At 32.8% G+C, this 71,434-nt stretch overlaps 6 protein-coding genes across 10 annotated transcripts; 5 read left to right on the top strand and 1 right to left on the bottom strand.

The window, feature by feature from the left end:
• Positions 1–18,492: 18,492 nt before the first annotated feature.
• Positions 18,493–24,193, bottom strand: LOC114394825 (putative BPI/LBP family protein At1g04970). Its single transcript, XM_028356501.1, has 6 exons — positions 23,473–24,193; positions 22,365–22,504; positions 20,818–21,172; positions 20,027–20,275; positions 19,597–19,722; positions 18,493–18,895 (listed from the first exon to the last, which is right to left on the bottom strand). The coding sequence occupies exons 1-6, from the start codon at positions 23,878–23,880 to the stop codon at positions 18,692–18,694; spliced, it is 1,482 nt and encodes a 493-aa protein (XP_028212302.1). The 5' UTR covers positions 23,881–24,193; the 3' UTR covers positions 18,493–18,691.
• An 8,612-nt stretch (positions 24,194–32,805) lies between these two features.
• Positions 32,806–37,469, top strand: LOC114397534 (syntaxin-52-like). 2 transcript variants are annotated; one of them, XM_028359608.1, is made up of 7 exons: positions 32,806–33,053; positions 34,784–34,993; positions 35,447–35,659; positions 35,864–36,066; positions 36,159–36,259; positions 36,355–36,399; positions 37,050–37,469. In XM_028359608.1, exons 2-7 carry the CDS (start codon positions 34,932–34,934, stop codon positions 37,179–37,181), a joined length of 756 nt encoding a protein of 251 aa, XP_028215409.1. In that variant the 5' UTR covers positions 32,806–33,053; positions 34,784–34,931; the 3' UTR covers positions 37,182–37,469. The 2 variants fall into 2 exon arrangements, with proteins under 2 accessions (XP_028215409.1, XP_028215410.1); XM_028359609.1 differs by lacking the exon at positions 34,784–34,993 and having other exon boundaries at positions 32,807–33,053.
• A 5,797-nt stretch (positions 37,470–43,266) lies between these two features.
• LOC114394540 (transcription initiation factor TFIID subunit 6-like) lies at positions 43,267–49,441 on the top strand. Its single transcript, XM_028356152.1, has 12 exons — positions 43,267–43,656; positions 43,990–44,076; positions 44,520–44,621; positions 44,717–44,825; positions 45,109–45,203; positions 45,293–45,430; positions 45,536–45,631; positions 45,888–46,012; positions 46,725–46,857; positions 47,260–47,385; positions 47,659–47,770; positions 48,850–49,441. The coding sequence occupies exons 1-12, from the start codon at positions 43,531–43,533 to the stop codon at positions 49,212–49,214; spliced, it is 1,614 nt and encodes a 537-aa protein (XP_028211953.1). The 5' UTR covers positions 43,267–43,530; the 3' UTR covers positions 49,215–49,441.
• Positions 49,442–51,104: 1,663 nt separating this feature from the next.
• Positions 51,105–53,965, top strand: LOC114394570 (cell division protein FtsZ homolog 1, chloroplastic-like). The gene is made up of 6 exons (XM_028356185.1): positions 51,105–51,552; positions 51,958–52,057; positions 52,204–52,433; positions 52,700–52,867; positions 53,097–53,330; positions 53,438–53,965. The coding sequence occupies exons 1-6, from the start codon at positions 51,301–51,303 to the stop codon at positions 53,705–53,707; spliced, it is 1,254 nt and encodes a 417-aa protein (XP_028211986.1). The 5' UTR covers positions 51,105–51,300; the 3' UTR covers positions 53,708–53,965.
• Positions 53,966–55,049: 1,084 nt separating this feature from the next.
• On the top strand, positions 55,050–57,813 carry LOC114396757 (V-type proton ATPase subunit e1). 3 transcript variants are annotated; one of them, XM_028358901.1, is made up of 4 exons: positions 55,050–55,147; positions 55,293–55,435; positions 56,355–56,402; positions 57,357–57,813. In XM_028358901.1, the coding sequence occupies exons 2-4, from the start codon at positions 55,338–55,340 to the stop codon at positions 57,421–57,423; spliced, it is 213 nt and encodes a 70-aa protein (XP_028214702.1). In that variant the 5' UTR covers positions 55,050–55,147; positions 55,293–55,337; the 3' UTR covers positions 57,424–57,813. The 3 variants fall into 3 exon arrangements, with proteins under 3 accessions (XP_028214702.1, XP_028214703.1, XP_028214701.1); XM_028358902.1 differs by lacking the exon at positions 55,050–55,147 and having other exon boundaries at positions 55,157–55,435; positions 57,357–57,447; positions 57,531–57,813; XM_028358900.1 differs by lacking the exon at positions 55,050–55,147 and having other exon boundaries at positions 55,157–55,435.
• Positions 57,814–58,521: 708 nt separating this feature from the next.
• On the top strand, positions 58,522–63,776 carry LOC114396755 (mitochondrial import inner membrane translocase subunit TIM22-3-like). Of its 2 annotated transcripts, none has more exons than XM_028358898.1 (5): positions 58,522–58,929; positions 59,679–59,743; positions 62,548–62,620; positions 62,921–62,974; positions 63,423–63,776. In XM_028358898.1, exons 1-5 carry the CDS (start codon positions 58,764–58,766, stop codon positions 63,572–63,574), a joined length of 510 nt encoding a protein of 169 aa, XP_028214699.1. In that variant the 5' UTR covers positions 58,522–58,763; the 3' UTR covers positions 63,575–63,776. The 2 variants fall into 2 exon arrangements, with proteins under 2 accessions (XP_028214699.1, XP_028214700.1); XM_028358899.1 differs by lacking the exons at positions 62,548–62,620; positions 62,921–62,974; positions 63,423–63,776 and adding exons at positions 59,862–59,934; positions 60,234–60,287; positions 60,733–61,062.
• The last annotated feature ends 7,658 nt before the right edge of the window (positions 63,777–71,434 follow it).

Below are 71,434 nucleotides of genomic sequence, written 5' to 3'. Positions count from 1 at the left end.
CTTAAACTAATTTTTAGTATTAAATTATACATCAACTCAAATTCTAACCATCTAAGAGTGTACCCTTGATGTATCACGATTATGAATTTTGGTAATAATAGTATGCCTCGTAGAACTCTCTATCGTTCTTATCTTTAGGTCTTTTCCTCCATTCATGGGTTGACAAATTTTGTAGCCACAGCAAATGGATCAGCACATAATTCAAGCGCATATATTGCTTTAAATAATCAGGATCAATGTTGATTCACATTTTTTATATTGATTTTTTATTCAATTAGTCAAAATCAACTTTCTTTAGTTTTTACCAATAATTAGATTAATTTAATGAACTCGCACGATTTCTAATGAAAATTAACAATATTCAATTCACTAATGAGACGACATCTGTTCCTTGTTATATCAAACCGGATGTATGTATTTGGGTCAATAAGAATGTATTACATTATGTTGGTTTATTTATTGATTACTAATAAATAAGAGAAAGGATATCTGCTTACGATACTTTTTACTATAATTTATGGCTTTTTAATTGTAAAGGATGGCATTGGACTCCTTAAAACACGGGAGTACACTTTGGAAAATAAGGTAAAATTAATACGTCCGTAAAAAAAATAAAGATCTTAATAGAATTCCAACCATCGTCAAGTTTTCAATCTCACATTTTAGAGAAGTTAAATTTAGAAAGAATTTGTGGAATCCACCCTATATATTATAAATCATAGTTCTCACTGATCTTGAATCAAAATATTTTTAGAAATGATTGAGGATTCAGTTTTATTCTTTTATTTATTCTTTTATTTCTTTTAAATACTAGTATTATTTAAATTTGATTTATATTTTAAATCTTGATATATATATATATATATATATATATATATATATATATATCAAATTGAAGATATCTTTCATTTTAGTCAAACTTAGTTTCAAGTTTATTATAATTTTAATCAATCCTAATTTAAATTTAATTGTTAAATTTTGACACACTATATTAATAAATATTACATGTCTTGATTTAAATTCACTTATTCCAAATATGCTCCTTAATTTTTTTTTTAAAAAATCATCTCTTTAATTTATTCTTATTTAGTATAATAAAAATAACTTATTAATAATATAAATAAATAGTATTTTTTATACGATATAAATATATAGTATTCTCTTTAATTTATTTTTATTGATAAAATTAAATTTATTTAAATATAAAAATATTTTTTAGTGGAAAAAATATTTGTTTATTCATAGGAAATTTGGAAGTTATTTTAAAAATTAAAATTAAAAGATTGTGTAAAATCTGGTATGGAAGAGATCGATACACTAGAGTTTAACCAAAACGATCAAATTAAGATCAATCTTGGATAGCAATTAGAGATTATATCACTTGAGTTATGGCACATAGTCACATATAAGTTTAATTATAATCACAAGAAAAGTATTAGAAACACACGTATGTTATAAAAAATATATATTAATAGGTGTTGATGTTTTTATTAACACTGTAACGATGTTTATTCACTTCAATCTAGCTCATACACACGCCAAGACCTATGAAACAAAGGAGGGAACAATCATGCCAATGGATCAAATTAATACTTCAATACAAATAGGGATAGGTGACCTAGAGTGGAGTTTAAATATTCGACATCATTATTACACCTATGTTTGTAGACTTAAGTTCAATTAACAATTCAACTATTCTTTCGTTGCCTGATTTACTATTTTTTACGTTGAGTAGTCTCAGCGTATGTCACCATTAATTAGTAGATAATTCAACGCCTCCATTAGAGTAGTAATTGTTTACGAATGTTTTATAGAAAAGAGAAAAGCAACTTCAAAAAAAATATATAGCTATCTACACAGAGAAAAGAAAGTAATGCATGCATCACCTTTTTTTAATTTGTATTTGTACCTAAGTTGCCTAAGGATATGTCTTGGGAGTTGAGATTTAGTACGTCGTTGATTGTTTTGATAAAAATGGAGTTGATGGAATTGAAGCAGAAAGGAGGTAAGTATCAAATTTCCACTATTTGAGAGGAGAATTAAGGAGAAAAGTTATGTTTTATGGAATACATAAAAAAACATGGCATCAAATTGGAATGACATGGAAGAAAAATTATTCCTTTTTTCTTTCATATTTGTGGTTTAACTTTTTTTATTGCAATATAGAGTTGGAATGTACACTAACACAGGTTAGAGAGAGATTTCTAATTTCCAAGTGTCAATCATAGGGTGCTTCAATGAGACGCACCGATCCATCTCTAGTTGGAAAAATTGAAGAGTGTCCACTTCACAAATCTCACCAATCAATGAATATTTTTATTATATATATATATATATATATATAAAATATTTGTTAATATACAATTTTTTTTAGTATGTGTTGGCAACCTACATAATTTATATATTTTAAGACACTCATACTAAAAAATAAATGTATAAATAAAAAATTCTACCTGTATTTTTTAACGTATATATACTTGTTTTTTCAATATAAATGCGTTAGTTACACTTTATATTTTAAGGCAACCTTTAGTTAATACTTGCTAATGCATTTATATTAAAAAATAAATGCGTATACGTTAGTAAATTTCATATATATATATATATATATATATATATAGTACTAAAATTATCAAATATTAAAATTAAATTAAAGAATGGATGAGATTTCATGCATTTTTAAAAAAATGTAGACAATCTTCTTTTGTGTTTCAATAGAAGAGCTCCACGTAGGCGAGGATGCAATGAGGGGTTATTACTACTTATAAGCACTTTGACACTCAAGTACATGATTTTTAATGAAGAAGTATATAAGCTTGGAGAAGAAAACATGCTTGAAAGAGAAACCTTGTTGTTACATAGTGGTATGAGAGTAAAGTAGCTAGGTGATGTAAGGTTAGGTCATAGTTGATCACTCATCTATCAAGTCGTCCAAGTGTGAAGGGAGTGTAAATCCAAAATGATTTTTTATAAGTTGGGTTGAATGATTGTACCTTTTATTAGGCCTAATACTAGTCAAGAACATATCCCTAATTTTATATTTCTCTAAACATTATCCATTTAAATGGGATGTATTAGGCTACATTGTCACAATAAGAAACGACACAACATTCTTTTTTCAAACCCTAGCAAAAGTGAGAAAAAAGAAACGACTAACATCCTTTATGGGGCTTCTCTTCCTTCCATCGGAGGATTTCTACCTCCATGGGAGAACTTTTTCCCATTTAAGATTAGTTTTTTTTCTCTCTCTCTCTTGCTAGGGAGAATTTTCCCCTCTTTTCCATCTCCGTTTTTTCGCACCACCAACTCTCCTCACCTCTTCCTCCAATGATCTTTTACATCTCCTATTCCTCTCCTACAATCTAGTACTTTTATTTAAATTTGCATTTTTCGTCATTGTATCTATCTCTACTCCTTTAATCACATTTGTCCCTTCCAACGGAGCTAGTTGGAGTCCCTATTGCAACTGTGTCCTAACCAAACCGGTTTTAGGTCATCTTGATTTGAGTTGTTGTTGAGCACGTGCCAATCCAAAAGGAACAACAATGGAAGAAAAACAATGAAGATGGACCCATTGCGCTTTAATTTATCTGGATTTCTTTGTAATAGGAGAACATGATTTGTTTTTTTCTTTTCTTTTGTGTTTATAAGTTCACGATTGCTAACTTAAAATTTGTTTAGCAGCATTTATACTTCGTATAAGTGCTTTTGGGCATTTTCAATTAATAATTTGTTGATTTTTTTTTAAAAAAAAAGGATGAATCATAACAAGTTATTATATAATATGTATTAATTTTCATAAAATAACAAATTTTGTTGTAAGCATCTATACAAAAAGAAAAGTTCTTATAATCACGGCAAATTATTACATTTTCATATTAAAATTTCTCACGTACCTACATATGTTTAAGTGAAATAAAATGTTGGAAAAACATCAAGTTCCATTAAAATAACAAGGTAAAATTAATAACAAATTTCCAAATATGTTATATATATGCAATTAACTTTTATTTGTGCAACAACATATCTCTCTCCGTAATCATATTCTACGTTTTAGGTTGTGTGGATTACTGAGGCAGTAAAGGAAAAAGATTATTAAAAGGTCTAATTTATCTAAAGGTAATAATATGTAGGTCCAAAATAAATCATCTTGTTTTTATGAATATAATAAGTAGTGTGCTGGATCCAAATAGTCTAGATCAACACATTGAAGAATTTACTATCATCATTAAGAGTGAGTAACATTAATATTGGTCTGCTTTTCATCTCCATCAAAACTTAGATTCTTTGTTTTGAAGGAATAAAAAAAAGGTTTTTCAGAGTATGACACTATGACTAGCAAACTATACAGAAAAAATCATAACTACTCAAACTTCGTCATTTAATTTCCTCAATATAAGAGCTGGTTCGCAAATTCTTCTTTTATTAATAATGTATTCTAAACTCTCTTTTCAATTTAAAATATATATTAACATAAGGGATGTTTGTGAAGTTAAAGATTAAATTTTCGGAAATAGTTATTTTTAAATCTCTAAAAATGTTATTATTTTTTCATTAAAAGTAAACTAATCTGAAGTTACACTTGAATTGATATTGTATCATACTATCATATGATCAGCACATAAGCTAGATTAATTAGGAAGACATTCTCATGATTCAAAGTTCAAACATTTCGAAAAATTAGAAAATATATTTTGCCATGTAAAACTTCAGTTTTCTGTGTACCTAATCAATTCACTTGTTGGGGAAATACACCACAGCTTTTCAATAGCCAATATATATATGTAGTGTACTTTGTATTATATAGCATTGATTCCCATATAATACAATCTCACCATCTGATATTCATTATATAATCTGCAAAAACAAGTACAAATTCGTTGGTGTTATACATAGATTTTTATATTATACACTGAACACTACTATGTCATACACATAGGCTTTTCACCCAATATAAAAGAAACTTAGCTCAATGCATCATGATATAAGTATAATTAGTTAATGAGGCTACGATTAAATTAAAAATCTGATGGTAGAGAGATCTTTAGTTTAACGTAGTAGAAATTATTGAGTAATGACACATATAAAGGAAATCACTTAGTCTAATTCGCTCATTCTTTGTAAAGTAGCCTCTCTCTTGAGTAGGATTGGAGGTGGAAGATGTATGGTGTGAAAGAATCATTGAGAGTCAAAAGCAAGATAAGAGTTCTTTCAAGAAAGATTCATTGATGAAGGAACAATGGAGTGGAATTGGAGGGTGTAAGTCAAACACGCTCAACTATGAAATTTTTAAGATATGAACTATCGAAAAGTAAATGTATCTTGTCAAAGCTGTCTATAGATGTTGGTGGGAATTCAATGTACCAGGTCAATACTGAAAGATGTAACATCACATTTTTTCATAAATAAATTAAAAAGATTTTTTAATTTTAAAAAAAGAAATAGAGTTTTAGAAAATTATGAGATTTTTATAATTAAATAAATATTTGATTTATTCATTTGATAGGAAATAAAATAGTTTATTTTTATAAAATAATAAAAATAAATAAATAGAGTAAATAATAGGTTGTGAGTATCCTAACTATAAATAGAGACATGTTAGATCAGTTTTCAGACTGACGATGGACTCTACGCCTCCTTTTCCTCTCAATTTCGTTTTCTCTTTTCCTTTCTCAAAATCCTCTCTTTTTTCGCATACACTCAAACATGTCTTAGTAAAACGACGATCTCAAACTCGTTAACCGTTGGATTGTCGTAATAGTTCACCACTATGTTCGAGACTCATTTATAAGCATTCTCACCATTGGAAATTACAAAAAAAAAAAAGGTCAGAGATAAGAGAAATATCCTTCTCATCATAACGTTCTCTTTTCCTGAAAAGACTCAAAATCTGTCTAGTAAAACTATGATCCTGGATTCGTTAACCGTTGAATCATCGTGAAATTTAGATACCTATTTAGAAATTCAATTCTTCACAACTTCACTGTTGGAATTTGCGAAATAATATTCATAGAGAGAGAAAAGTCAATTTCACGAAGGCAGTACAAAATGAAGGCTTTAATCTATTTTCCTTCTCTCTAATGCTTGGAAACCCTATCAAAGCAAATCAGAGGAAAAACTCAAGGAATCTAAAGAAATTAATAGAGATGTCGTTATCGCTGTCAGAATACACACGTGAGCCTGCTTAGAGGTAAATGATGAGTTTATCGCAATTGAGATTAGAATGAACATGTGTAGGAATCCTTAGAAGATCAAATTAGGGTTTATTTTGGAATATTTATTGAATTATAATTTTTCTTTACAATTATAAATACGATAATGTGGTGTTGATGGACTAATTGATGTCCTAATGCGAATTGGTTGATAAACTTGAGTGCTCTTGGTGTTTTCATATTTTTTACCTATGATTTGATTCATTAATTTTAATATGACTATGTGAAATTGTTTAAAGGGTTTTACTCCTCATGTTGTAAGAAGCATTTTGTATAAACTGTTACATTGAGTTTATAAAATTGTGATTTAAATTGTGAGTAAGTGACAAATTGAACCTGTGACGAATGATGAAATACATGCGTATTGAGATCTGTGAATTGAGTTGTGAGTTATGAACTGTGCAATCACACAATTGTAAGACCCTTTAAGGGCGACGAGTTTTTGCGTGAGGAGTATTATGATGGAATTCACTGTGGGGACTCGACGAGTTTAATCACAAGTGCGACGAGATAAAATTATTTTGAGAAAAATTGAGGAGTCGTGTGTATTGCATAATTCATAGGTAAAGTGTATATGATTCATGAGGGGTGATAACATGTTTAATTGGGATTATACCATTGTGATTGAGACCGAGTGTATGTGATAAATTGAGTATGCATTGACTTATAATATATATGTGCATTGAGATGTTGTGTGCATTGAGTTGTGGGCTATGAATTGCAGTACAATCACACGACTATAAGACCTTTTAAGGGCGACGAGTATTGTGATGGGAACCATTGAGGGAACCCGACGAGTTTAATCATAAATGTGACGAGATAAAATTATTTTGAGAACAATTAAGGAGTCGTGTGTTTTTTACAATTCATAGATAAAGTCTACATGCTAAAATATTTTCTGGGTTGGACCTAAATCAGAAGGGAGAGACCCTGATAGACTCTTCGGAGTGTAGGCCTTGAGGGTAAATACACTCGGTTTGAGTGCTCCTTTAAGCTTATGCTGATCCCACATGGTTGGAGCATTCTCACAAAACAGCATAATCCCAACTAGTCTCCCTATGATTTTACCTAGTGAGAGTGACCTAACTTACTAGTACTGGTTTATCTTGTCATGTACTCCTAAGCGTCCAGCGAGATTTTTCACTGACATGATACCATATTGCATATAGGATTGAGTCTTAGTGTATATATTTCATAAAGCTTGTGTATTGATTGATGTTAATTGATTTAGTGATACTGTATTTTGATCCTTGAGTACATGAATGATGTGAAAATGAATGAGACGTGTTGTGTTGTGATGTGATGTTATGCGACAAAGTGATGGAATGACATGAGCTATGTTTAAGTAAGTTATATTTCATTTATATGATATGTATATCTACATGTTGTCTTGTTTCTCTCTATTAGCTAGGAATATGATAATTCACTCCTCGTGTGCTATTTGTGTTTGGATCTTGTGATGATCTCGAACCTTGTGTTCGTAAGAACAAATGGTTAGGTAGATGACTATGAAGAACATTATGCTAGAGGACACGAGAACACAATGCTCTGATAGGATGTTACATTAAGGTATATGTTTCTATATTAATTGCATGAAGTCTTGGATGACCTTGTTTTGAGCCGAGATGATTTATTATTTATTTGGATAAGTTTTATTATGATGTTAGAAAAGTGAATGTGAGCCTTTTAGCCTTTTTGAAAGGCTTTTATTTAAATATGTTTTAAAAACTTTTAGTTAATTCTGATTTCTTATTCCTTTTATTATTAGTACATATATATGAGGAGTAGAGGGCGTCACAAGGAACATTAGGAAGACACGACATAGGATCGCATCATCATTAGTATATAGATTCGCATGAGTCACAAAGGCGTCCAAATGCTCATCTTGATCTGTGGTTCTATCATACCGCTTCAGGTTAAGTGGTTTCCACCCCAAGGGTATGTCTGCTTCCATAATATGGTCGATGAAGGGATGCCAACGAGTAGTCTGTCCTGTTGGAGAGACTTAAGTCATCTAGAGTGTTGATTATGCATTGGGGGTGTCATTCCCCTTGTGAGCAGAGAGCTCGTCGTCCTAGGGACGTTTGACACGAGCCTCCAACTAATCATGGTCAACCTTTAGCTTTCTCAACTCCTCTTCATGGTGTCGTTCCATCTCCGCACTATATTTTAGAGTTATTGAAGAGTGTCTGCATCTGTCATAATTGTTGGTGGAGGGTTGGAGCCTTCAAAAGGGGTCTCATGTCTAAGGTCAGACCAAGTGCTAATCATAGATGAACAAGAGAGAGATGATGAGAGATCGTGGGTATGTTTTACCACGGCCCCACGGTGGGCGCCAAATGTACTTACCAAAATTCAGAACTAGCACACGTCAGGGTAGACGTAGCAAAAGTAGGCTTTTGGACTTCGCACGTTGACTTTGAGAGTGACCTTTGTTAAGAGGACAAGAGGAAGACATACAAAACAAAGACCTCCGACACTCAAGTAAGTATATGATTTAGGAGAATAAGAGAGAGAAAATATGAGAGCATATACTTACTTGAGTGTCGGAGTTCGATGGAACCTAGTATTTATAGGAAAGGAGTGGAGTTGCGAGTTCTTGTTTGTAAGGACTGTTATAACCTTTGCAGATAATTCTCGACTTATGGATAAGAGCCGATAGCTTATAGATAATGTTAGAGATAATACATAGCTTAAAGATAAAAGGTAGTAGATAATTGTACCTTATAGATAAAATATATAATTTTTAGATAATTGAATACCTATCAAGAGATAAAGAGATTCAAATATATTCAAATAATAAGAGGTTATAGATAATTTGTGAGTTAAGGAACCCGACTACTAAGGGCCAAATGTTTGTGTTCCTGTTCTAGGGTTGAAGTGAAAGATTAACACGTGTTCGGAGTGTCATGTAAGATGTCACATGTATTTTGTGGAGTCTGAATAGTACACAAGACAATAATAAAGTTAATCACATGTGACATGATTTTAAGTATGATAGCCAGCATTTCATTTGTTGATTGTATGTATGAAAAATGAAAAGATTTTGCTAAGAAAAGTAAAATTCCACCTCAATATTTCTTAGTTCAAAAAAATTAATTAACTACCGACTAACTGCCGCTAAGAAATACTTTGCTAAATATTAAAAAAAAATGCATAGTCATCAATATTCTATAAATGAATAATTTTTTTTTTATAAATTATGAATTAATTTTGAATGAAAGTTATATCTATTTTTAATATATTTATTGTTTCTGAATGAAAATGTAAATATGATTAGACTTTTGGTTGAATGAATTTTAGCTTAAATAATAATAATGAACCGACTGACTGGTGTACGTAAAACATAACACAACAATTATGGATCCAAAGTCTATGCTACTTTATAAGGGAGGAAAGGAAAATACTTATTCATTAGACATGACTCTCTCAAGTCTCATCTCACTTTCACAATCAAGAAGAAATACATAAATTTTTTTAAAAAAGAAATAGGAGTAGATTAAAGAAAATGATCAAGGGAGTATAAATTAAATGTGAAAAAGTTATAGGGATAAGAATAAATTAAGTGGTCGATCAAGTATTTATATATAACTTGGCCCTGCAATAAAGATAGTTAGAATAAACATGTTTATTTATTAATTAATCTATGTTAAGATTTTATTAAAACTTTTTAATTATAAAGATTAAATTTCAAGAATTGATTTATTTGAAAAATATTTCCTGTTTTTATTTTTATTTAAAAAACAATTACAAAAATATTATCTAGGTTTCACTTTATTTTCTGTTTCAAAAATTGTATAAGAATGGTAAAAATAAATGAAAAAAAATGTTCACTACTTTTAATGTAAATATTTGAAAACTGAAAACAAAGTAAAAACAAAATGAAGGTTTTAACTCATAAATTCATTTATTAGCCTATTTACAAGGTTTTATTTGGTGTATAATGGTAACAACGAATTTTAATATAAATATATTCCTGCCTAAACTTTCTACTACCAAACTGACCCTGGCAAATTAACTTATTTACCATGTTTGTTGCAAAAGGAAATTCTTAATTCTTTAAGATAATTAAAAGCCTGATTTTTAATTAAAAAACTAGTCTATTCCTTAAAAAATTATTTAATATTATATAAATAATTTAAATTTAAGTCTTAAGTTTAAAACATAGATCGATCAAACCTTTTCAACCTAGGTAAAACTTTGTCTTATCTAAATCATCAGACACGAATTAAAACCTTTATATATATATATATATATATATATATATATATATATATATATATATATATATAATTTTTAAGGAAAAGAAGTGTTAACTTCTATAGAGGGACACGGGCTAAAACCAAAAGGTTCTTATAGATATAAACCCACCAATAGATATTATTTACAGAACATTAAATGCATTTTATTACTCATTTTTAATATATTGAAATCAACATATTAAATATATAATTTATATATTTTTATATAATCAATATCTTTTTTTGTCACTCCTTTCATTCTAAAATTTAATTGTTTTAACTTTTATTTTTTTATTTAAAAACCTGCTTTGACTGTTATAGAAACTGAAGATAAAATTAAGCATTTTTTAAGATATACCCTTAAATATAAATTAATTATATTTAATTTCTCTAGGTAGCTACTAATGGAGTCTTTATTCTTAATAGTATATTTGCATTGTAAATAAATACCACCTTTATTAAAGGAATACCTACACTGATGAATTATGCTGGTCCCAAATATATACCGCTAGCCCATCAAAGAGTGTGCTTATGCTGCAAAATGTCGATTCTCATTTGACTTTAAAGCTAGAATTGAGTTTAAAACATCAGTAATAAAGAAAAAAATAATTAAGAGTGTTTTAGTCTACATTTTTTTTATGCGTAGAGTGTTTTAGTCTAAATTTATCTTAGTTTATAATTTCTTATGAGCCAAAAGCCCAAAACCTTAAACAATCAAAGTTTTTAGAATATCAGAGGGAGTAATTATAGATCTAAAAATAAGAGGGAGTAATTAGTAACCTAGTATTAAGCGTTTATTATAAAACTAAACACGTACATGTTGTAAGCCGAGTAAAGAAATTAATGAGAGTATCACTTATTTATTAGCATTGTTTTTTTCCTTTTTTAAAATATTATAAGACTAATTAATGAGGATATGTACTAGTATTTGTTCTAGACTTGACTAGTCTAGTCTAGCTTGTCTTAATAGATCACCAAATCGTCAGAGGCCACTAACATATGGGAATTAATAGCTCAAAACCTCTCCCAATCCTTTCCCTTAATAAGGATACTTCCTTTAATAGCAGATAGCCAGATAATAAATAGATAATCATCTTATATCTTATTAACATAAGTAGAAAAGGTTCATAAAAAGGACCTAACAATACATGTATGATGATGAATGTTAGGTTCGACTTCAATCTTAGTCACCTCATAACTCTTACTCTCACTAACATGAATGTAAGAATTGCAAGTAATTAACCCTCTGCTGTCACATACAATTTGAAGACTTGCCAGGAGAACATTAAGTCTCTGTAATCCAACCTGCAGGTTCATGAGAACTGAGAAGCGTGTGATTCTTAATTAATCTTAGGCTGAAAAAGAATAATATTCGAAGTGCCATTTTCTTTTGTATGTGATTTGAAAGTATCATGCTTTTGTTTTTCCCTAAAGTTGGCCAAATACATTTCAACTTAATCAGCTACTTTTACAATTTTTCTCCATAAAAAAAGTTACATTTGTTTATTTATTTTCTAGGGGGTGGATTTATTATATTTGTCGGCCTTGTAATATATTCTATAAAACAATATATATGACAGTCAAAGTGATTCGTTTAAAGGCCAAAATGATGATTAAAATGAGCTAGGTTACACCAAAATTAAATGATTGATATGTCTATATTTAGTGTTTGACGACCATGTCTCAAATATAATTATTTTTGGAAAAATATACTGGGAAATAAAAAAAAACTTACACAATTTTTGGACAGCAAACCAACTATTTGCATTATATTCAGTCATATTTCTTTAAAAATGTTTTTTGTTTATCATACAGAATAAAGGTTTTACTAATGGTTTAATTTAGCAAATAAACTATTATTAATTATTATTAACAAAACTTAAATATAATTTTTTAGATGTTTTAGTGTTATTTATACTGTATAAATCATGTCACATACCAATATAAAATTTGTCTATTTTTAACCTAAATACTAATTATTTATTGAATAATTATCTTTCAATTAATTCAAATTTTAACAATTTATAAATGTCATTTCTATAATAAATAATATTTTGACTTAAATCAATTTAAATTTTAATTAAAATAAGTATACACAAAATATATACCATAATTGAACTATAAAATTTATTAAAACAAATTTAATAAGTTAGGAAAAATAGAAACCCTATTTTTAGAACCAAGCCTTTACTTTAAAATCTAATCATTAGAAGATATATCATGACTTCTTTTTTCTATCACCATAATAATTATTATCATTATTATTGTTGTTACATGTATCACTACCATTAGTGTGGTTAGTATCTTTGTCTCTATCATAATTAACATTATTATAATTACTCTTATCATTAATTACTGTTATCATCATCTCTATCATTGTTGTTGTTGTCATATTACCAATGTTATTATGACTACAACTACTTTCACTCCAATCATTCTCAACTACTACCAACTACTATCATTAATTACTATTTGTTGCTACTCCTATAGAGAATAATATTGATGTCAACAAAAATGATAAGTCACACATGACACAAAATATATCTTATTATTCACCGTTAAATTTAAAAAAAAAGGATTTAGAGTAATTCTTAAGTCTTAAAGTAAATAAGTGAATCTCTTTCTATATATATATATATATATATATATATATATATATTCAAGTGGAATATTTTTCTTTTGGGAACTACTAATATATAAATAGGTCGGATCATAAGAATGAATGCAAACCAAATTTAGACGAGAAATCTTTTATTGTAATGTCTAGTGATTTTGTTCAGCCGTGAATGTAAGATCAAACTTGTTAACCTATTGTGTATGTGTCTATACATTATGCATTGGTGGATCCAAGATCTTAAATTAATGAGTATAAATTATAAAAAAAAATTAACGAATTCAATTATATAAATATAAATAAAATAAAATATAAAAATATAAGATTTTATTTATAAATTTAATAAATTTTAAAAAATAAAGAAATACAAATGTACACCCTCGTACCAATGTAGATCGGCCACCGGCACTATGTACTATGGTTGCCTAGGCCTGTACGTTGATCGTTAGCAAAACAATTGTGAATTCTGTACGGATTCATTAACGTAGAAGTTGGACCGGAAGAGAGACACAGACAAATGAAATTGAAGGAGCATTAATGGTAGAGATAAAGCGTACAACTGTTCGATATATACTCCTAGCTATTCATGCATTTCTTTATTTTTACTCCTTAAAGCGTGTTTTCTTCTTCTTGGTTAAGAATCTTTATTAGCAGAAAAGTTCACCCTCTAAATTTCATGCGCATCTCCTCTTCCCAATATCATTGAATTTAAGACACACCGTGCTAGCCTATCATGTGCATCATATTTAACTCATTGTTCCTATGTGAATTAACAATTTTATCTTGTACAACTAACCATGTGGATGCTTAGCTAAAATTATGACCAGCTCTTATTCTTTAGATTCAATTGCTCTGAAAATCCGGGAAGTGGGACTTGGAGATTATTATATATAATTTTTATGTTAGCAAATCAGCATGGCAAAAAGTCTTGATTGCCACATAGAGAAATCAATGGCACAATTAAATCTATATTTGTAGATATAATAATAGGCAAAGGATATAACCTAATAAATGTCCTTTTGTGAAAATTATAAAAAACAAAACAAAACATATTTGACAGTTTTATTTGTCGTGACAAATACCCATCCTATAGTTTATTTTGCCTGGAAAGTTTGGAACCAATAAGTGCTATGCTTGAATTATTTTGGAAGCACTGTTCCTTTAAAGAGTTACATACCAATATATTTTAAATTAGTTGTTCCTTTAATATTTTGCATGAGCATATGGGGTTTGCTTAAATTTCAAGGGGTCATATAAAAAGATAATGCCTAGCTAGATAGAGAACAAGAAAAGCCACAGCCTACGACTATGGAAATCGCCTTATTACTACGTTTTGTTTCCCACTGTTTTATAATGTCTTAACTTTGCATCACTATAGCTGCCTAATTAGCCTATATATATGTCCCCAAAAGAAAAGGTAAAAGAGAGACAACAAAATCATAAAATCCTATTGTTACTAGTACAAATGATCGAGTAATGCAAGCATTGGAAGATGGCTTTTTAGCCTCTAAAGTTCCCTAGGTCTTCATTTCTGTGTAACATATGCTCTCTAATTTATCATTCATGGAAAAGCCACAAGATTAATTTTGTTCATAATTTGATATATACCAAAACTTAATATTTTATATATTGAATAAATGATTCATGCATTGATAGTATAAAATTTTTTTACACTACCATCTAATTACATCATCATTTAATGTAAGTTTCTTAATTTTTTTAATAACAAACTTATAAGTTGTATCAAAAATAATTTCTAATCGATTATTTGACATTGTAATTTTTTTTACATCAACAAACATGTCTATTAAACTCTCTTATATATAAACTGAACATATTTTGGTTTTAATAAACACGTAATTATCTGTCAAATAAGAAACAAAAAGAGAAGAAAGGAGAGTGTATCAAGCAGATATAATAATAAACTTTGAAGTTATTATAATTTCAATAGTTAATATATGTGTATTTTATATTCTAAAGTATAATTTTTCGATCACTTTAGAGGAAGCAAAAATTCGTTAATGAACAAAATTTCAAGATTATGATGACAAAAAAATATCTCACAATATTCCAATCCTAAATAATAGTACTTAAAATTACTTTTTTGGCTTGATTCACACATTAATACAAGTGAAGAAACATGTGGAATTTAATCCAGTACCATAGATCCTTCAATTTTACCACCTTCACCAATATGGGCAAACCTAAAGTTATTAACTTTCAGAACGGTTTGTACCTTGAACATAAAATAGGAACTAATTACATCAACGGAATTGTCCTCTATATAAAATTATACAAACATATAACCTGGGAAGTTGATAAGGGGGAAATATATATATCCATCCTAGTAATGAAGCACACCAGACATGAAGCCAACATAGCAAGCATTTCCATTACAAACTTTTGATCTAAGTTGTAAGGCCCCTCATCCCCGTGTCTCCAATAGCGCAAATCTGAACCAACTACTACCATTTATGAACCCTCTTTATAGCTAAAATTAAACTCATAAGTATCCCCTCTTTGGCAGGTTGCCCTTATATTTAGTAACTTACCTGTAGCACACACAAAGCACAATTATTCTAATTCCACCAAAGAATTAATATGAGTTGTGATGACCCACAAATCGAACGATTTAAAATGTCTATTCCAACATGGAAATCCACTCTACCATAATCCATATCATAACAAAATAAAGTTGATACCTATGAGGCAATTGCCTTAAAGTTTACATGGCTAGAAGAGGAAATATAGAATATTATAATGTAGTAGCTATAGATTAAAGGGAAAATTAATTATAAGGGTAGTTAGGTAGTTGCTTATAAAGATGAGAAAGGAGAAGAAGAAAATGGTCCGGCACAGATTCACGTGAGCCGCCGATTATCACGGTGGTTTGGACTTGAAAGGAGCTCAAAAGGTGGAGGGGGCCAATGGATAGACTTAAAATTAGAGGTCAAGATTCCAAAGATTTTTTTGTATATATATATTTTAGTGCGGAATTTCAGAGGGAGAACCATAGTGGGTTTGGGTTAGAACACTTGCACCATACTTTTATGAATTATATATGTTGCCTTTTCATTCGTGGCTTGGAAGAAGACCATGCAAAAGGACATGGAGATAAAAATGATATCATGGTTTCGGTGTTTTCAAACTAGCTAGGACCATATATGGAATTGACTTATGCTCTAAAACCAAATAGTTTAGATGAATTATATCATCAAACATGAAGTTTGTCGCAACCGTACGTTCTAACTAAGAGAGTTACGGTAAAGAAATAAATAAAAAAAATTAAAGAAGCTTTGTCTATGACACGATTTAGGTAATATATGTAAGTTGTTGTAAATTTTCTAATAATCGAGTTCAATTCTTAAGAATATATATATATATATATATATATATATATATATATATATATATGAATGAAAGAATAAATCAAATCAGTATAACTTTGATAACTATTACATTATGTTATAACTTTTAACTGAATAATATTTTCTTAAAACTTATTATTGGATTGAAAGTTTTTTTACATAAATCACATGAAAAATTTTATATTAATCTCAAATCATTTGTTACCTCGTTCATATAGATTAAAATTGATGTAATATAAATATTTTAAAATATACTAAAATATAGATCATTTAATTACATTTTTATTATTATTTAATTTTGACAAAATTTAACACAAACGATTTTGATAACATGTAGATATAATTCAACGGTTAGATCAATAAAAATCACATTCTATAATTGGGACAAATTCTTCCCATTAACTCCTAATATGTCTCCCATAAGACTATTTAAATAAGTTTTTCCATAAATATTTATAAAAAAATTAAAAAAAAAAGAAAATGAAATAAATTTATCTCTTAAACTAAAATTAGTTTATATATAAGTTAAAATCATTTAGCTTTTCCAAAAAGTTGATTATAACTTAATTTATATATAAATTTATCTCATTTTAACAGAAATTAAATTGATGAGATCGTCTTTATGTATATCCTAAGCATAACTTCTCATGATTTAAATTCTCTAATATAAAGGGTGAAGTGATGCAAAACCCAAGGTTCCTTCACCTTTTTGCCTCACCTTAGAGATTATAGGTAGATAGATGTAGTGTTTACTGATATTTGTTCCTTTCTTTAAGAACTTTGTCCCTAAAATGAAGTATTAGGGTTACTACAATAGCAAATAATATGCCACATTTTCTATTTATTAATGGAGTTAGTAGATGAGTAATGGCAAAAATTAATTTGACCGATGGAATTCAATTTTAGGGATCTATTTATCATTTTTCTAATTTATCCCAGAATTTAGCGTATCTTAATGTGTAGTACTAAACTAAAGGAAATTACTTTATGCACTCTTTTTTTCTTCCTGCACCCCAAAGACCCAAACAGACAAAAAAACCTCACCAAGCACCCCTACCTCTCCTATGAAAATCCAAGCCGTAAAACCTCCATAACCACCATGGCCCACCTCCACCCAACCATCCAACATCACCGCCACAAAATGATTTGAGAACTATGCTTCATTTGTGATTTTCATGGCTACAGTTAGAGTGTTGCGAGCTTTGGAGAGATGCCATGTGGGAGCGGACCTCATGTCTAGAATAACAGTAAAAGATTGTGTGGATCATAGGATTGAAGGTTTAGTTAGAGATTTGGTTTTGAGGCTTGTCACCCAATTCTGGAATATCTATTCCAAAATATGATTTTCATATTCTGAAATAGGTATTCCATAAGTGTATCAGTAATCCAAAAACCTATTAAAGATTTTTGATTTACCTATACACTTTCAGAATACCTGTTCCAGAATATAAGAAGGATAACATGGGAATTTTAAAACATTATGGGTGCAAGAAGATAAAAATGGGGTGCAGGAAGCAATTGTTTTTGTTTTTATGGGCCAGGTCTAGTGGGGTGAACCATAAAAATGGCCTCCAAAGTTAATAGGAATTAAATTCGTTTGTGTTTTACATAATTAATCTTGAAATTTATGAGAAGGTACGTATTATATATAAGCTTTTCATCAATGACATTACATCAATATGGCTTCCATTAAGCCTCTCTCTCTCTCTCTCTCTCTCTCTCTCTCTCTCTCTCTCTATATATATATATATATATATATATATATTAAAAGAATTGGACATGGGAAACAAAAGTTATTACAACCAACATGCATTCATCAAAATTCAAGATTAATGTTGCTGCAACACATCAATGCTGGTTTTTGCGTTGTCAACAAATCAGTTTGCCTTTGTTGGCTTATGACCTGAAGTAATATATCTTGTACCAGTTGGAAACTTTCGTGGTCAATTTCATTTTATTTTTAAAAGATAAAGAACACTATTGCTTTAAAATAAGTTTTAAAAATCTTGTAATGTAAAAGATGAAGTCAAACAAGCTATGAGTGTTTATACATACAATGACACAAAAATAATGGTATAGATTTTTAACAAGTAATCTTCATGGCAGGATGTATGTGTATACAAGGCTAAATCCAAAAGGTATACTAATTGTGAAATGTACACGAGTAACTTACAAATGGGTTTCTATATATATTCTTCATTTACAACCTTCTTACCACAATAATACAGCAGGCAAATTTTTTAATGTAGCTATATTTTATGAAACATAAGCTAACTGTTGACCTAGATAGTAATCTTCTAAGAAGGAAACATCACTACACACCATAATCCATGGATGATTGTACAAGATAATTGCATTCTGAAAGCCATAACCATCAATAATTGGTAATGGGAATCCTCTCTTTAATTTGAAGTTCAGGTATGGAAGGACAACAGTTTTGAGGACACTTGACATTAGTGACTGCAAATATTAACAAAAGTTGAAGAGTAAGATTAATTTGTAGTCAGCAGGATAGACAATGATAAGAAAGTAGAAATTAGAATTCTTTATGTGAATTTAGGAGATGATGTTACAGATGTGCTATACTACTTGCAGAATTGTAAATGAATCCAAAAAGTGAAACATGAAGGATAAGAGCAAAATATGTGAAATGGTCCCCTAAGAGCTAGCCAATGTCTCGGCGGCTAACACTCTATGATATTTTATTCAGCCTTTCTAGTCAGCCCCTCTATAGTTAACTTTGATACCAATTTACGTCCCTTAAAAGTTAGTTGTTAAGGGGAGAAAACTAAGCCACTTAAGTACTCCACCGAGCATCTCATACTACTCGATGGTAGATTTATGCACCCCAAGGGCCCTATCAATGTCACTTCCAACAAAAGAGGATAAAATGAATGTCTATCTCCCCCTTCTCTTCCGCTCAATCTAATTACTGATCTGTTATAACTTGTAACAGAAATGCTGGTGATTTGAAATGATATAATGGAAATACAAATGTAAAACAGAAATACTAATGGATTGAATTGCTATCCTATCCTAGAATGTTCCTCAAACTAGGTGGAAATCATTTGATCATGCGGTTCGGTTTCATCCAAGTTTTAATTAAAAAAAAAATGCATACATTGTTGCAAGGTGAAAATATGAATACTAGTCTGATTTACCTGGATCAGACGCACGTGCAGTTTCCCTATTTTGCTCCACTTCAAGTATGCAGAAAATGTTTGTAATCTGAGCCAACCAGCAATATTGTTTCCTTCAATTTCCACAGCACATGAAGCACTAATTTCCTGTAGCATAAGCAGAATAATGCAACCGGTTAGTTAGATATGATAAATGGATATTGATCATGCTGAGACAGAAAAAATAATTAGCAACTTTGAAACTTAAGTAAAATGATCAAATTATCGATTTGTTTTGTATATGGGAATATGAAAACAAAAGAGTGAAAAGTTTGAATGCTGCGTAGCTTAATCTGAATGTTGAAAAGAAGTACATTATGATGTTTAGCTCCTTGAATGATTGTTAGCTTTAGGAATTTTTAACTATTCACTTAAGCACATTAACTTCCTTTCTGAACTTAATTTAGCATACCACTGAGATGCATGCAACAGGTATGACTTCACCGTCTTCCAGAACATCAATCGTTATATCTACAAAAATAGTTGCACCAATGTCTTGGTAGGTCACTTGTATAACTGGTGGAGAAGATATAGAGATATTAAGTTGCATGTCATCATTTGGATATCGCTTGTATAATTGGGGAACTATGAATCTCCATTCAGCAGTGTTCAAAATGTCCTGATCAGGCAGTTCATCAATAATCAATTGCATTTTACCTGCCTGAGAACGAGAACAATATAAACTGTTAAACTATATTTTAATCTACAATAATGTAAAATCAGAGATTTAGCTAATCCTGTTGACATAAAATGCCTGAAGTATGAACAGTTAATAGAAGGCATTCAATCAGTCTATAAAATAGAATTAGCACTATTATAGCATTTAAAAACAAATGAATAAAAGACTCAATTCGAAGTTACTGTGACATATTCTAGCAATCTAAGGTCTATTTGAGCTCAAAAAATGATCCTTCTGTCCCAAATTCACTGAGAGTCCAACAACGTCAGAGCTCCCAACCTTCATTTTATTGTAGAAAGACAATGCTTTGGTCCAGCCAAGACTGTCCATCTCTTGGTTTCATATAATTATTAAATTGTTTCTTCTGCAATGTTTTTGATGATGTCAGAACGTAAAGAGAAACAAATTTACCAACAGCAATCCTAGCTTAGATCCTATGCAACAGGTTATAACAAGCTACTATACATCACAGATAGATTGGACTAAGGCATGCAAAGTAAGAAATAAAAATTTCAGAAACTTACATTGTAGTAAACTAGGGAAGCAGATTTGAACACATTTTCATGTATTGAAACCTTTATCATCTTTTGTAAACCACCACAGGCAGCAGAAATCTTCATTCCTTTCTGGTAGTAACGTTGAGGTACTAAAACTTCATTTTTCCCTGTGAATAAACCATTAATTGCAATAGCAATAGAGGAGTTACTCAACACAGGATTGCCAACAAAAGAAACATTTAGTGCAGCAGTTTTGTCTAGTGAGATCTGCTCTGGAAGAGATTTCAAAAAATGATCAAGATTCATTATCCCTTCTTTTATTTTCTCTGAAATACCCTCTTCAACTGCAGATGTTATATCCCCTTCAAAAACATCTACCAGCCTGAAACAAACATAAAGAAGCCAATGGCAAAATATCTTCATTAAAGTTATATAGGACCATAATGTTAGCCAAGTTCGTAATATCATAAAATGAAAATGATTGTGCTATCAATTAACAGATGTTTGAAAAGAAAAACCACTTTAATATTATTACCCATCAAGAGTCCTTACACTAAAAATAAAAACAAAATAAAAAATTAACGTATGAATTTCTTAACTTTCAGTTAAGAACCATTATATTAGTGTCTTTGTGAAATCAAGGACAGACCTATCTCCATAAGAAGTCTAGCTACTTCACCAAGAAAAGAAGCAATAAAGTGGAAGCGATGCACTTATTCTTTAATCCAAGTTCACCACATTCAAGAGGTGACAAGACAACCTTTGCTCTTGGCAAACTGATCCTAAAAGATTGGAAACAAGAATTCTGGAATCTCCTGGTAAACACTGATTCGTGCTTTTTCCTTTTCCCTTCTAATGGAATGGAGTATGATGAAAGTTTATATATTCTAACCTCATGTTAAGAGTCGCACTTTATCAGGAAAACTATGAAAGTAAATCAGGAACCACATAGGGATTACTATATTACAATCATAAATATAACCAAAACATTTAGCCATAAACAGTAAGCTAGGGATCATCTTCGTTAGTTGTCTTATATAATCTCCCTGCTGAATCTTGACACCAAAATAAAACAGTTCTATGTTCCCCCAAAATTATGTTCCTAGTCATGTTAATTTGGAACTTAAAGGCATAGCACGGATAAAGAGTTCAGGAATGTGAGAAGAAGAAAGGCCAAAGAAGAAATGCTATCCAACTAACTTTGCCAATATATACATCTTCAGTAGTAAGCAAACTGCAAAAGGCTACTATTTCTCTTTTTAGAATAAGTTGACATATTCTACAAACTGTAGCTCTGCATTCTCATGAAAAAAAAATGTTGCAGAGTTAATGGAAGAAGCTATTCTTTTTTTTATAAGCATAGCAGCTATTTTCTGCTGTGTGTTTCAAGTCACACTTGACTAAAGAATAAAGCAGTAGAAAATAGAATTGAAATATAGCTTTGTTATAGTAGTTGTTTACCAAATGCTCGCCATGGGAACGTAAAAACTCCAATAAGCAAAGAATAATTATCAAAAAAGGAAAATATGAATAGTACCCATTTTTCAGAAACATCGATTAAGAAGATTGCTTACAATTGGTAAAGCCAAGATGCACCACCGTCCAACTTTATAGATAAGTCTCCCACATAACATCCATAATCTAAGAGAGCCAATTTAAGTGTTCCTTCTTGGTTCCTTATATTTACTGTGAGTCCCACTTGCATACCTGTAACCTTCCAAACCATAGTACAACACAACTAAGTGAGAGATATTATTTATTGAACAGCAAGTGTTTGTGTGAGTCTAGACACTAAAAGTCTGTTATTTTCACAGGTTTTTGCCTATCAGATACTGAAATCGAAATACACTTGTTTAGTTGTTCATCTATATAGAACATCTTTTTTCTGTGTTTACAGTGGGGGGGAAAAAACTAAAGTTATTATTCAATTAGATAATGTTAAATAAGTTTATTTTGATAAGCTTCAACGTGAAGCTTCTTTAAGGTGAGTTAACAAGGTCATAAGCTACTTTATAAACTTGCCAAAAACTTAGAGACTGTTTGGTTTGAGAAAATGTTATCTATTAGCCTATACAAACTTCTTAAAAACGGAAACAAAATGAAAATAAGGTCATTTTTGCATTTTAAAATGAAACCAAACCACCCGTGAAGCTTTTCCGAATGACTTATGACCTGGAGTATCATATTAGAAAAAGGATCTATTACAATTACTTGTTTATGATTTCCATTTTAGTTACAACCTTTATCGAAATATCAAGAAATAATTATAGATATTCTTTGTTCTTCCTTTTGCGATCTTATAATCAACTCAACTTACAAGAACAAGATATTGAAAGTTTGAAATAGAAATTCTGCAGTGCACAGCAATCAAAAAACTTTTTAACCAGTCCCATGATCTTTACTGCTATGATTTAATTCCAATTGCAAGACGATGCAAATGCAAAATTCCATTCCAACATTCTTCTATATAGATTCTCTAGGACAAACAGGCTAACCAATTATGACAGCATAATCAACTTAAGGAAAATATTTGTTATTTGTTTTACGAAGTCAAATCTTCCGAAATTTGAATTCAATCGTGTAAACTACAATTCAACAAAACTCTACAACTGCAGCTACAGAAAAAAGACCAAAGGGGATAGTATAAAGTGTAATCATGAGAGTGAAATTCTAATTTCGTACCTTCACTGAAGCATTCCCACTATCTGAAATTCCAAATGGGATTAACCAAGAGCTGACAGTGTACCTCCACCTCATACTCATATTAGCAATGGCACCTGAAATCACTAGAACAATGCCACTCTCCCCAGTCTTAACAGATGAAGAATTGACTTCAACATCCTTGATTGTGATGTCAGAAAGAACCACTTTAGCATTTCCAACCAAAGGGACTTGGGCAGAATTCTCAATCTCTGGCAGCTGAAGCATAACAATGGAGGCAATACCTTTCTCTATCAACAACTCCTTGGCATATTCAAGACCCTTGTCAGATATGACCCCAGAGATAAAACCCTCTTCAAGGGGTTGCGCATAACAACAAGTTGAAACCAGAAGAAGGGGTAGTAGAGACAAAACAATTGAGGGTGCCATGAATTTTTAGATAGGATCTTATGAGAGGGACAGAGTTAGCAATAGCAGCAACTTAGCATAAAGATACAAAGAAAATTTGCTAAGGTAAGAGCATGATGGTTATGTGATGTTCATGATGTGAAAGATGAAAAATTTGAGACACCCATGTGACGAAACAAGAGGGTTAAGAAAGGGTTTCTTAATATGGTTGTTTTGTTGAGACTGTTATTGGAGTTTGGTGTCTGAAATCAAGGACTAGTCACTGTGAAAGGAAACGTGTGTAGCAGGAACTGGTAGGTATGTCATATGTGTGTTGTTGAGTTAGAGTTACCATGTTATAGACCAATTATTAGTTATTACTATGTGAGCTCGAGAACCACGCAAGTTGTAGTGTTATGTTTCAGAATATTCTGACACTTGAAAATGCATCATTCACATTCTAAACCAGATTCTCTTATAAGGCTAATTTTATCTTTTTCTTTCACGTTTCATTTTTCAAGAGTCAATAGTTTCTTCGGAAGGTATAAATTCAATAATTTAATTAGAATATATGTTTTGTTTAGTTGTTCATGTTATTTGCTTATTCAGTATACGACTAGTGCCTCAAATTGTGATTTATTGTGCCTTTATTCTCTAGAATTAACGAAATTAAAAAAAATGTCTCATAAACTATAATTTTATCACTCATTTTAGTTTAAATTTACATTTAACACGTAATATTTAAGAGATAATGTTAACATATATATTCAAATATTAAAATTATAGCAAGTGATTAAGTTTAAGAATTTAGACAAAACAAGTGTTAGCTTTTAATTTCATTATGTAAATTACAACAAATCCCAATTTCAAGAATTAAATTATTGCTTATTCTTTTCTTAAAGAATTATATATATATATATATATATATATATATATATATATATATATATCATTTTTAATATTTTGGATAACCCCTAACCTATCGAATTCTGCTTTTTTTCACAAAGCAAATGCTAATTAGTGACTTAAGGGCATTGATTAAGAAATTAAAAAAATTTATTAGGATGCGTAAAATTAAACTCCTCGTAACTTTTTTTATGTTATTCCTATGATTTTTACATTAAGCACTTTCTCATTTTAGTTCCTTAACTAATATCTTAAAGACATTAGTTAGCAAGATTCTTTCTAGAATTATACTAGTTGATTTTATAGGACTATATTGTTAACCTACTCAATCAAGACAGGTTCATCTCATAAGTCTTTTATGGCTAACTTATACCAAGATTGACTTATCAATGTTGACCTTACCATCTTGCCTCAATGACTTCAATCTTGTCATGTGTCTTGCATGACAATAATTGACAGTCACATAGGCCATGCACACTGCACCAACTTAACAACTTTTTCTAACAAAGTCATTACTATTTAAGAATGTCTTGTCTACCATATATGAATCTAATCTCATTTTTACACTTTCTTTCATACTCTCACTAACTTAAGCTCAAAGTCCTTACAAGGGGCCACCATCGGATTTTTCTACATGAATGTTAGTATGGAATTATTTATGCGAATTGTGCTCGGCCCAAAGGAAGACACAATTTGGCCAAATAATAGCATACCTATGATGATAAATATGTGACAATTATTAAGGTTTTTTTTTCATGAGAATAATAGTCGGTCCAAAGAAAGACTATTATTTGTCAGAATTAATTGTCAATATTTGATCATTGCGTTGAGAGTACCAATTACAAATTAATTTCTCTGTCCAAAGACTAGAATTAATGTTGTGCTAGGTATCTTGTGATGGATCTGTTATGGGAAATATTTGCATGTCTTGTTATATATACTTTATATGACTTGCTTGATTATTTGTGAACATGTTATTATTTTTGTTCTCTCTTTAGTTAATATTACCAGTGCTGCAATGTTACTGCCCAAGTGAATTCTATCTCAATGTTGAATGAGACAAATTTTAAAGTCTGGAAGGAAGCTGTAGAAATTGTTCGTGGCTGTATGGATTTGGACTTGGCATTGAGGACGAAACAACCCATTTTCACTCCGGAAACCTCTAATGAGGTAAAAAAAAATTGAGAAGTGGGATCGGTGCAACCAAACGTGCCTTATGATCATGAAGCGCTCTATTCCAAGGGCGTTTCGGAGCTCTATTTCTGAGGGTCAAAGTGCAAAGAAATTCCTTGAGGAAATTGAGCAATACTTTGCCAAAAATGAAAAGGCGGAGACGAGTAACCTTTTGGCTAAACTCATCTCCATGAAGTATAAAGGCAAAGGGAACATAAGGGAGTACATTATAAAGATGTCCAATCTCACATCAAAACTCAAGTCACTTAAGTTAGAGCTTGGTGAAGACCTGCTCGTGTACTTGGTTTTGATCTCGCTTCCTGTACACTTTGGGCAATTCAAAGTGAGCTATAACACTCAGAAGGACAAATGGTCCCTCAATGAGCTTATATCTCACTGTGTGCAAGAGGAGGAAAGGCTGCAAAGAGATCGGACTGAAAGTGCTCACTTGATTTCGACCTCTCAGAATAAGAAAAGGAAGAAGACTAAGGGTGCTGCAGAAGGGACTTCTCAGCAAAAAAAACAAAATAAAGATGATGAATTTACCTGTTACTTCTGCAAGAAGTCGGGACACATGAAGAAAGAGTGTCCCAAGTATGCCGTTTGGCGTGTGAAGAAAGGTAAATTTCTTACTCTAGTTTGTTCAGAAGTTAATTTGACTTTTATACCTAAAGATACTTGGTGGGTAGATTCTAGTGCTACTACTCACATAAGTATGACTATGCAAGGTTGCCTATTGGAACTTTTAGATTACATTTAAAAACTGGATTTTATTTGGATTTGTTTGAGACTTTTGTTGTACTGTCTTTTAGACGGAATTTGATTTCTATTTCTAGTTTGGACAAATTTGGATTTTCTTGTTCATTTGGAAATAATAAAGTTAGTCTCTACCAAAATTCAAATATGGTTGGTTCTAGTTCTTTAATTGATAATCTTTACATGTTTGATGTTATTAGTTCCTATAATGAAATACTGCAAATAAGTTCACATGGTACAAAATGAAAAATTGAATGAGAATTCAGCCACCTTATGGCATAAGCGTTTGGGTCATATCTCTAAACAAAGAATTTAGAGACTTGTGTTGGATGAAATTCTTGACCCTTTGGATTTATCAGACTTTGAGGTTTGTATTGAATGCATAAAGGGAAAACGAACAAACATAAGAAAATTAGGTGCCAAAAGAGCTAAAGACGTCTTGAAACTAGTGCATATAGACATTTGTGGTCCTTTTCCTACAACTTCTTGGAAAGGTCAAGCATTAAACATTTACACATTTGGGGTTGTCCAGTTGAGGCACGGCCTTATAGGCCATATGAAAGAAAGCTGGACTCAAGAATAATTAGCTGCTATTTTGTTGGCTAATGCTGAACACTCTCGGGGCTATAAATTTTACAATCCCACCTTAAGATTTTTTTTCGAGACGGGAAATGCAAGATTTCTTGAGGAAGTTGAGTTTGGGAAGGAAGGGAACATAAGGAATGTTGTCTTTGAGGAATAACCTATTATTTATAGTGATCAAGTCCTCATACCTATTACTATTCAAGACACAACTCCAGTAATAGAAGACAATGTTCAAACTATTGACATTGTTCCAGAACAAGACAACAATGAGGTTCTCCCTCAAATACCTTTAGAGCAACCTCAACAACCTCAAGAAGTGTCATTAAGGAGATCCATTAGAGAGAGGAGAAGTGCAATCTCAAATGATTATATTATATTTCTCCAAGAACATAAGGATGGTGTTGGTTTAATAGAGGATGATCTAATCAACTTCTGTTAAGCTATGCAAAGTTCTAAGTCTCAAAATTGGATTGATGCCATGAAGGATGAGATGAAGTCTATGAATGACAATGAATTTTGGAATCTAGTCGAATTGCTTGAAGGTGTGAAACCTATTGGTTGTAAATTGATATTTAAAACCAAGAAGGATTCAAAGGGTAATATCGAGAGATATAAGACTTGTCTAGTTGCTAAAGGCTTTACTAAGAAGGAATGCATTGACTATAAAGAAACCTTTTCTCTAGTATTTTTAAAGGATTCTTTTGGTTAAATTGTGTAATTTTAATAAAATTTGTGTAATTTTAAGACCTCCCATTTATTGTATTAAATTGTCTTGTATTTTTGGTTAAATTGATTGAAACAACATGTTGCCAAAGCAACCTCTGTTGTGTAAATTTATTTGATTAAATTTACACAGATGTTGCATGAAATTATTCATGTGAATTGTGCTCGGCCCAAAAGAAGACACAATTTGACAGAATAATTACATGCTTGCAATGGTAAACATGTGGTGATTATAAATAGTGTGATTTTCCATGTGAATAATGAAATGTTCAAAGACAATCATTATTTGATCAGAATAATCATCATATAAGTTTTCCATGTGAGCAATGAAGTGTCCAAAGACAACCTTTGTTTGACAGGACTTATCACCAATGTTTGATCAATGCATTGAGAGTACTGCTTGCAGTTAGTCTTTTTTAATCCAAAGATTGAGGATTAATGGCACACTAGGTATCTTGTTTGGGTCTTGAAATTTACCATAAAGATTATTTATGCATTGCATGTTTGTTGTTCTCTTCTTTAATTGTTGTTGTTGTTGTTGTTACTACTATGGTTTAAATTACTCATATTATGTGAATCCCAAATCTGCATGTGTAAAATTTGGAGTTTTAAATTATTTTGTGGGAATCCTAAGGTGATATATGAGTAATCTTGACATGTAACACTAGAAGTAGTAAAGCGCATTATGCATTAATTGAAGAGAACAAGAAACTATCTGTTTTCATATCGAAAGTCTAGAATTTTAGAGATCATTGGGTATTCTGACTTCGATTATTTCAGAATGTTTTAATAGCAATCACTTCACATAAGGATTCACATTTGACCATGTTGGTGGAGTTAATATTTTGCTATGAGACATTATACTAGAATTTATGATTGCTAAATTATTTTAACTGGCTTGCTTGTTGTCGCCAACATTAAGTAGCCATCAGGTGTTTATTGAAACAATATCTTAGCAGTCTTATTAAGAATTCAACCAAATAAAAGTTTGCTGACATAAGGTATTTGGTTGTTAAATAAAGAATCCAGAAAATATAGATTTGTATAGAACATATAGGAACTCATTCCATGCTAGCTGATCCACTTACTAAAGGTATGACACTAAAGTTTTTTTTTCACGAGCACACTGCTCATATGGGTATAATTCCTGACAGTACCTTAGTTTAGTGGGAGTCTTATGTTCTATATCTTATGGTTTACAAACATATTTGTTATTTGGATTTTCTGCATAAATAAAGTTGAAGTTTATCATTTCATTATAAGTTTTTTTGTGTGCAATATTTGTATTGTATTTTGGATTGATCTCTATAAAGAATAAAGTTTGGACTAGTTGGAAATAGACATGATTAAGATCACATTGTATGTAATTTCCATGCCGCTTATCCATATTTGATCTATGTCATCGAGTATGAGTAACGATGGTGATCATTGTGGCTTAGTCAAGTTAAATTATGATGAAAACTGCAATGGTTTCCTGTTGCTATATGAGATAGACCAGATTGTATAAAAGGAGTCTAAAAGTAAATAACGTACGGTTGCTCGCCTAAAGAATTTTGTGATATAAATGTCTAAGGTTAATATGAAGCCCAAGTGGGAGATTGTTAGGAATTTAAAAATTCCTAATTAATTAATATGGGCTACATATTATATTATAACATTTATATTAGTTATTTACATTTAAATGAGCTCAATAAAATGAGCTCAATATAAAGTGATCTATTTAAGTAAGCCCATTAGATTGCCAACAGATAATTGATATGGGCTTAATGAGTGGAAATCAGTTTGGCCCATTAGGGGATAATGGGAACCCTAATAGGTTTGAAACATAAGGCATGGTTATGGTCCCCAATATACCAAATCAACAAACAGTTTCTCCTTTCCCCATCTGAAGAGAAAACGAAGGTCCCATAAGGAAGAAGGTGATTTGGTTGAAGAAGGTCATTAAACCAATTGTTTGTGACCACTGTCAGATTCCGCTGCATGTTAATCAAGCTTTATGGATCCAGGTATTCCTTAAAACCTCTTGATAATCTGACGTAATGTGTTTTGGTGCTCATTTGGTATTGTATATGGTTTATTGAAAATTCTCAACATTTTGTTGTTGTTCTAGTTAAATCTTCACCTATCAAAAATTATCTTTGATTGTATTTTGTACCTTCCTTAGATTCTTCTACTAAATACTTTTAAAAAAATAGTATTAAACAATATTTTTAATTTTATATATATATATATATATATATATATATATATATATATATAATATTTTAACTAGTTTAAAAATTCTACATGAATTATTCACATATATTCATTTTTGTAGTTTCGAAATTATTACTTCATAGATAATTTACTCTTTGATTTTAAAGTAACTTTCAAGGGAGAAAAAGATAAACATAATCTAACATGTTCAAAACCTTATATTGAGGATCTTTAAATCAATTGTTTTATTTTTTTATCGACAAATGTTAATTGTTAATTTTTTGTTACTATAAGGAATCAAACTCACGATTTTTTTCTCATTTTCTTCTTTTTAACCACTAAATCAATCTTATATCTGTTCAATTGATTCATGTTGATATCAATAGAGGGTTCTTCACATGCATTGTAGTAAGGTATTTGAAAGGATTCTAATATTTAAGTTAATATTTGACATAGTTACAACATTATATGCCAAAATGATGTGTACTTGGTGAAGGTGGCAATGAGGGTATTCATAAGGAGTTTTAGGTGACATGTTTGGTGGTTTCACATCATCATTCAATCATGTCTACTTAGAGAAATAATTATATATCACTTTAAGAATCTCTCATATACAACCTACATGTCTATGATAGTAGTGGTTGCACAATTTTAGGGATTGGACGTCAAATGATTATTGATTTGAAAATTCATATTTAAAGAGATAAACTAAACACAGAGAATACATCATAAATGTGAATCAATCATATACTATTTTTGTATATAAATACAAGACTTTAAAAAAAAATAGTTGTCTCATTCTATAAGACTATTTTTAAGTTATTTCTTGTATTGATTATTTTTGTACCAAAATATATTTAATTACTTTACAAAACACATTATTGATTGCATACATGCAAAATGTGAATAATGACTTTGGATATATTTTGAATAGTTGTAAAGATAGTCTTATATCCTTTTGTAATCTTGAGTTTGTTTACCAACAAACAAAATGAGTTACCCATTGCTTAGCAAGAGAGTTTAGATATTATGTTAGTTTCACATATGTATTCTTACATTTAAAATTGTATTATTTCACTTCTATTGAATGATATAATATGAGCTTTTTTTTGTAAAAATAAAATTAAATAAAAAAATAAATTTATTATCTATCTTATAAGGAATGAAGAAGAAGATTGATACATATTAATTAATTAAATAAAAAATAATGGATGACGAATCTCAATAATTTTAAGGATAATATTTTAAAAAATATAAATTATTATTAAATTTAATATTATAATTAAATTAATCAACTTTCTTTATGAATTAATTAATAAAATCTTATATTTGAGACGAAAGAAACATGCAGTTGGTTTCTTGGGCAGTGTTGTCCGATGTTGAAATCATTCAAGAAGACATGTTAATTGCATAGATTTCCTTAATAATTTCAAACATCACAGTATAATTTAGTATATCTTATTTAAATTTTAAAATATTTATGTGTGGCTGTAAAAAAAAATATTTATATATAGATAGGGGTGGGTAAGCGAGTCGGTCCGCTCCGTGTAAAGCCCGCCCGCATAAGCTTGTATTGGCAGCGGATCGGGCCAGTCTGCCTCGTTTTTTACACGAATCAAATAAATTGATTCGTCCCTGCCCCGTAGACCCCACGGGTCAAACGTGCCGATCCGCGAGCCTAATTTTAAAAGAATTTCAATTTTAATAAAAATACAATACAATGAAATTAAGTTGAATACAAATGTAAATAAAATCTCAATAATTAGTCAATTACATCAATAAAATAAATATTGTCTTAATAAAAGAAAATCCAAGCAATAAATCTAAAATATGAAATTTAAACATCTCCAACAACAAATGATTCCATATTTGATAATTTTTAAAGAATTTTGATTTTAATAAAAATATAATACAATGAAATTAAGTTGAATACAAATGTAAATAAAATATCAATAATTAGTCAATTAAATCAATAAAATAAATATTGTTTTAACAAAATAAAATCTAAGCAATAAATTTAAAATATGAAATTTAAACATCTTCAACAACAAATGATTCCATATTTGAATTATCACATATCTTTTTTATCTTAATCTTTTATTTCTATTATCTTTTATTTATCTTATCTTATCATTTTTATATTTATCATCTTTTAATTTAAATCTTTTATTTTTATCTTTAAATCTTTATCTTATCTAATATATTTGAAGTTTAAAGTGAAAAAGAGAAAATCAAACATAATATAATTGAGTCAAAGTCACATAAATCAAACTTAGGGTTGTGGGCAACCCACAACCCGCGGACCTCACGGGTTAAACTGGCATAGCCCGCGGATTAAATGGGACAAACCAAAAAATATAAATAACCATGGACCGTTGAAAAAAATTGATTCGTAACCCGCGTGGACCGCAGACTCCGCGGATCAATCCATAGACCTCAACCCGTTTACCTAACCCTCTATGTAGATAAGATACTTCCTAATTTATATCATTAGATTAGATGTGATTGAGACAAACAACAAATAACTTTTTTTTTTTAATGATAAAATGATAATTACTATGGTAACAAAATTGTTACCGCGAAGGATGAGCTTAATCGCTACCACTATATAAAACTCGTAAATCCAACTCTTACTTTTCCAACTGTTTACAACAATAACTTGTAACTCGCGTAGTGCACGGGACAGCTTAAACGACGCCGCGCTGATCAACGACTCCTTACGTAAACGACGACGGTGTCAGACAAACGGTGCCGGTTGGTGGTGCCGCCACGCTATTACGCTAATCGTATCCATCACCCTCATCAAAACCCCTCCTTTCTCTTAATTTAGAAACCCTAATTCAGAAGAAAAAAGTCACCTTCTCCAGAATTTGCGCGTAAGATTAGATTCAATTCCTCTTTGCTATCTTCTTCCCTTTCCTTTGTTTTCGTTTTTCCGAAGTGTTTTCAACTTTTCCATCTGAATTGTAATTCTGGACTGAATTTGCTTGTTGAGCTTTAGTTCCTCCGAATTACGCTTTTTTTGTGCCTGATTTTGATGTTTTCTTTCTGTGATTGTTGTTTTTTTGAGAATTGTGTATATTTTTTGTCTGATTTTTGTTGTTAAACGTGATCGATTTCTGGTCATCGCATGATATGCGGGATTTTTTTTAATTTCCCATTGTTTTCCCTGTGTGATCATGATGAGCTCAAAAAATGGCATCTCTGTGCTGTGCCTTTCTGTGGTTCACGGAAATTGTGGTGTATATTTGAAATTTTGAATAGAGGAATGTGTTGTTTAAGTAATCAGTCTGGTTTACTGGGTTACGAGGTCAAGATATTGTTGAAGATTCATTTTGGGTAAGAATTATGTTGATGCTGGTGTTGGCTCAATGGTTGGTAGTTAAAGGTGGGTGATGCCAACGCCTTTATAAGTTCTATTTTATTCATATCTATAGTCGGTGTAGGATCTCAACACACCCCCTTTCACCCAAGATTGGACATCTGGAGCATGGAGATTCTAGGACTGATTTTTTTTTTTTTTTTTTTTGCATTGATAAACTGCAGGAACAGGTAGTTGTTTTGGACAGTTGAGGGTGACTCAATATCAGATCTATGATAAGCTTTGATACCATCTTGAATTGCCAATCTAACTCAACCCCAAAATCTATTTCATGAGATGAGGATTGTCTATTCCTTTATAACCTCTATTTTAGCCACATTTGAAATTGATGTGAGATCTCAGCACATCCCCTCAGACCCAGGATTGGATATCTGGGGCATAGGGTTTCTTTTTATATTGCACTGGGAAAGTGACGGGACCAGATAGTGTTTTTTTTTTACAGTTGAGGGTGACCCAATATCGGATCAATGATATGCTCTAAATACCATCTTGAATTTGGGTTAGGCTTAAATCCGAAAATCTAGCTGATGAATTGAGAATTGTCCAAACCTTTATAAGCTCTATTTTAGCCATATCTATAGTTGATATGAGATCTCAACATACCCCTTCACACCCAAGATTGGACAGTTGAGGGTGATGCAATATCAAATCTATGATAAGCTCTGGTTTTTCTTCCCTCTATGTGGGTGACTGCTCTACTCTTTATCAGATAAACAAAACATGAGGGGTCCTCTCATCTTTTGTAATTTTCCTTTCAATAAATTTCTTTAACCCAAAAAAAATAAAAGTATAACTTCTCAGTTCTGAGTCTATATAGATCAATGATGTTCACACAGATTCTGATTCTTCTTCAAACTATTAGCTGATCATATAGTTTCCTCTATTGATTGGGAAATCCTTTTTTCATTTCCAAATATGTTAAGGAACTTAGTTTTTATTGTTGAATGTTTTTGTATTAGGATCGAACCCTGTCCATGTGGTATAATTGTAAGACTATTACCATACGGACTAAGGATCCCGATTATGGAACTTAGTTGGGGGCAAAGCTGCAATAAATATTTTTTGACATAAAGCAAAAGGGATGTTAGGTTCAGCTGATAATTAGTGATCCCTTAAGTTTTGCTGCATTTGAATATGAGACTGTGGTTCATTTGTAGAGGTAACTTTGATATCTCTCTCGCTTTTTATCTTTGTTGGAAGGCTGATAATATGACACCTTATTAGGGAAGGGTGGAGTATATTCATGAAGTCCTGTTTAAACATGACCTAAATTTGCCTGTAGCCTCTGCAAGGTTACCAATGGTGGTTGGCGGAAGGCAGAAATTCTGCCATATAAACATGCCATTGTGGCCTATGGCACTGTTATAGCATTATGCTGGCGCACTATAATGGTTATTTAATAACATTGGGCCAATGCTGTATGTTCAAATCAAGGTGAGCAAATGGCTGTAATAATGTAAAATACTTGTGTCTTAATCTTTCAATATCATAATATTTGATTGCATTATCATATGCCTGTGAGTGCTTGTTTTGAGACACCGGAGTAGGTAGCAAGCTGTGGAATGTTAAATTATCATAAGTGGGAGTCTTTGTGGCATAGCTATTTATATGAAATCTTGGTTTTATGAGTTTCTCTATCCTGGCAAGAATTTATCTCATGTTAATCATGTGGACTGAAAAAGTTCTCTATCTTGTTGGGCACTACTTGAAGATTTCTTGACTTACTATATTATTGATTGTGGAATCTTTTATTTCTTGTATTGTTTATGCTATCCATCAATGTCAAATCTATTAAATAGAACTTCATTGATATTTCTTCTATAAAATGAGTAAGTGTCCATACCTTGGTACTCATATTGTTTTTCATTCTTTTTCCTCTTATTTCAGGGTAATGGCATCTTCTTCAGACTCATGGATGAAGGAATATAATGAAGCTGTGAAACTTGCTGATGATATCACTGGCATGATTTCTGAACGTAGTTCATTCCCTGCATCTGGACCAGAAACCCAGCGACATGCATCTGCTATAAGAAGGAAGATCACGATATTGGGGACCAGACTTGATAGCTTGCAATCTCTTTTGTCAAAGGTCCCTGCAAAGTGAGTGTTCAGTTGTTTCCTATGCTGATTAAGAAAAGTTCATGCTATGAGAAGCAAGGAATACTATGGCTTATTGGCTTTTAGTCATCTAATTCTTTTCGTTTTGAAATAAATGTCTTGAAACCTCTTAATCTTGACTATCTCTTTCATATGAAGTTGCATCATTATTGTTATTTTAAGTGTTTCTTTGTGAATGATGCACAGAACTGAGAAGGAGATGAATCGTCGCAAGGACATGCTTTTGAATTTGAGGACAAAAGTTAACCAAATGGCTTCAACATTGAACATGTCAAACTTTGCAAATAGGGATAGTTTGTTTGGGCCAGAAATAAAATCAGATGCAATGAGCAGAACTGTTGGCCTGGACAACAGTGGACTAGTTGGTCTTCAACGGCAAATTATGAAAGGTCACTTAATCTGAATTGTTTGAAATTGAAAAATATTACCCATACATAGTCTGCTGTTTGGATCTAAATTTGGAAATGTGCTATTCAAGCAGAGCAAGACGATGGCCTTGAGAAATTGGAGGAGACTGTAATCAGTACTAAACATATTGCGTTGGCTGTGAATGAAGAGCTGAATCTACATACCAGACTCATTGTATGTTCCCCTCATATGTTAATTTTCTTTGCAACTTTTACTGTCCATTTTATTCTCTCATTTCTGAAATCTAATCCTTTCTCTTCTTTTGTTAGGATGACTTGGACCAACATGTAGATGTTACAGATTCTCGGCTGAGGGTAACACTCTTACCATAACTTATTGGGATCATAACACTTGTTTTTAAATATAAGAAAGTTAACTTTTATGAGATGGAGGAGTTTACAATATGCTCAATCTGGTGAAATCATGTGATATCCTCTTGCATTTAATATTCTTAACCTTTTCAGTTAATAAATTCCTTAATTCTGGTAGGTATATTATCTATTAAGATTTTGAGACTGAACCAATTTAACGTCTCAAATATATGCATAAATTCTTTTGTTAGTCTTTGTTGTGGCAGTGTTTACGAATAAAAGTATAGTTACTTGGGATAAAATATACTTCATTATTATATGCTTAGTCAAATATAGACCTGTGGGGATTCTGCTCATGATGTTGCATTCTTTTTTATCAGGAGATAATTTTTTTATATATAACAATAGTAAATTTACTGCAAATATATCATTTCCTTTGTTTAGGGTAATTTATGTTTGACATATAAAGCAAAACTACATGAAAATAAATTAATGATATTTGTACTGTTGATGCCCTTGCAAGAGATATACCTATTTCTGGTGTATTTATTTTAAAAGCAGGTAGTTGTTAATTTTTCCCCGTTTAACTCTTGAATTGGAATATTGTAGAAGTTGCTTGCAACTTACCTTTTGTGTTTCTGATGTGAAAACAGAGAGTGCAGAAGAACTTGGCAGTGTTAAACAAACGCACCAAGGGTGGTTGCTCCTGCTTGTGCATGCTTTTATCAGTCATTGGTATAGTGGGTTTGGTTGTTGTCATATGGCTGCTGGTCAAATATTTGTAAAGATAAAAATACCCAAACTCGTGAAGTTTCTCTTTATGTTTCTGAATGTGTGCACTGAAACATGATTGATTTTTCTTGGTGCTTTGGCAATGACATGGAATTTATCAAGGTATTGAAAGGCTTTATTATGTAATTGTCAGATTTGAAATGTTGATACCCTTGAGTTCTCTTTGTAAAAATCAGTAAATTGAGGTGACTTCCATTAATGACTTGAGCTCTTGCACTCTGAGCGTTTGCGTGGGTGGGAAGGGAAATAATATGTATTGCAGAAGCTGCAATTTCGTTTTCCTTTTTGGCTCAGAACCTCTGATAAAATGCTAAGGTTCTTTAATATGCATCTATTCGAAGTTATGGAGTAGGTTCTAATTACAAATTGTGGAAATATTTAAACAGTTGTTTATTTAAATTTTATTATATAATTATAATATATCAAATTTCATTCATTATGTGACATATGGTGGTTCATAAGTCATAACTCATTCCTGATTAGACTGGGTTTTAAAAGCTATTTTTAGGTAAAAAGTTCTTAATGCATATTAAGAAAAAATTCAAATTATATTTTATGCCATTCTAATTCGTCTTAGTATTTTATATTATTATAAATTATATTTTTTAACAATTATGTATTAATAATAAAATTTATTGACTTCATAAATAATTTGTGCAATACGAAATTGTATTTATTTTATGGTGTCTTCTCCCTAATATTATATATGCTACGAAAAAAAATCCAACAAAAAAGAGGAAAAAAATAAATTCCTCTTTTTATTTTTACTACGGGAATTGTTTTGTTGTGGTTGGGATGAGAAATTGTCAATTTGGGATATAGTGTTGTAAGAGTCTTTGAATTTGTCTTTTACGGTTATGTTTTGTATCTTCTCTTTTACTAAACTTGATCACTCCTTGTGTAAGTTTTGTTTAATGAAATTTTTTAGCTTATAATTTTATTTTTCTTACTTTTTACCTCATAATCTTCCTTTTTTGTTTTATATATCACTCCTATAATTCTAAGAATTTTTCATTACATTCTTGTTCTTTATTTCTCTCCCTTATAAGATTTTCAGGTACTAAAATGATAAGTTACTTTCTTGTATTCACCTCCTTGAATTGTTGCAAATTATGATTAAGAAAATGAGGTGTGTAGTTTCTTATTTTTCTTAAATATATATTTGTTCTCAACTATTTAGGTTTTACATGTCAATTTTGATATTTACAATGTTTTCTTCTATTAATTAAAATATCGATCATAATCAAAATGATGAATTTGAAGTTGATGTCATAAAGGAAAAGAACACTCACCCAACAATATGTTATCCATCTTAATTTTTTATCATTATTGATGTTACTGAGTATTTCAATCTATTAATATTTTTGTTCTTATAAGAAGAAAAATGGGTGTCATATTGTGACGAAAAGTCAAAGCCAAAGATTGGGCAATTATTTGATACTTTGATAGATGATTTTTTTTAATTAGTTATGCAATTATTATCGAATTTAGCGCACACAAGTCATCAGAATATAAAAAAGATGGAATGATGTGTTGGAAGTATTTTGTTTGTCACAAAGAAGATTACATCCTAGATAAAGCAAAAGATGCATCACAAAGCAATTCAACTAAAATTAGAAAACAATGTCTTACTATAGAAGGATGTGATGCTTATTTTGGTTTCAAACTATCAAAGGAGGGTAAATATGAGCTTGCTCGATTCTATGAAGGTCATTCACATCCACTTGAATCACCAAGTAAGAGACAATTTCTTAGATCAACAAGAAAAGTGAGTATTGTTCATAAGAATTTAATGCATGCATATGCTAGAGCAAATATTAGGCCTTCAAAAACACGTGACTTATTAAAAGAATGCATTGGTGGTTATGAAAATGTTGGGTGCACACAGAGGGATCTACAAAGTTATTTGAGATGTCTAAATGCAATTCTTAAAGATTTAGATGCATATGTATTTATTGCTAACTTTAAATGAAGTGTGAATTGAATCCGTCATTTTATTTTGCATATGAAGTGGATGTTGAAGATTGACTCAAATGTGTTTTTTGGGTATACGCGGTTTCTACCAAAATATTATTCATTGTTTGGGAATGTTGTTTCATTTGATACTACATACAAAACAAATAAATATTTAATGATTTTTGCACCATTTACTGGAGTGAACCATCTTAGGGCAATATATTACATTTGGAGTTGTCTTTAGCATATGAGAGAGTTGATCCTTTTGTTTGGTTGTTTGAAAAATTTATAGAAGCAATGGGAGGAAATACAACCAAATATTATTATAACAAATCAAGATTTGACTGTGAAGATTGTAATAGAGAAGATTTTTTTTTATTCATCTAATAGATTTTGTATGTGATACATTATAAAAAGGTTTATGAAAAAATGGGCGTTTCTCTAAATGCTAGTGTGAAGTTCAATAATAAATTTAAGTAATGAGTTTGAGATTCAGAGACTCCATATGAATTTGAAGCAATGTGAAAATTCATCATGTCTAAATATGTCTTGAAAAAAAAATGAATCAACTCATATTCAGACACATTGGAATCCACATACCTATTTTCTCTCACATATGTAGGACAATCAAGGTATGTGAATTTCGTCATGTTTGAATAAGAGTTTATTCATTTTATTGCAAGTCATATTTAGCATAATAGATTTTCACATTACTTCATATTCATCAGGAGTTTCTGAACCCCAAATACATAACTTAAATCTATTATTGAATTATGCATTAGTGTGAAGCACCTACTTTTTCAAAAATTCTTAATAATGTGCCACATACTAAATCTATGAGATGAAGAATAAAAAATCTTTTCTATTGCAATTTTCATGGCTCAATCTTGATATGTTATAATAATACTTGGTTGCTTTCGTACCATTGCTTCTATAAATTTTTCAAACAACCAAACAATAGAATCATCATCTTTCTCATTTGCTAAGAAGGTAGCTCCAAATGTAATACATTGCCTATGATGGTTCACTCTAGTAAATGATGCAAAAATGGTTGACTATTTATTTGTTCTATATGTAGTACCAAATGAAATCACATCCCCAAACAAAGAATAATTTTTCCTAGAAACACTATTTGTTGAAACAACACATTTGAGTCGATCTTCAACATCCACTTCATATGCAAAATAAAATGATGCATTTAATTCATGCTTCTTGTTAAAGTTATCAATAAATACACATGAATCTAAATCTTTAAGAGCTATCTTTAGATCTCTCAAATAATTTTGTAGATCCCTCTATGTGTATCCAATATTTTCATAACCGCCAACATATTCTTTTAACAAGTCATGTTTTTTTAAGGCCCAATATTTGTTCTACCATATGCATGCAATAAATTCTTATGAGCAATACTCACTTTTCTTGTTGATCTAAGAAATTGTCTCTAACTAAGTGATGCAAGTGGATGTGAATGACCATCATTGAATCAAGCAAGCTCATATTTAGTGCTCTTTGATTGTTTGAAACCAACATAAACATCACATCCTTCTCTAGTAAGACATCGTCTTCTAATTTTAGTTGAGTCACTTTGTTATGTATCTTTTCTTTTATCCGGGGTGTAACCTTCTTTGTGACAAACAAAATACTTCAACACACCACTCAATCTTTTTTGTATTTTGATGACCTGCACACACTAAATTTGACACTAATTGCATAAGTAGTGTAAAAAATTTATCCATCTAACAAAGAATCAAATAATTATCCAATTTTCGACTTTGATTCTTCATCATAATATTGAAATACTCTATGGCCTCAATAATGATTAAAAAAAATTAAGATGGATAACATATTACTTAACAAATTGTTGCATGGGAGTGTCCACTTGCTCTATGCCATCAACTTCAAATCCATCATTTTGATTATGAATGATACTTTAATTATCAGAAAAAAAACATTATAAATATTAGAATTGACATATAAAACCTAAATAATTGAGAACAATTATATATATATATATATATATATATATATATATATATATATTACACACCTCATTATTGGAAAATAAAAAAATAACTTGTCCTTTTAGTATCTGAATTTTTTTAAAAGAGAGACATAGAAGATATACTGTAATGGAAAATTCTTAGAATTATAGGAGTGATATATAAGAAAAAGAAGGAACAATATAAGGTAAAATAGTAAAGATTTTTTTTATAAGCTAAAAAAATTTCATTAAACAAAACTTGACACAAGGAGTGATCAAGTTTAATAAAAAAAAAAGTATAAAACATAATTGTATATATACAAAGCACCAACATCGTAAAAGACAAATTTCTTACAACACTACCCCAAATTGACAATTTCTCATCCCAACCACAACAAAAGCAATTCCCGTAATATCTCAAAACTTTCGAAACCCAAACTAAATTGGCATTTTCAGCAGTGTTGGGAAAATTCGGACTTTCCCGCTTCGTGAAGTTTAAGATAGACACTTAATAATTAAAGGTAGTAATGGGAGCACACGATTATAATTCTCCAATATGGAGATTCTTTCACTATACAAAATGATAGTAGGGTTACAAGGATGCATTTACAAAATTGACTCACTCTATGGTGGCTCACTCAAGTTTGAGGATAAAGACTTCCCAAACTATTTATCTTCTCTCTCAAAGAGGCTCTCTCTCACTCTAAGAAGTGGATTCACTCTTGTCTTGGATGGTTAGGAATGAAGGTTCCTACCCTTATTTATACTACTTCACCTCCACAATGAATGACGGAGATTACTTGTATCCTAGGGTGGAGATTAATTCTCTAGAATGCTCCACACATTCTAGGAGTCTCTACACTCTTTTATTCCCTTCCATATTCTTCTATAATGTTCTAGAAGGTTTCACACATCTCCAGAATATTCTAGAGGTTTCCACATTCTTCCACAAGCTTCTAGAGAGCTCTACACTACTCTAGAGTTCTACAAGACGTTCTAGAAAATTCTACACTTTTCCAGAAAAGCTCCAAAATTTTCTAGAACCTCCTAATTAAAGAGGGATCCCAACAAGCAGCAATTCCCGTAAGAGAGTTAAGATACATGCTAGCATCAACAAAAAATTGGTAATATATAATAGAAGGAAAGAAAATAAAATTGAAAGACAAGAAAGTATACTTTCTTATTACTGAGTGAATAAGTTCTTAAATCAGAGATAAGAAGTCAAAAAAAGATTGGAATGATAAGGAGACCAAAAATAAGTGAAGCCAACAAAGAATTGAATATCGTGAGTGTAAGAAATTGAATTTTTATCTTATTAACCAATATTATATTTATTATTATGTTTGTTTTAATTTATGTTTATTTTTTATTTTTTAAAGTTTTTATTGAAATATTATATTTATAATGATTAAAAAATGAGAAAAAATAAAAATTAAATTATATTTTGGATAAATAATTATTTTTATCCCTAAAAAATATGTAAAAGGCTGACAAATTAATGGATATATAGACTCTTTCTCTTTTATTAACGATTACTACATGAATGAATGAATGTGTTGCACTTTTTTCATATTCAAAAAGATTAAAATTTAAATTTTAATCTTTTAAAAATAAATTTGTTAGCGCTCAACTTATTCAAAAATTAAAATTTAAATTTTCATCTTTTAGAAATAAATTTGTTACCACTCAACCATCTATTCAATGACAGAAATATTATTTATCTAAAACTTTTTGTTTAAGTTTCTGACAATTTTAATTGCTGCAAAGCTTCTGATAAATTATAACTGCCAAAAAAAAATCAAAACTCTAAACACAAAATTTTCTGAAATCACCATAAATGTTACAAAAATAAACATTTAGACTTAAAAATTTTGTAACAGTTAATAGCGGCTAAAACCTTAAACAAAAAACACGGAGTCACTGACTAAAAACAATAATAATTACTAAAACTGCAGTAAAAAAGATAATGAAAAAAATTAAGAAAAATAAAACGAGTGGAAGAGAACATATTTTACCCTTCATTTATTTAATTTTATTTAATAATAACAAAAAGAGTGAGATATAACAATATAACATATTTTCGTTAAAAAAATAATATATAACATATTTATGCAAGTAGTGAAGCCAAAGCTTAGAAAAAACAACCTCAATATTCCGAACCTGTTTTACCTCAACCTTTGATCTGTGAGAAAAAAACTCGCTAGTCTTCATCTTTTTGACCTTGCAACTGCAAGTCTTAGTTAGGTTAATAAAAACAACATTAATATTTCTACCTTAATTCAAACCATTCTTCTGATTCTGCAAATTGTTTTGTTTTTGCCATTGCTGCCATCACCATTCTCCACTAACCTAAGCAACCTTTGTCGATTGGTGAAAGAGCAATTGATGTCCGATTGGAATCCAAGATGAGTTTCGTGCCAAAGGAGACAATCGAAGTCATTGCACAGAGCATCGGCATCACCAATTTGTCCTCCGATGTTGCCCTCTCTCTCGCTCCCGATCTCGAATATCGCATTCGCGAAATCATGCAGGTACCCCCATCACATTTTTCTCGCACCCTTTTGCGCAATTTTGATTTTTTCGCGGGTAATTCGTCACCCCCTTTGTGGATTTCGTTGCAATGCAAAGACCCGGTTCGGTTTATGTGCAAACGATGAAACCCACTTTCAATATTATTATGTGAAAAATTTTATATTTGAGGGAAAAGAATGAAATTCAGTTAATGGGGTGGTTGGAATGTTTGAACATGTTAAAAGGGTTGTAGGCATTGATATTATTGTTGCTTTGTTGGTATTATTGCTAATACTACTGCTTGAGTGTGGCTAATGGAGGTATGGGTTTGTTGTTTATTTTGTATTGAACAGGAGTCGGTAAAATGCATGCGCCATTCAAAGAGAACTTTTCTTACTACAGAGGATGTGGATACTGCACTTGCATTGAGAAATTTGGAGGTGACTTGCTTTGCTTTTGGAATTAGGTTATGTGTCATGTTTTTAATGCTTGTGGATTTGATAAGATGGTTTTTTGAGGTAGCATGTGTTTTGCCTCTGTAATCATTTTCCCCCTCAAACTCGTGTGCAAAAGGGTTAGGCTTGGTTACGTGTATCTATGAAAGAGTGCTGATTTGTCGTTGAGACGATGGCAAATTCATAATGGCATGTCTCTTGAGTATAGTCTTATGAGAGATGGTCATTGTAGAAGTAGAATGCCACATTCGCATCAAAACATTGCTTTGAAACATTTAAGATGGCAAACACTTCTCTATCTGAATTGTGTTTCATGTACACCATGAAATGTTTATCACCAAGTCCAGTCTGCCCCCAGCTTGTTAAAATTTTTATCTTTGAAATTTGTTGTTGTTTTCTTTTTGCTTATTTTTGTATTTATGTATCAGCCAATATATGGGTTCACATCTAATGATCCTCCACGATTCAAAAGAGCTGCTGGACACAAGGATTTGTTCTACATTGACGACAAAGATGTGGATATCAAAGATGTAAGATTTCTAGGTACATCAAGATTGCTATTCTATTGAAAAGTAGTTGAATTGCTTCCTGTACGGTGTTCTCACATTTTTCTTGATTTGAATAGATTGTTGAAGCTCCTTTACCAAAAGCACCCCTTGATACATCAATTACTAGTCACTGGTTGGCTATTGAAGGTGTGCAACCTGCAATTCCTGAAAATGCTCCAGTTGAAGGTATTTTTCCAGATTTAAGTGCAATAAAACTGAACTAACCTCCTCCTTAGTAGTAGTGCTCTGTGTTTCTACCAACCTCATTGTTTGTATGATACTATGGTCAACTGGTGCCCATCAAGCCAACTTGCTATAACATTGAAGTTTATAACCTTAAGTGATCTGCTACACTCAATTTCATATATTATCATCTGCACAATTTCACTCCTTTTCCCCCCTTTTCTTTCCAGCTAGAAGTTTAATTTTCCTGACATTGACATATTTGCTTTGCCTATGTTACTTGCAGCTCCGTCTGAGATAAGAAAATCTGAATTTAAGGAAGACGGGCTTCCTGTTGATGTTAAATTACCTGTTAAACATTTAATAACAAGGGAGCTTCAGGTATACTCATTATTTGGTATGTCTTTTTATTTTTTTAAGAAATTCCATATATTTTTTTATCAACTTAATGATCTTTATTTCTTTGACAGCTTTACTACGAGAAAATAACTGACCTAACTTTAAAGAAGCCTGGATCCATTCCTTTTAGAAGAGCATTGGTTAGCTTGTCAGCAGACTCGGGACTCCATCCCTTAGTTCCTTATTTCACATTTTTTGTTGCTGATGAGGTATTGACAAGTTTATATCAATGGTGTTTTTGGTAAACTTGTTAATTTAGTGTTTGAAATAGAATATAAGTACTGATTCTTATCCTCTTTCCCTTGTCATATCAGGTGGCACGGAATTTAAATAATTTAGCTGTTTTATTTGCCTTGATGCGCCTTGTGCGGAGCCTTCTGCAAAATTCTCAGATACACATAGAACTTTATGTAAGCATGACACCATTGTAAATTTTTGCATCTATATATCATCAACTTGAGATGATAATTGTCATCTATGACAACTCATGAGGTTGATCTCTGATATGTGATTCTGTAAATGAACACAATAACTTCGTGCCTGTTTTGGATATGTTTGGGTTACTGAAGCCAAGACTTAAGAGCAGTTATACTGAAACTTGAGTTTTTACTTCAGTAATGTCTTATGAGTTTCAGTTTTTGTCTAATATTTTCTTATAATCTGCAGTTACATCAATTGATGCCGCCTATCATTACTTGCATTGTTGCAAAAAGGATAGGAAACAGACTCTCTGATGAGCACTGGGAGCTTAGGAACTTCAGTGCTAATCTTGTTACTTCAATATGCCAAAGGTGTGGACCTTCTTTCTATTGTATAGGAGTATAATTACCATGGCAGAGATTTTATGTTGTTAACTGTTGCAGCATGTGCATTATTATCATTCTTTTCATTTGTAATTAGGACAGATTTTCCTTATTTCTTGTAATTGGGTCAGATTTTTTGCCCATAAGTCCTAGGATAACATTAATTCCCTAGCCTGTATATATATATTGTTATTAACATTTGTACATTGGAAAATAATATTTAGATTTTGCCCATATTTCAAGTTCAAGTGTTTAACTTAATAATTCTCAGCCCTTATGATTTTTTTGGATGGGCAGTTTGGTGCACATTTCTGCAATTGTATGGTACCAAAAAGAGCAATGAGAAGGTCAAGGTCTGCTTGATGAGACTTCAATTGCTGATGAGCAATAGGGTTTCATTCTAAATGTTAATTGTGGTTTTTGGGGCTGTTACATGTATCATATTCAACTTCATGGTTTGAGTAACATGTGTTCTGTAGAACTGTAGATGATACGAAGGGTTTCTTGATATGCATACCAAAAATTTTCTTGAGATTGCACATACTTTGTTTTGATAAGGACAATTTTTTTCCTTACATCTTTTAACATTGCATTGCTTGTGACTTATTAGTATATTAAAATAATTACTATAGAATACTGAGCTTATATTATCATTTATATTTTTTGAGTTTTTATGTTCCTAGTCTTTGGAATTCTTCAGATTTGGGCATATTTATCACAATCTGCAGCCACGTGTGATGAAGACATTTCTTCATTCTTTCTTGGACCCTACAAAAGCTTTGCCTCAACACTATGGTGCAATTAAAGGGATAGAAGCTCTTGGATCAAGACTGGTATGTCTTGATCTCCGTGTTTTAATATCAGCCCAGTAGATTGTTAGATGGCTTCTGGTTGTTAAATTGGTTTCATATTAATTATTTGATGATCTCTTGCGGATAATAACTTAATGAAGACAGATCTACTTTTCCCTTTTAGATTAGATATGATTATTTTTTTATGCAAACACTATTCTTTACCATCTGTTTTGTTCTCGTGGATAATAATAATGAAGAAGTATTACTTTTTTTTATATGATGTTACTAAAATAATTGCATCTGTTTTTAATGCATATTTTTTATTGCAACCTTAACTCTTTTTCTTTGTATGGGGTTCACAGGTCACTTTTATGCTTTGTGATTTAGAACCTCTAGTTGTATTGGTGTCAACTAATGCATATATTCCTTCACTTTGAGTAGATTCGCTTGCTTATACTTCCAAATCTCGAGCCATATTTGCATCTTCTTGAGCCAGAAATGCAACCTGAGAAGCAAGAAAACGAAATGAAGAGGCATGAAGCTTGGCAAGTTTATGGGGCTTTGTTGGTGAGTTGTAATGTTTTAATTGCGTTTAATTTTGACAGATAATCTAAAAAATATATTACACTGTCATCCTTCAATGTGTTGCCACATTTAATTTGACAACTCATCTCATTATATGATTTGGCAGCACCTATTTGGATGGCTTTGTAAAACTTTTTTGATTGCATTCAAATTTAATTCTTTAATTTTATTGAATACCTAGGTTTCATTATGCATAAATTGGTTTGTTTCAATGAACATCTCTTTAGCTGATTACTGAAGTCATAAACCTTTCAGGGTGCAGCAGGACAATGCGTGCATGAAAAGGTCAAAACGTTTGGCAATTTGTTCTCTCCTCCAACTCAGGTTACTTCAAGAGGCAGTGGAAAATCTGTGATTGCGATGCCAGGTGTGGCTTTATTTTTCTACATCTGCAATTATAGTGATGTTTTTGAAAAGCAATATTTGCCTGCTGAATGGGGTAATTGATAAATTAGTTTGTGCATTCGTTTGGGTAATAGCCATATGATCTCTCTTCTCTCTCTCTGTCTCCCCCTCTTAAAGTTAGCTTTTAGTCCTAACAGGAAACACAAACATAAAAGGGACAGGGTTGATAATGGAAAACATTTTCTTTTTGATAGAACACAAGCTAGTTAATGAAATGCGTTGGAAGGCTCATAAAAAAATGAAATGCATTGGAAGCCCTATGCAAAAAGTTATTATTTAATAACCAATGGTTGTAAATAAAATTTCAATATATTACTGTTTTCAAGAATATACGAACCAATGAATTTTTTAATATTTTTGTGCTAATAATATTTCCATGTAATGTTCCTTTTTTGGAATAAAAAAGGAGAGAAAAAGATTTTCATGGTTAATAAAGAATTCTTTAAATTATAAGAGGGTTGATTTTAAATACTATTAGTTTTCACTACATAATTATAATAACAAGAGTAAATATAAAAGCAATGGGAATGCCAAAATGATTTATAATGAAGACGTGGAAATAAATCAAATATTTAACCTTAAATTAATTAATGACTTGAACATCAATCAGGGCAAGGGCAACCTATCCTCCCCCTAAATGTATGACATTTAAAAAATTATACACATAGAAAGTGTTTCTTTTGAGAGCGTGAAAGGAAATATTTTTAAACTTACTACCAAAATGGGTAGTGAAGGATATATTTAAGTAAAATAATCTTTAGCCGTACATGGAAATTCAATATTGATTTCAAGTAAACTGAATGTTGACCTTTCATGCAAACATTAAGCGGTCAAAATTAGATCTTCTAAAACAGTAACATGATACATTTCCAATATATATATTGAAGTTGCACTGAAAGCCTGAGTTTCTGAATGTGCTTCCCCAGAAGACAAAATGTTTCCATCGGAATGCACTTTTTGGCACCTTTGTTTACTATAATCACATTGCAATTGTTATTTTTATGCTCTGATAATCATACTCTATCTTTTACCCTAATGAAGGCAAACGAAAAGCCAGCACCGTTAATCTGATGCAGCAGCAGCAGCTACCTCCAATGAAGAAACTTGTAACAGACGGCACTGGAGGCGCGGTACCAATGAACTCCATGTCAGTTGACATGCAAGGTTCAACAGGTGGATATTCTTCCATGATGGGGGTTTCTTCCATGTCAATGGCTCGTCAAATATCCAATGACAACGTGCCTGGGAGGGATATTGGAGATCAACAAAGGAAGGTGTCCTCCACTCTTGCTCAGGCTTGGAAGGATGATATTGATGCAGGAAATTTGGTGTCATCAGTGGTTGAATTATTTGGGGAAAGTGTGTTGCCGTTTGTTCCAAACCCTGAAGCATACATGTTTTTGTAGCACTAGTTGCACTGTAGGTATTTGTTTTTGCATGTGAAAGTGCATGCAATAAGGTGGCATGTTTCATGTGACTTGCTGCAGAATATAAATTACCATAGGCTAAAATAGAAATTAACCTGTATTTAAATTTCTCTGATATTTAAACTCATGGGAATACCAGTAACACTTCTGGGATTTTGTCTTTAGATGATTTATTTAGCAGTGATGATTCTATTATCTTTTCTCTATATTGCTAGTCTAGGCCAGTCACATAAGTATTTATTAATTAATAATGATGGTTAGTTTTTAAATATTAATGTGGTTGACCTGGTACATCTCATTTAAAGGAATGTCAATGACACTATGTCATTAATTGAAATCTGTTTAAAATTATCTATTTTTGTGGATCCTATTTTTCATTTAATGATTTTGTCTCCTGGTATAAAAGTGAGATATATTAAAATGGGTGATTTTCCTCAAATTTTAGTTACTCATAAGAGTGTTAAAAAGAAAATGTGCCTAGGATTTCTCTTAAAAAATCATAAAAATAAAACTGTGAAGAACAATTCGCATCAAAGGAGTTGTACATGAAATATTTGTTGGAAATCTATTAAAATAAAATCACGAACAACAATTGTAATTGAAATTTTTTTTAAAAAATCGTTGAAAGAGTCATATATTTGCTTTCATTGAAAAGCATTCCTAATAATTGCAAATGAAACATAACGAAGGAAAAATGGAAACAATAACTGAAACTCACTTATTAGTATAGAGAATTTGTTTGTATGTGAAGGATGAAGAGGGTTTCCAACATTAGTGTTGAACAATTTCTTCGCTTGGCAAATTCTCAGTTACGTTTTGCTATTAGCTGCAATCCAAGGTTCGAAATAGAAACAAAAAAGATAAATAAAAAATAAATAAGAAGGATATTATATTTAATTTTTGCTTTCTTTCTTTTTGGTGTTAATGTTTAGTTTACCCGAATGTGTGCTGCCCATAGTAGTTAAAATGGTTCGAAAAATGGAAATGCTGATCATATCTGGGGGATCAATGGCAGTAATGACAACACTAAGTTAGAATTTAGTTTTACAATTATTTAGATTTTAGAGATGATGTGTCAAAAAAGTTCTTAATTTGGAAAATTTAATAGAGAATAAATTTTCCCTTTTGCGGAATCTTAATTTGAAATTTTAGTAGAGAATAAATTTGGACATTTGATAGAGAATAAATTTTCACTTTTAACGAATCTTAATTTGGAAAATTTAATTTATCATGTTTGATATGTAGTTTTTAGGGGAACTATAATTCCTAATAATTGTTTTTAATATATATTTTCACAAAAACATTCTCGTGGAGGTGGAGAATTATTCTTTTTCAAGTTTAATTTTTGTTTTATCATGATAAAAAAGTTATGTTATTTTTTTTAATCATCATGAGGTTACTCTCATTAAATTATTTTTTTATCATGACGCATGCAATTATAGAGGAGAGATTTCATGTTAAATATTATAAATAAAAAGGAATTTTGTGTAAATAAAAGAGAAATTAAAACAAGTTACTCTTTTAACTAATTATCCAATAAAACGATATCTGTTTTCTACAACTATTTTAATTAATAGTTAAATTTTTTTAATTAATCTTAAAACAACTATTTTATTAAATAAATAATATTAATTTTTAACTTTTCATCATTAAAGCAGTGTTTTATCCTATAAGCAAAATTATAAATATCTAAACTTTATATTTTATATTATAAATACAATAATTTTTTTTATATTTTATATATTGTATTGTATTTTTAATTTTAAATATCTGTCATATACTGATAGTATCAACTTTTTTCTTTTTCATTTCTGTGGTGCATTATTTTTTTTATATATAAAAAAAGACAAAAGTAAAACGCAAGGGTTTTAGACTTCAGTGACCACTATTGCTACTCTGCTAGACTGTGTGCATAACCTTCTGTTGTGCTTTTCTTCCTTCAACCGTTTCCAATCCAAACCAACGTGAAACTTGAAAACTGAACTCAATTCTCATCTTCCCCTAAAACACTAAACCCTAAATCCCAAATTCTTCACCATCAACCCTAAATCCTAGAAGTGTTGCAATGGCCATGCTGCCACTCACAAACCCCACTCCAATTCGCCACAACGCACTGCCTTCCTCCTCTTTCGTTCAAAGAAACTGCGTTTCCCTGAACCCTAGAAGCAGAAGGTGCGCCTTCGAACCCCAGCGACGTCGTTTCGCGTCCGTGACATGCTGCTCCTTCTCGACAGTCGACAGCGCTAAGATTAAGGTTGTCGGTGTTGGCGGCGGCGGCAACAATGCTGTTAACCGCATGATCGGTTGCGGATTGCACGTGAGTTTTTCTTTTCCCATTTTCATTTACTCAATATCTGTTAGTGGGTTATTTATGAACAATGTGAGATTGTGTGATAACTTTGGTGGGTTTGTTTTTATGGGATATGTTTCTTTTTTGGGTAAAATGTGCATTAGGTTTCTCAATTTATTCAAAACTGGTTAGTACGTACATTTTTTGAAATGTGATGGACTTGGTCAGGTCAAAATGAAGTATAGGGTGGGACAAAATTCACCAAATTTCAGAAATACGAGGACCATGGTTTTTAAATTATAGAGGCTAAAACCAATTTTAACCAAATATCGAGGGGTCTATCATAGTTACAAATTGGATTCATTAAGGTACACTTTATATTTTTGTTAATGTTGTATTGTATTGTGCTTTATTATTATTTTTTTCAATCAGGGTGTAGAATTTTATGCTATAAATACTGATGCTCAAGCACTGTTGCATTCTGCTGCTGAGAACCCTATCAAAATTGGAGAGCTTCTGACTCGTGGATTAGGTCAGGAAGTTGCATTTTATGCCTAGGGGGTTCCTTTGTACTTGATTATAACATGCATATATGTTGCAATCATGTGATCTATATGTGTGTGTGTGTAGCTTCACTCCAATGTGACCTTTGATTCGAGTTGCTTGATAGAGATGCAGGTACTGGTGGGAATCCACTTTTGGGGGAACAAGCTGCTGAGGAATCAAAAGAAGCTATTGCCAATGCTCTTCAAGGATCAGATTTAGTGTTTGTAACTGCTGGCATGGGTGGGGGAACTGGGTCTGGTGCTGCCCCAGTAGTGGCCCGAATAGCTAAAGAGGCAGGTTACTTGACAGTAGGTGTTGTTACCTATCCCTTCAGTTTTGAAGGACGCAAAAGATCACTGCAGGCAGGTGTCATTCTTTTTGTGATTGAGAATATGATTAGTATGCTATACGGATGCAATTCTCCTTCAAGTGTGCTAAAAAACTTGGGATTTCCTTTTTTTCATTTATACTCATTTGCAGCTAGTCATAAATCATGCGTTATTAACTTATAATAATCTTAGTTATGGATGAACTATGATCATGTATTTTGATAATTTTTTGATGTTTATTATATTGTCTTGCTTTCGAGGATACTTTGAGAGGTTAAATTCAGATGTCATCCTTTCAGGCACTGGAAGCCATTGAAAAGTTGCAGAAAAATGTGGATACACTTATAGTGATTCCAAATGACCGCCTGCTTGACATGGCTGATGAGCAGACACCTCTTCAGGATGCTTTCCGTCTAGCAGATGATGTTCTACGACAAGGAGTACAGGGAATATCAGACATCATAACAGTGAGTTGATATTGATTAGCAATTTTTTCAGACTTTCTATCTGGTGATCCCTTTAGATTGATAGAAAGTGAAGAAAAGAGGAGACATTCAAGGCTTGAATCATTTTCCATATCCTTTCCTCCTAACTCATTTCAGTGTTGCTCCTCCATCATAATTGGACAATTAATGTGAAGTACATTTTGATGTCAGCTTATCAGGATGTTATTCAGTGTTATGTGTCTTTTTACAGATACCTGGGCTTGTAAATGTGGATTTTGCTGATGTAAAAGCTGTGATGAAAGACTCTGGAACTGCAATGCTTGGTGTGGGTGTTTCCTCCAGTAAAAACCGGGCAGAAGAAGCTGCAGAACAGGCTACTTTGGCTCCTTTAATTGGCTCTTCTATTCAGTCAGCTACTGGAGTAGTGTATAACATTACTGGGGGGAGAGACATAACTCTGCAAGAAGTGAACAGAGTGTCTCAGGTACTTAAGAATTTTATTGTCAGAAGGAACATTTCAGCATTCTTTTGATCTTATGAATTTGTTGTGAACATTTGTATCCTGTTTTCAAAACTTCATAACTGCTGTAGGTGGTGACAAGTTTAGCCGACCCTTCTGCCAATATTATATTTGGTGCCGTTGTTGATGATCGCTACAATGGGGAGATTCATGTCACTATCATTGCAACTGGCTTCTCACAGTCCTTCCAGAAGACACTACTAACAGATCCAAGGGCAGCTAAGTTGCTTGACAGAGAGCTTGGGGGTCAAGAAAGCAAGGCAGTGTCTCCTCCTCCCAAGTCCTCAAACTATCCATCAACGGTTGCATCTAGAGCATCCCCACGAAAGTTCTTCTTTTAGTTGCTTTGTTCTTTTACCCTTCTTGGTTGTAGTTAATCAGCTGTGAATGTGATCTTGAAGCTTAGTTGAGATATCATTGTGGTGACGGTCTCTTCTTTCGATTGTGGATCTTGTTTTTACAAATTCTTCTTCCAAGAGTTGGCTATTTGCATGACTGTGAGTCAGATTGTTAGTGTAACAAACAGCTTGCTTGTAGATCAGTAAACAACATTTTTGTCGAAGGAATGGATATATAGAAGTTACTTTATGCTTGTTCTACCACCCAGAGCTAACACACTTGTGAACTTAGCGAACAGCATAACCAACAAGGATTTAATGCAATGATTATCAACAGTAATTACAGTATGACTAACAAAGGATTCAATGCTAAGGTCATATTTCGAAGACAACAATTGTTGCGTGGACTTCTTAGTTATGGTAGTCTTCCAAGGAGAATAAATAAACTTGATTTGCGATTGGTTGAGGGTATGGCATGTGGAATGTTGTCCCCATTGATTTGGGTAATTAGCATGTATATGGCATTTATTTTCCGCACTCCCATGTATATTATGGAATGAGAGTGTTTACTCCCAACTATTTTTTGTAAAATATACGAAAAGTCTAAATTAATGATCAATAACATTTCATTATATATATATATATATATATATATATATTTTAAATCATACATTTCATTATATTTGACGCAAAGTTTACATAAAAAATATTGAAATAATATCTATAATTTAAGGATTAGTTGAAAAAAAATGAAAACTAAGTGTCTCCTTTTAAAAAAGATAAATTTAAAGGGCTTTAACATATATATATTTTTTTCAATCACAAAAAAAATCAATAAATAAGAATAACACACTACTACTACCAATTGGACATGACACATGTAAAGTTCAATATGACTTTGAGGTTATTAGTAAGACATTCTAATCAACTGTACTAATAATTTAATTATATTATAAAATAAATAATGTTACATATAACACTAAAAATTTTTAATGTATATTTAATAAACATGTAAATTTAAATAATAAATTTTGTGATAATTATTTTTAATATAACTTATACAAATTATTTAATTTATATATTTTTTTATAAATAAAAAATATTTACTATTAAAAAAAAATTAATTTATTAAAAAATTAAAAAAAAAAACACTCAGATCATGTAATTCATGAGTATTTTTGATAAAAAGATATATAAAAAACACTTAGGAATCAACTAATTCATAAGTCTAGTACGGATGAGCTCATCCATATCTCTTTTATGGAAAGACAAAATAGAAAAATCATAAAATTATTAAACGTATCAATAATTTCGCTGGGTGCATGTAACAATGCCCGACAACAGTGGGCTATGTTTTGGGCCTAAGCCCAATTCATTCTGAAGCAGAAAACTGATCGATTCAGAGGACAGAGCACAGTGAGATCTCTGCTTCAGAGTTCGGAGGTAACAAACAAACTAATTACATTATTCCAACCTTTTTTTCTCTTTTCCTATTTCCATTTTCTTTCTCTTTCCACCATTTTCTCGGCAACCAAACACTCCAATCAATTAACTCGTATTTTATATTATTATTTTTAATTCGCGGTAGGAATTCGTTTTCTCTGATCGGGATCTGGAAGGGAAGCGAATCGACATGGGGTTCTTGGTGACGACGCTGATCTTCGTAGTGATCGGAATCATCGCGTGCCTCTGCACCAGAATTTGCTGCAACAGAGGACCTTCTACCAATCTGTATGCTCCTTCCGATTCTCTTTCGTTTTTTTTTTTGTTACGTTCACGATGTATCAATTTTGATGCCCTAGCAATCTCGAGAGTGGTGCGTATTTGAGGAATTAGAGTATTCTGCATTCAATTGGAGTATAGTGCAGCGTTCGTGAATTTTTTTTTTTTGTAATTTGGTTGGTTATATGAATGAATTATCTCATCGTTGGTTTTGATTTAATTCTGTTGTTGCAATCAGCGGGATTTTGATCGGACGAAGTTAGGGATTGTTTGGATGAATGCGTTTTGTTGTTTTCTGTAATTTTGGATCCAGCTGCTGATTTGAAGTTGAGAAGATTTAGGGTGATGAAATTAGATGAAGACTGTCTTTCTTAATTCTTGATTACCAAGAATATAATGACAGCTTAGAATAGAGAAACAAATTATATTCGTCCAGAAGTTTAACATGTTAATTTTAAGGTATTTATGGTCAGTCATGGCTGTGCACTTGGGAAGGATATGAATTGGTCAGTATTTTGTAAAAGAAAAAAAACATGTATTCCTAGATGTTAATTGTTTGTCTGGCATTTCTCTGCTTGTAAAGATGGTTAGAGTGTACATGATTCCTTCCTTTAGGCATGTGGTGTTGCCTTGGTTATGACTGAATGCCAATCCAACTTTTTGGCTCTTTTATGTTGAGTTGCGATGGAAAGTGTGAGAACGTAAAAACACACAATTAATAATTGATAACTTGATATGGTTATCAACTATTTATAGCAACTCTTGTGTTTGGTAATGCAACATATAGAGATTTATTTAGTGACTTGAGCAGACTATGAAGTATATATATATATATATATGCAGACTTACATGCACACAAATCCCACAAATATTCATTACTGTGTCACTATTCTTCAATGCACACTAATCTCTTTTTATTCTGTTGCAGATTTCACCTTACTTTGGTAATTACTGCAACAATTTGCTGCTGGATGATGTAAGTGTTGTTTGATGGGCATTCATCTTTTGTTTTGTATAAAGTTAAAACAGTAATTAGAGAACTTGTGCACCTATGTTTCTTATTTCCCCTGGTAAGGACTTTATTGATCAGAATAGAAGAAGAAATTACTAGATGACTTGAATTTTTCCCCATGCAGATAACTCCACTCACAGGATGACATGTAGTCACGTGCACATAATTAATGCTGAAGTTGTTTGTTTTTGTAGCTGTTCTTTCATTCTCATAGACCTTGATACTGCCACACTAACTTTTGTGTTTATTGTCAAATTACTAAAGCTGTATAGCAGCCCTCATAAATAGTAATTGAAGCAGAATAACTAAACTCCATAAAAAGTGGGATAATTCAAGTAATTGTACCTGGCATATATAAGACTTGATGCTTTATTATGTTCAAAGCAGAGCATTGTGTTTGATTGGGAAAAAAGGAGCCTGTCATGCCACAGTGTTCTCCATTGTGAATAGTAGTAACTTAAATATATGTCCAACTGTTAAATAGTCTGTGAAGATTCTCTTTCTCTTTGATACAATCGTATAACTACTTCTTGTCATTCTTTTATGCACATCCTAAATGTATGATTTTACTAGAGGAAATTATAAATAGTTTATGTACTTGTATTAATGTTCTTCATTATGCATATTTCATCATTCACAAGGAGCTTGTGATAAAATTTGATGAATGCGAGTAACTGTATGTCCAAAAGGGTTTATGTTTTGTTTATTTTAGGGGCGGGGTGGGGTTTGACCTTTAGTGATCTTTTTTTATTAATTATTCATTCCCAACTTTTCTATCTACGTATTAATGAATCCCATCTTCATTGATTTTTCAGTGTGCTAATTTCTATCTTTGATTGGTCTCTTTTATAGCTTGTAAATACCAAATCGTGTCTTCTTTGTCATATGCTGACTTTGATCTTTCCTCTGTTCTTTTAGGTGGGCGATTGTATATCTGGCACAAATGAAACCACTCATTGTACCTATACTGAACGAGGGCGAATAAGTCTTTGAACAGATGTAGCTCCTTGTAAGTTAGAGAAAATGGATCGCAGATTGGCTGCTGGATAGAATTTGATTTTGGCTATCATGAGTTGTTCAGTATTTTTTCAGGGTGGAGCTGTATGTATTTCTTGCTGGATAATGGCATTCCAGTTGGCATTTCTATTGCTACCTGGCATTGGTCGTGTTACGGATGTTGTATTTAGCACTCATTCATTTCATATGTCCGTGGATAATGATATCAAATATGTATTTTGGTGAAAAATAAGTTGATGAAAAAGAAGTACGTTTTGTCTAAGATTCAAAATGGGTCAATGTTTGTGAAACTCTTGCGCTTATGTACACAATTCGCTTTGGTCACTACCAGCTGAATGAAATAGTAATTCAGTACTGACATCCGATAGAACACCAATAGTTGTAGTATTCCTTGTTAATATTTAGCACAAGATGCGCAGGTAACCTATGGGAGCTGCTGGGCAGCATTTTGTCTCTATGTAGAAGATTTTTAGGTTGATTGGAGAAGTCACGGCATGACAATAGAACAAAATAAAATAAAGTATACAGTTCCAAAAATACCAAAGCCATGACAGTAGACAAAGAACTTTTACATACGAATTACTAACTTACCGAGAGAATAGGTCTCTAAATTTGCTTCCCTTAACTTAAATTGTTAACTTAAACAGGAATCTTACCATAGAGATCTTCTGATCAAGGCATGATTGTAACTTTAAATGTCAGTCACACATGAAGATCTGATATTCTCATTTGAATTATTTGCATGACCTTTGATGAGATTGGCTCCTTCACTTTATGCCATACGCTGTTGCAGAACAGCAAAGGACACAGACATTTCCGCTGTTTGAGGCTAGCTCTGATTTCAGGTATTTGTAGGATGAAGACTTTGTATTTTTGTAGACTTATCTAGCACATCAAAGAGACAGAAAGTGTCAACGCATATATGGAAGAAGTGTTCAAGAGGCCACTTTTTATTAATCCATTTTCAAAAGCAGAATGGTGATATCTTGTGTATCTGCTTGGCTTACTCTATATACTTTGAGAGATTTTTTTTTTCAAGAAAAAAGGAAGAAAAAATATCCCATTTCGTTGGTTTCTATACAGAACTTTGTTTTCATACTTTAAAGAATTTGATTATCGTTAATAACAATGAGGATTGCATAACTGACATAGTCAGAGAAGGACCTTGTGTTCCTAAATATTTACTTAGCTAATTAATAATTGTGAATAGCAGTGTTGATTAGTTTGTTGTTGAAAGAGGTAATGTTGTTAGTGTGGAATAAATTCAAGTCAAGAGCAGGGTAACCCCATCGTCAAAACTCAAAAGTGATGGCATCGGATGCAACAGTTAATTCGGTTAGTGACGTGAACAATGCTCCCAATCCTACAAAATCTGTAGGTCCTTCCTCTACTCCGTCCCCCACGGCTTTCCTTCTTCTCCCTGCCGCCACTAGCACTGCTTGTGGCGCCCTCACCGGCTCCCTTTTCGGCTATGGTCCTCTCTCTGACTTGGACTTGCATGTGCTTTATGTTTACTTTTTGTGATGTTACCATTTCTTTTTCTGTTTTTCTTCGTCATTCTCTTGTTTCTGGTATTTTAACTTTCTTAGAAGCAGTTCCTTAGGTACTTTTAATGTTGTTTTTCAATCATAATTGGAGTTTCACTTGTAATTCACATAATAAAGATTTGTATTAAAGGTTTAGAAAGTAAAACTCCAATTCTGGCAGGAGAATTGACTCTAAAGACACTTAATGAACTGCAACTAAATCTAAGTTTTATTCTTAATCAAATAGGCTACACGGAATTTGCAATTTGAAATTGTTTTTTCTTTCTTGAATTTATAGCATCCTCTGAGAAATTTTTAATTTGGGAGTATATGCCGTTTTGTTTATATCCTGTACACAACTTAAAGAGGAATCTATTGGTAGATAATTTCACCTTCAAATCTTTTCTGTTATTAGTTATTAGTTGTTTATTACCTTTGAGTGAAGATGGAGAGGAGTGAGTGAGTAACATCATTTAAAATTTTGAATCTATATAATATTTTCCTAACAAGTAACTAGAGAAATGGATTTTGAACTAAATTTTCTGCTTTATTCAATCATAGGTTATATTTGTGTATCTATGCTATCTTTGAAATGCTGGCAGAGGATTATGATCAAGAAATTCAAATTCTTAGAGTTTGATAGTTGGTCGATATTTCTGTTCGTGCTCAAGGATGCTTTCAATGGGTCTGTTTTCAGGTGCTGGATTGATTAAGAAGAAAGGCTTTAAAGGATCCTTTATAGAAGCAGGATCTAATGCTAAGGTATACCAGAGATCAATGTTGTTTATTTTCTGCCCGGCTTTTTACTTTGCAAACTTAATACCTATTTGAACATGTCCATTCATTAATTATCTTCATTTTTTGTCTTCCTTTTCATTAGACATTTGCAATTTTATCCGGAGTTGATAGTTTGGTTGTCTGCATTTTGGGAAGACTTCGAGGAAAGGATGATGGTATAAAATATTTAATTTCAAAGATGTGTTTGACAAAACTTAACATATAAGTTAATTGGAAGCTAAAAAGTTAGTTGGAAACTATTAATGAAAACAAAGAAGGAATTATGATAAGGTAGTGTTCAGATGCTACATGAAAAGTGTTACAAAAACACTCATAAAAATATGTTCCTTTGGCAAAGAGGTTTAATTTGGCAAACAAACTTCTAATTCAGCCAAATATGTTAGAAGCCAACTTAAAAAAGCCTCGCCAATATAATGTTCTCTCACTGATAATGTGATTCCTTTCACATCTGCAGCCATTAATGCTGGGGTAGCTGGATGCTGCGCTGGTCTTGCTACAAGTTTTCCTGGTATATCCCTTCTTTTAATAATTGATGAACTATCATTCTTTACTTGAAATTTTTATTAACTTGTTGGTCTCTGCACCAATTGAAATTAAGGATAAAGGTCACAGTAATCTTACCTATTTTGACCAAACCTTTTCTCAAAGGTATGAATTTTAATTTGTCTTCATTGTTGAAATCTATGAACAAACATGATCCTTCATTCCAAACACTTGAGACAATTTTGTCTCCAATTGGTGGCTGGGGAAAGGTTGATGTTTATTACTATGTTGAATGGTCTAACAACAAAACAAAAAGCTGCTTTAGTGACTCAGGCATTTCAATCAATTCTTTTGTATGAGTCTATCTCTATATGTATGTAATTTATTCACCAAAAAGAAAAATATGTATTTAATTTTCTTCTCTTGTACGTTTTTATTGTTATTATGACTCATCCTTTAGGATTCTCCAGGTACACCCCAATCACTTCTACAGAGCTGCATTGCTTATGGGGCACTTTCTTTTATCATTGAAGGGTTAACCAAGCAACGATCTGCACTTGCATATCCCATGTCCAAGAAAACAAGTGTACGCAACCAGGGTATAATTCCTACATCTCATTGAGAAGGGTATATTGCCTTTTATGCATCATTAATATAAGGTTAAGGTGTATAGCATATGCACCTTTCTTTTGCCTTCTTTGTAGCTTTCTTGTAGTCTTTATGGAAACTTTTAGAAATAATATAAGGGTGAGACACATTGTAACATGGAATGTGCTAAATCATAGCATGTTGATTACACAATGTTCTTTATCTGATTTTTTGTATCGGCAAATGTTAGTTTTGTTAAAAATGTCAGTGTGGAGATTCAAACTTATGACCTCTCTCCCCTCCTTTCTCCCTTTACCCTTAAGTCCTTCTTTTCTAACCACTAGGCCAATCTTATATTTATATGTTCTTTATCCGTGGTTTCTATTTCAAATATGGCATCTTCAGCTTGCTCATTTGCATGTCAACCAAAAGGCAGCAGTATATGGTGCTAAAATGATTTGAGTTAGAAAGCAATACCCGTTAATTTTTAAAAAAAAAAATGGTTTTACGTTACCCAAGATTTGCAGCAGATCTTTATAGCAACATATTCTTAATATTATTATTAATGATTTGAGCCTGTTTATTGCACCTCAAAACACATTATCTGTTTTATTATTATTTCTGATTTATTCAACTAAAATATACCATTTCTAGTATACAACTAATAAACTTCAATGACTATCTTTTACAGTGTCAGCAAGAAATCGAAAAAACATTTTTTTTAATCAGCAAAAGTTGTATATATGTAATAAAGAAGGGTACCAGAGGTAAATACAAAAAGTTCATAGAACTTCCCCATCAGCTCATGACAGCGGTTACAATATATTTAGGTGATGATTGCATAAATAAAAAATAACCGTTCAAAGCTCCACAACATACCAGAGTATTGTAATTCACTCATTTCCTCTCCTAGTATAGTATCCCACCACTAACCAGCTATAACATGTCTTTGCTGGATAAAATTATGCAAAACAAAATTTGGAAGTTACCCCAGTACTACCAAAAGTCATATACCATGCAGAGAAGTTTTCTTAATAATAACACAGCTCAAGTTCTTCGCATGTATGTGGCAAAATAGATTAATGAACTTCGTACCCCATTGTCCAGAGGCTCTTCGCTATGCGAAGGTATGGGAGAGGGATATTGTACGCAGCCTTACCCTTGCATATGCAAAGAGGCTGTTTCCGGATTCGAACCCATGACCAACAAGTCACCAAGGCACAACTTTACCGCTGCACCAGAACTCACCTCCATAATTAGCATTTCCACCTGACAGATTCCACAATGCTACACATACCCTTTCCTGCACATTTTTGATCGAATTTCCTGCACTCAGCTACTTGCCACATAATGTACAAGTCAATTTCTTCATCATCAACAGTTCCTCCAAGAGTGGCATCTCATTTATTACGGAACACAGTCTTTTCGTGTTTTCCCCTAAATTTTACCACCAACAGTTCCCTTAACTGCTTTAGCTTTCCTACCTCTCTAATGACCACCACTCCATCATCTTCTATAATCACTGGAGGTATCTCTTGTAGGGATGTCATGCCTCCAATATCCTTCAATCGAATTAAACCCATATAATAAGACAGAAGATGATGTAGCTTAGTAAGCTTACGAATCTCCTCTGGCATCTTATACTCACTTGTGTCTCTTATATCCAAGGTCTCCTTTTTTGTCTTCTTTTTCATTAGACATTTGCAATTTTATCCGGAGTTGATAGTGTGGTTTTCTGCATATTGGGAAGACTTCGAGGAAAGGATGATGGTATAAAATATTTAATTTCAATGATGTGTTTGACAAAACTTAACATATAAGTTAATTGGAAGCTAAAAAGTTAGTTGGAAACTAATAATGAAAAGAAAGAAGGAATTATGATAAGGTAGTGTTCAGATGCTACATGAAAAGTGTTACAAAAACACTCATAAAAATATGTTCCTTTGGCAAAGAGGTCTAATTTGGGAAAACAAACTTCTAATTCAGCCAAATATGTTAGAAACCAATTTAAAAAAGCCTCGCCAATATAATGTTCTCTCACTGATAATGTGATTCCTTTCACATCTGCAGCCATTAATGCTGGGGTAGCTGGATGCTGCGCTGGTCTTGCTACAAGTTTTCCTGGTATATCCCTTCTTTTAATAATTGATGAACTATCATCCTTTACTTGAAATTTTTATTAACTTGTTGGTCTCTGCACCAATTGAAATTAAGGATAAAGCTCACAGTAATCTTACCTATTTTGACCAAACCTTTTCTCAAACCTATGAATTTTAATTTGTCTTTCATTGTTGAAATCTCTGAATAAACATGATCCTTCATGCCAAACACTTGAGACAATTTTGTCTCCAATTGCTGGCTGGGGAAAGGTTGAGGTTTATTACTATGTTGAATGGTCTAACAAAACAAAACAAAAAGCTGCTTTAGTGACTCAGGCATTTCAATCAATTCTTTTGTATAAGTCTATCTCTATATGTATGTAATTTATTCACTAAAAAGAAAAATATGTATTTAATTTTCTTCTCTTGTACGTTTTTATTGTTATTATGACTCATCCTTTAGGATTCTCCAGGTACACCCCAATCACTTCTACAGAGCTGCATTGCTTATGGGGCACTTTCTTTTATCATTGAAGGGTTAACCAAGCAACGATCTGCACTTGCATGTCCCATGTCCAAGAAAACAAGTGTACGCAACCAGGGTATAATTCCTACATCTCATTGAGAAGGGTATATTGCCTTTTATGCATCATTAATATAAGGTTAAGGTGTATAGCATATGCACCTTTCTTTTGCCTTCTTTGTAGCTTTCTTGTAGTCTTTATGGAAACTTTTAGAAATAATATAAGGGTGAGACACATTGTAACATGGAATGTGCTAAATCATAGCATGTTGATTACACAATGTTCTTTATGTGATTTTTTGTATCGGCAAATGTTAGTTTTGTTAAAAATGTCAGTGTGGAGATTCAAACTTAGGACCTCTCTTCCCTCCTTTCTCCCTTCACCCTTAAGTCCTTCTTTCCTATCCACTAGGTCAATCTTATACTTATATGTTCTTTATCCGTGGTTTCTATTTCAAATATGGCATCTTCAACTTGCCTCATTTGCATGTCAACCAAAAGGCAGCAGTATATGGTGCTAAATTCGAGTTAGAAAGCAATACCCGTTAATTTTAAAAAAAATATATGGTTTTACGTTACCCAAGATTTGCAGCAGATCTTCATAGCAACATATTCTTAATATTATTATTAATGATTTGAGCCTGTTTATTGCACCTCAAAACACATTATCTGTTTTATTCAACTAAAATATACCATTTCTAGTACACAACCAATAAACTTCAATGACTATCTTTTACAGTGTCAGCAAGAAATCGAAAAAACATTTTTTTTAATCAGCAAAAGTTATATATATGTAATAAAGAAGGGTACCAGAGGTAAATACAAAAAGTTCATAGAACTTCCCCATCAGCTCATGACAGCGGTTACAATATATTTAGGCGATGATTGCATAAATAAAAAATAACCGTTCAAAGCTCCACAACATACTAGAGTATTGTAATTCACTCATTTCCTCTCCTAGTATAGTATCCCACCACTAACCAGCTATAACATGTCTTTGCTGGATAAAATTATGCAAAACAAAGTCATGTGGAAGTTACCCCACTACCAAAAGCCATATACCATGCAGAGAAGTTTTCTTGATAATAACACAGCGCAAGTTCTCCGCATGTATGTGGCAAAATAGATTAATGAACTCACCTCCATAATTAGCATTTCCACCTGACAGATTCCACAATGCTACACATACCCTTTCCTGCACATTTTTGATCGAATTTCCTGCACTCAGCTACTTGCCACATACATAATGTCCTGCCAAACCATCCATGTACGCAAACTGCTGGATTAGATGACCATTGAACAAATGAAAAATTAAAACCAGAATCCAGATTATGTAAGCATGACCAGATAAGGAATTTAACTTCCTCTATCAATTTCTTTCTGTCCACTAACTGTTGTCTAAAAACAACTGTGTTCCTCAATTTCCACACACAAAAGACCACTGCTCCCCATGTTGCTTGCCAAAATTCTGACTCAATTCTAGAACCTCCTAAACCTGCAAATTACATGAAATGAACTTCCAAACTACTTGGCTGTGCAAGAGAAAGAGATTTCCATGAGATGCATTCCAACTAAACATCTTGAATGACATTAGAAGAGATGAAAAGATGTTGAGCAGATTCTTGATGACCCAAACAGAGAGGACACATTTGATCACAATTCCTATCAATGACATTTCTCTTTACCAAGTTATCAAGAGTTGGCATTCTATCTCTGAAAATTCTCCAGATAAGAATTTTAGCTTTAGGCGGAATTTTAATTTTCCATATCTACTCAAAAAGTTGTCAAGTTTCTCCCGCCCCTCCAAGTTGTTGAATAAAGTGATAGGCCGATGAAGTTGAAAACTGCCCTGAGGGGCATTGCTTCCAAAACTATCTGTCTTCTCCTGAAATTTGTAGTTGGACCCCTTCCAGTAATTGATGAAGCTGTTGTATAAGTTCAGTCTCCCATACAAAAGGGTTCCTCCTCCACTTTACCTTCCACCGCCAAGAACCATCCCTCCATGAACCCATCTTACCAATCACTTCCTCCTATTGGTCGGAGATAGTAAAAAGTTGATAGCAATACTCAGAACAACAACAATCAAGGGGGAAACATAGCAGCAAATAGTATTGTTGATAACAGGTCAAAAAGGATCACACAAAAGCCCAAATACCTTCAAGAGTTCGTTTAGAGTGGTTTGACAGCAATATACTGATTTTGGCAGCCTCTATAAGTTGTTCGTGTAGCTGATAGCATTTTTCACGTTTCCTTTAGCTTTATCTTTTCAAATGCAAATATTTCAAAAGCTTGTTATAATCAATTCCAGCTCAGCATGTATGCGAAATCTATATAAGAAGTAACAAATGAAATAAAGAGGCATCAGAAAACTTATCTCAAATTTATTTGTGTTTCCCTCCCTTTTCTTCTTCTTCATCCAGTTGCTTAACAACTGGTCCGACCTGCCCTTTCACCATGCCGGACCACCATACCCGACAAGTGACTACTGATAGACTGGAAGAAGCAGTCCACCGCCTCACCCAAGGTCACGCCTCTTTGACAGACAGCCATCAAACACTTAATATGAAAATTGATTCCGTCCATGCCTCCCTCACTTCCCAGATCGAGTCCCTTTTCGATTGTTTGGCCACCATCACTGTCTCCCCAACCTCCCCCATCTCTCCTACACAACAGCCACCATCCCCAGCATCTCGTCATCATCATATGAAATTGGATGTGCCGAGATTTGACGGTCACGATGCCCTTGGCTGGATATTCAAAATTTCACAATATTTTGATTACCAAGGAATACCTGAGCAGGAGCATCTAACGGTGGCTTCCTTTTATATGGATGACCCTGCATTGTCCTAGTACCAGTGGATGTACCGGAACGACAAGCTCTCGAGTCGCGATTCACACCTTCTTTCTATGATGATCCTCAAGGAGCATTATTCAAGTTGCAACAGACTGGTACTGTGAGTGTGTACCTCACTGACTTTGAGAGGCTTGCCAATCGTACAATGGGAATCACACCATCTAGTTTGTTGAGTTGCTTCGTCTCCGGTCTGATTTCGGAATTTCGTAGGGAGGTTTAGGCGCTGCGGCGATATCTCTTCCCTAGGCAGTAGAGCTCGCATGTCTTTAGGAGGACAAATTGTTGGACTGCCGTCGCGGTTTCCGCGCACCACCAGTCCCACAATCCACTCCTTATCCCAAGCCAGGGCCAACACTCTCCACTCAAGCCTTTAAAATACCAGTGAAGCGCCTTACCTCAGAAGAACTCGCAGTTCGCCGTGACCAGGGGTTGTGCTACCACTGTGACGACAAGTGGTCCCCGGGCCACAGATGCAAACCTCGCCTCCACCTCTTCATCGCGGATGATGAACCCGATGAGCTTGACTCCCCTTCCTCTCCGACTACGGCACCTTCAACTATCTCCCAAATCAGCCTCAACGCCATGGAAGGTACATTTTCCCCTCAGACTTTTTGCCTCCTCGGCTCAATTCACCATCAACAACTCGTTATTCTCGTGGATGGCGGCAGCACGCACAACTTCATCCAAACGAGGATGGCACGATTCCTTGCTCTTCCTTCCTCACCCACCACATCCCTCCGCGTGATGGTTGGTAATGGCAGCACACTGGATTGTGACACCGTCTCGCACCAGGTTCCATTCTCGATTCAGGGCAACTCCTTTACCCTAGATTTGTTTCACCTTCCCCTTTGCGGTGTAGATATCGTGTTAGGCATGCAATGGTTGAAGCTCCTCGGCCCAATTACAACAGATTATGCAGCGTTGACCATGACTTTTCATTATATGGGCCACAACATTACCCTTCACGCTGATGCCCCTCTCACCCCAGCTTCAGTCATGGCCCACCAACTCAAACGCTTTGCCCAGACCCAAAGCATATCAGCCCTGTTCCACATAGCCCCTGTTATAGCCCAACCAGAGTCGTCTTCTTCATCCACACCACCCCCTTCGTCCATCCCACCTCTAATTACCACTATCCTTGCCTGCTAGCCAGATATATTTTCTGAACCTACTCACCTTCCTCCCCACCGCACCATCCAACACCATATCCACCTCCTACCAAACACCGACCCCGTTAACGTCAAGCCCTATAGATATCCACACTTCCAAAAGACTGAAATCGAAAAATAGATTTCCTCCATGCTCGATTCTGGTTTAATACAACCCAGCCATAGTCCCTTTTCCTCCCGATACTCTTAGTCAAAAAGAAGGATGGTACATGGCGCTGTTGCGTTGATTATAAAGCTCTGAATGCTCTCATGGTTAAAAATCGTTTTCCAATGCCAACCATTGATGAATTGCTCGACGACTTGGGCCATGCTTCTTGGTTCTCGAAACTCGACTTGCAGCAGGGCTTCCATCAAATTCGAATGGCAGAATCCGATATCCACAAAACCGCCTTTCGCACACATCAGGGCCATTATGAGTTTCGGGTCATGCCCTTTGGCCTCTGTAATGCCCCCTCCACGTTTCAGGCAGCTATGAACGACACTCTCCGGCCGTTCTTGTGGAAGTTTGTTGTAGTTTTCTTTGATGGCATTCTTGTTTATAGCCCGGACTTAGCCACGCATGTCACCCATTTGGATACCGTTTTGGCCAGCCTTTCAGCCTGGTAGTTCCTTCTCCGACATTCCAAATGTGAATTTGCCAAGACTCAGCTCAATTATTTGGGCCATGTTATTTCTGCGCAAGGGGTAGCTCTAGACCCTGAGAAGATTCAGGCCATGCTGGATTGGCCCGTCCCCACCTCACCAACTATTCTTCGTGGCTTCCTGGGCTTGACCGAATTCTATATGAAGTTCATTAAGGGATATGCCACCATGGCCTCTCCCCTTACATCCCTTCTTCAAAAAGATAACTTCCTCTGGTCACAAGCAGCAGAGCTCGCCTTCTGGACGCTAAAAACCATGATGACACAAGCCCCTGTTCTATCTACGCCGAACTTCTCTATTCCTTTTACAATAGAGACGGGCGCGTCAACATCAGCCATAGGAGCTGTGCTCTTACAACAGGGACATCCCATTGCTTACTATAGTAAGGTCCTCTATCCTCGATTGCAACACTCCTCGGCGTATGTTCGTGAGCTCTATGCCATCACGTCCGCAGTGTGAAAATGGTGCCATTACCTATTGGGCAATTCTTTCATTATACTCACAGATCATAAGAGTCTCAAGGACCTCATGTCGCAAGTCATTCAGACTCTTGAGCAGCAAAATTACCTGGCCAAACTCCTGGGCTACGATTATGAGATTAAATACAAGCCAGGGTCCACGAACGTTGTCGCTGATGTGTTGTCTTGACTTCTAGATGGTGCTTGCTTGTCATTCTCGATACCTCATTTTGACTTTCTGGACAAGCTTCGTAGTACTCTTTTTGTCTTGACTTCCAGATGGTGCTTGCTTGTCATTCTCGATACCTCATTTTGTCATTCTGGACAAGCTTCGTAGTACTCTTTTTGTCTTGACTTCCAGATGGTGCTTGCTTGTCATTCTCGATACCTCATTTTGTCATTCTCGATCCCTCGATTTCATCACCGGTTTACCTTCATCTCAGGGCTTCACGGTAATCTTGGTGGTGGTTGACAGGTTCTCGAAGGGGGCTCACTTCGGCGCACTTCCAACTCATTATTCAACATTTAAAGTTGCTTCTCTCTTTCTGGACATGGTCTGCAAACACCATGGTTTTCCCCGGAGTCTGGTCTCCGACAGAGACACCATTTTTCTCAGCACCTTTTGGCGCGAGCTTTTTCGATTAAGTGGGACGAAACTTTGTATGAGTACAGCTTACCATCCTCAATCTGATGGCCAGACGGAGGTCCTTAATCGGACTTTGAAGCAGTACTTCCATTCTTTTGTTCACCATAAACCTTCTCTTTGGTTTTATTTCTTACCTCTTGCTGAATGGTCTTATAATACCACAGTGCATTCAAGCACTAGATTTTCTCCTTTCGAGGTGATTTATGGCAAGCCGCCACCGTCCATATCTCGTTATATTCAGGGTACCTCATCTATTGATGCTGTCGCTACTTTGTTAGTTGATCGCATAGAACTTCATGCCGCTTTGCATCACCTCCTTTGCAAAGACCAAGAAACAATGAAAGCCAGCGCTGACACCCACCGACGAGATGTCCAACTCTCTGTAGGTGACTGGGCTTACGTCCGACTTCGGCCTTATCGATAGAAGTCCGTAGTTTTCACTTTTCATAAGCTCTCCAAACGCTTCTATGGCCCATTCCAAGTGATTCAGTGCATCGGCTCTGTTGCCTACAAGCCCCTGTTGCCTGCCTCCTCTCGGATTCACCCCGTTTTTCATGTCTCACTCCTGAAGCTTCATTAAGGTCCTTTGCCATCCGAACATGCTCGTCTTCTGCCCGACGCCATTGACAACAACCCACTCATCTCTCCACTATCCATTCTGGACTGGAAGTGGGATGAGACTGTTACACCGGCCATTAAAAAGGTGCTCATTCAATGGGATGGGTTGGCACCTGAAGATACCTCTTGGGAATCCTGGGAGGACCTGTGCAATTCTTACAGCCTTGAGGACAAGGTTGTTTTCGGGGTCGAGGGTGTTGATAGAAATACTCAGAACAACAACAATTAAGGGGGAAACATAGCAACAAATAGTATTGTTGATAACAGGCCAAAAAGGATCACACAAAAGCCCAAATACCTTAAAGAGTTCGTTTAAAGTGATTTGGCAGCAATATACTGATTTTGGCAGCCTCTATAAGTTGTTCGTGTAGCTGATAGCATTTTTCACGTTTCCTTTAGCTTTATCTGTTCAAATGCAAATATTTCAAAAGTTTGTTATAACCAATTCCAGCTCAGCATGTATGCGAAATCTATATAAGAAGTAACAAATGAAATAAAGAGGCATCAAAAACCTTATCTCAAATTTATTTGTGTTTCCCTCCCTTTTCTTCTTCTTCATCCAGTTGCTTAACAAAAGTCCAGGGGAAATATTAGCTAAACTTTGTCTATCCACCCAATCATTCAACCAAAACCTTGTTTTAAACCCATCAACAAACCCATTCAACCATTTCACCTCATGTTTTCCTCCACAAACCCTCTTTAAATCCCTCCACCACCATGACTCATGAGTTTGTTCTCCCTCATTTAGAATGGCCCTCCAACCACCATATTTCAAAATTAACACTTCTTTCCAAAACTCCCTCCCCTCACCACGGAATAAATTTCATCTCCATTTCTCAACAAAGCCTCGTTAAATTACCTTATATCATTTACTCCTAGCTCACTCTCACTCTACTCCTTGCAAATATCCCCCCACTTAACCCATGCTATTTTTTTATTCTCATTTCCCCCTCCCCATAAAAGCCTCCTTTGAATCCCCACTAGAATCTTCCTCACTACATTTTGAATCCTAAAGAAAGAAAAGAGGTAAGAGGATAACACAGAATTTACCAAACATGATCTACCCCCAAGAAACATAAACTTGTGCTTCCAAAGTGTCAACTTCTTGGAAAACTTGTCAAAAATGGGTTGCCATAAGTTCAACTTCCTTGGATTAGCCTCAATTGGTATCCCAAGATATACAAATGGCCAAGATAAAATTCTACAATTCAAGAAATCTGCATATCTTTCCACCACCCTATTTTCCACTCCGACAGCCAGAAGCAACTCTTGTAGAAATTCACCTTCAAACAGGAGACCAAACAATAATGTTTGATTCCTCTTTTTAGGCTTCTCAAAATAGATTTTTTTCTTAATTAGTTTATATGAAAGTTCTATTTTTGGGTCTTTATTCTTTGAAATCATTTTTTTTCTAATTTATCTGCTGTTTGATCATTTATAAGGAAACTAGTCAGTTACTTGTGTATTCGAACGGGTAAGCTGAAAAATACAAATAATAATACATGTGTGGACTATACAAATATATTATACAATATTGTTATTTATTAAATTTGAAAGCAAGTAAATGTGAAAAAA

This window comes from Glycine soja, chromosome 18, assembly GCF_004193775.1.
Source record: "Glycine soja cultivar W05 chromosome 18, ASM419377v2, whole genome shotgun sequence".
Classification (NCBI taxonomy): Eukaryota; Viridiplantae; Streptophyta; class Magnoliopsida; order Fabales; family Fabaceae; genus Glycine; species Glycine soja.
Note: the sequence above shows the minus strand (reverse complement) of the source record. Positions and strands in the feature narration are given on the sequence as shown.

Coding starts and splice junctions, on each gene's coding strand:
- LOC114394825 (XM_028356501.1), bottom strand. CDS start 23,880: ATGGCACCCTCAATTGTTTTGTCTCTACTACCCCTTCTTCTGGTTTCA. Junction 22,505..23,472: donor GTGGGAATGCTTCAGTGAAG/GTACGAAATTAG, acceptor ATGGTTTGGAAG/GTTACAGGTATGCAAGTGGG. Junction 20,276..20,817: donor CTTCCCTAGTTTACTACAAT/GTAAGTTTCTGA, acceptor TCTCGTTCTCAG/GCAGGTAAAATGCAATTGAT.
- LOC114397534 (XM_028359608.1), top strand. CDS start 34,932: ATGCTGGCGCACTATAATGGTTATTTAATAACATTGGGCCAATGCTGT. Junction 34,994..35,446: donor TGCTGTATGTTCAAATCAAG/GTGAGCAAATGG, acceptor CTCTTATTTCAG/GGTAATGGCATCTTCTTCAG. Junction 35,660..35,863: donor TTGTCAAAGGTCCCTGCAAA/GTGAGTGTTCAG, acceptor AATGATGCACAG/AACTGAGAAGGAGATGAATC.
- LOC114394540 (XM_028356152.1), top strand. CDS start 43,531: ATGAGTTTCGTGCCAAAGGAGACAATCGAAGTCATTGCACAGAGCATC. Junction 44,622..44,716: donor AAGATGTGGATATCAAAGAT/GTAAGATTTCTA, acceptor TGATTTGAATAG/ATTGTTGAAGCTCCTTTACC. Junction 45,632..45,887: donor AGATACACATAGAACTTTAT/GTAAGCATGACA, acceptor TATAATCTGCAG/TTACATCAATTGATGCCGCC.
- LOC114394570 (XM_028356185.1), top strand. CDS start 51,301: ATGGCCATGCTGCCACTCACAAACCCCACTCCAATTCGCCACAACGCA. Junction 52,058..52,203: donor GCTTCTGACTCGTGGATTAG/GTCAGGAAGTTG, acceptor ATAGAGATGCAG/GTACTGGTGGGAATCCACTT. Junction 52,868..53,096: donor GAATATCAGACATCATAACA/GTGAGTTGATAT, acceptor GTCTTTTTACAG/ATACCTGGGCTTGTAAATGT.
- LOC114396757 (XM_028358901.1), top strand. CDS start 55,338: ATGGGGTTCTTGGTGACGACGCTGATCTTCGTAGTGATCGGAATCATC. Junction 55,436..56,354: donor AGAGGACCTTCTACCAATCT/GTATGCTCCTTC, acceptor ATTCTGTTGCAG/ATTTCACCTTACTTTGGTAA. Junction 56,403..57,356: donor ACAATTTGCTGCTGGATGAT/GTAAGTGTTGTT, acceptor CTGTTCTTTTAG/GTGGGCGATTGTATATCTGG.
- LOC114396755 (XM_028358898.1), top strand. CDS start 58,764: ATGGCATCGGATGCAACAGTTAATTCGGTTAGTGACGTGAACAATGCT. Junction 59,744..62,547: donor AAGCAGGATCTAATGCTAAG/GTATACCAGAGA, acceptor CTTTTTCATTAG/ACATTTGCAATTTTATCCGG. Junction 62,621..62,920: donor ACTTCGAGGAAAGGATGATG/GTATAAAATATT, acceptor TCACATCTGCAG/CCATTAATGCTGGGGTAGCT.